Source organism: Balaenoptera acutorostrata, chromosome 2, assembly GCF_949987535.1.
Source record: "Balaenoptera acutorostrata chromosome 2, mBalAcu1.1, whole genome shotgun sequence".
Lineage (NCBI taxonomy): Eukaryota > Metazoa > Chordata > Mammalia > Artiodactyla > Balaenopteridae > Balaenoptera > Balaenoptera acutorostrata.
The window spans coordinates 75,620,468-75,692,556 of record NC_080065.1 but is presented as its reverse complement, the minus strand read 5'-3'; positions in this window follow the sequence as shown (position 1 = coordinate 75,692,556).

The window sequence follows — 72,089 nt, the reverse complement described above, 5'->3', positions numbered from 1 at the left end:
TCATTCAGAAAAATCTTAATATTGCCTAAATAGCATAATGAAATGATGGCTGACTCTCAACCTTAGAAGGCGAGAAGAACTTTTAAAAGTCAATGATAAGGGGTAAATTCTTTAATTCTAGCCACAATGAAGATTTTTGGTGGGATTTATATGTCTTAAAGTTTCCAAATCCTATTCTCTGTAAATTTATATTATTTGTAATTACTCCTGAATCACTTTCTGAAGACATAAATTTATTCCCATTGTTTTTGATGACAGACCAACTCTTACACCAGTAAGCTCAAAAATTCAGCCATACCACAAGTGTGGAATATGGCAGAGAGGAGGGGTGTGTCCATGTCAGCAAGCCATAACCCAGGGGAATCCCAATGCAGATTGATGGGGACCTTACTAGAATCAGTACATTTATTTCTTTTAAAAACTGGCAGTAGGTTTTGTGTTGAGGGTTCCCAAGACCACCCTAAGGCTTGGGGATTGAAGGACTCACAGGACTCAGAAAAGCTGTTATATTCACGGTTATAGTTTATTACAGTGAAAGGATACAGATTAAAATCAGCAAAATGTAAAATGCTTGGGGGGCAAAGTTGAGGGGAAACCCCTGGCAAGCTTCCAGGTGTTCCCTCTCAGTGGAGTTGCATGGGGAGGTGCTTAATTCTACTGAAATGATGTGTGAACTGTTGCCAACCAGGGAAGCTCATCCAAGCCTTGGTGACCAGTTTTTATTGGGGTATGTCATGTAGGTATCCCCATGACTGATCTCATCTACTCAGATCCCTACCCGCCCCCCATCCCTGGCCACAGGTCAGGCTGATATAGAGTGGCACAAGGCTTTAGGCATACAAAAACATTATCAGACAGATTCTTCCCAGGGCTCAGAGGCCATCTCCCAGGAGCCAAGTCAAAGGCCAGTCTTGAAGACAGGACTTTCTTTGGGATGTACAGAGTAGCCCAAGCAAGTTTATAGTTATAGAACGGTAGATGAATAGGTTATTTCACTACAATTTTATTCAAGTACATGTCTCCAAGTAATTAAGGAAGTTGTAGGGCTCATGTCGATGAGAGTTTCACCTGTGGGAGAAACTATTCTGAGTCTTTTATTAGGAATTTAGTAAATAATGTAGAATTCTAGAAGGAAACCCATGGAACTCAGTATCCTGTAATAAAGCAAAGAATACATTTTGCCTTAAATATCTGTATCTTTTCCCTTCATGGGAATTCATATTTCTTTGAAGGAGCCAGAAGAACAAGATATAGAACCACAATAATTTCAAATAGGAGTGTAATATTTTTACAGGCAGCACTGATTTATAAGTCCAACTCCCAGAGGTGCAGACAGGTTTATCATCCAGCTATAAATGTCTAAATGCATAATGGAATACAAAGTCTAATTTCTAAAATGTATTTGGGTGATGTATTACTCATTTATAAATGCAGCTGAAGTCAAAGAAAAGAGTTCACCTATTTTTTTTTAAGGTTGGTCATACAATGCATTATTAAAGTTTTTAGATAAAAGGGGAAAATATTATCTATTCTAGTATTATAGGGAAAGATGGAGGAACACTTGGCCATTTTTATTTGTGTGTTTGCTTTCTTGGTTTTTAAAACTCTAAAAATTCCTTTCAGTTTTGGAGCAAACACATTTCCAGAAGTGACAGAGGACCAGTGGTTAATATTAGAATCAGCTTATCATGAGAAATACATATTATAGTCAGGATACTATTACCTTTTGTTAATAGCTCATGCTGGCACTAATTAGCTCTAACATAAAACTAATAGAAGCCATACATTCCTCTTAATTTTATGCATACTTTTGAGGTCTGTTCTCCCATGAAAATGGTTTGTTCAGTTAAATCTCAATAATGATGGCCCTCATACCCTCCATTAAAAATTCAGAGAGGTATATATGCATATATTTTTTAAAAGAGCCGAAATTGCTTATGTTGTTTCAAAAAACAGTAGAACTTGAGTGGACACAAAAGGATATGACTGGTTTTAATTAAATCATAACTGGAAGATGAAATGTGATATGAATTTTTGGCAAAGAACAGAGCAGTTTCATGTAAGGATAGTACTAGATTCCACTTCATTATAAGCTATAATGATGGGTATGGGATTGCCACAATTGCCACATTTCTCCCAAAAGAACTTTCATAAGAAAAGACCAAGATTTGAGCCCAAGAAATCCTGAGCTCAGAACTTGAGATTCAAGAGAAAGATTTTTAAATTTTAGTTTCATGAAAGGAAATAAAGACAGACATCTTAAGAGCCCGATAGAGCATTTCTTAAGGACTCCATTTTCAAAAGGCCATTTTAGTAGTTGCCCCCATGGTTCTTACTAATTCTCCTTCTTTTAGCAATTGTTTTTCTTATCAAACTTGACAATGCTAGATAGATAAATGATAACTTGATTGGCAGCTTGACATCGCTAGATAAACTAATTCATTTTTGGAATGAATTCAATGTCCAGTGGCTCAGAGCGCTGCAGATTGAATCTATCAGAAATTTGTTCTTATTCTCAATAAATGCTTCTATTAGTTCCACTAACAATAATCTAGGGAGCTAGAATTGGTGAGAAGAGTTTTATGATAACTAATTGTAACTCTTTCTTAAATTTGGGTATTTAAAATATCCAGAGTCAGAGTAAGCTCTCTATTCTTAAGTAGTGCCTTCTGAAGTGATTTTTCCTGGAAGATATCCCAGTTTGCTTTTTAAGGAGTCCAGATTTTCAGAAGTATAAATGGACAATGATTTTCTTTTTGAAATTAAAATGTAACATATAAGTCAATTTACCTTCAGTTGAAGACTTGCCTTCCCATTGGAGAACATAGGTTGGTAAATAAAATGTAGCACTTTATTGTCAGCATTTCTCAGAATAAAGTATAACTCAAGTACATGACATAAGATTTTTCTAAAACAAAATGATCATAAAAGTTGCAACAGCTACCTTCTAGTACTCCCAAATGTAGAAGATTAGCAAAAGAACAACAACAATTCAGTTAAATTCAAAATAAATGTATTGAGGTCTTACTTAATGGAAAACACAGTATTGTATCCTTTGAAGGATATCAGAAAAACTGAAATGTTCTAATACAAAAGAGTTAATGATTTTGTCACAGCAAGTAATTTTAATAGCTATTTTTATAAGTAGAGGTGATAAGAGGCCCAAGAATTTCTTATGAAAAAGAGGAAACTAGTGTGAGGTCAAAGATTTTGAGACAATTCCATAAAGGAGGTGGTGAGAAAAACTGATCTTGAATGAGAGATACAGTTTGGACATATGAAGGAAGGAAAACAGGGAGGCTTTGGGGAAAACTATAAACAAAACAAGAGGGTTGGAATAAACAAGTCAGGACCATAGGATGTCTATAGTATCAGACATCAAAACTTTGCAGGCTTGGACTTGGCTGTATCGGATTAATGAAGAGTTCCATAAAGCACAGTGTTTTTGTACTTTCAATTTACAAAGAAAATCTGAGTATTATATTTACATTCCTCCTACATTTAGGCTCTCTTGTCTCTCCTTTTCAATACGCTTTCACCCTAAATATTTGAATGACCAATGATAACTCTTTTGGATTTAAGGGAGCCAAATCTTGAAGGACATTTGAAGAAATTTAAATATCTATCTTTGATGTTGACTTCCTAAGACTTCTTGAAATATTACAAACATGAGGAATATTGGAAGAAATGTACTAAGAGTGCTTATTGAAGGTCCTTTTCAGGTGACTTTCAGGTGATTCAGGCTTTCCCTCTGGATGCCCCAACACAGCTGTTGTCAGCATGTCTGCACTGATGTGTCTTCATGTGCATGTCATGTTTGTGATGGGGAACCATAAGGTATTGATTCATTCCCAAATTTTCACAAGTAAAATATATTGTATCCCTGCTGGTGAGTCATTTCCAGAGTAGTAGTAACTGGGGTTTGAGATAAGGGTCTGGAAGCACATGATAGCATAGAGGAGTGTGTTAGGTAAATGGCTGTTTCTTTTGCTGTTTCTTCAACTCTAAAGGCTCCAATAAGATGTGATGGATGGAAGTAGAAAAGTATATTGTTCTAGAATTCATTAAGCTGGGACAGATGGGGTTGAGAGAGGAGGAAAGAAGGAAATAAATCAAACTTTAGGTCTTATATGGTATATCAAACCATGTACAACACTGCCAAGTCTTTCCTGTGGTTGAAAACTTCCACTTCTTGGGTTTATCCTGTATGGGACCTTCTGTGCTTCCTGGGCTTGGGTGGCTATTTCCTTTCTCATGTTAGGGAAATTTTCAACTCTAATCTCTTCAAATATTTTTTCAGACCCTTTTTCTTTCCCTTCTTTTTCTGGGACCCCTATAATTCGAATGTTGCTGCCTTTAATGTTGTCCCAGAGGTCTCTGAGACTGTCCTCATTTCTTTTCATTCTTTTGTCTTTATTCTGCTCTGCAGCAGTTATTTCCACCATTCTGTCTTCCAGCTCACTTATCTGTTCTTCTGCCTCAGTTATTCTGCTATAGATTCCTTCTAGTGTATTTTTCATTTCAGTTACTGTGTTGTTCATCACTGTTTGTTCTTTACTTCTTCTAGGTCCTTGTTAAACATTTCTTGTATTTTCTTCATTCTATATCTGAGATTTTGGATCATCTTTACTATCATTACTCTGAATTCTTTTTCAGGTAGATTGCCTACTTCCTCTTCATTTATTTGGTCTTGTGGGTTTTTACCTTGCTCCTTCATCTGAAACATATTTCTCTGTCTTATCATTTTGTCTAACTTACTGTGTTTGAGGTGTCCTTTCCGCAGGCTGCAGGATCATAGTTCCTCTTGCTTCTGGTGTCTGCTCCCAGTGGACGAGGTTGGTCCAGTGGCTTGTGTAGGCTTCTTGGTGGGAGGGACTGGTGTCTGTGTTCTGGTGGTTGGAGCTGGATCTTGTCCTTCTAATGGGCAGGGCCGTGTCAGGTGGTGTGTTTTGGGGTATCTGTAAGCTTAGTATGACTTCAGGCAGCCTGTTTGCTGATGGATGGATTTGTGTTCCTGTCTTGCTTGTTGTTTGGTGTGAGGCGTCCAGCAGCAGAGCCTGCAGGCAGTTGGGTGGGGCTGGGTCTTGGAGTCGAGATGGAGACTTTCGGGAGAGTTCTTCCCAATTAATATTCCCTGGGACTGGGAATTCTCTGGAGGTCCAGCATCCTGGACTCGGTGCTCCCACCTCAGAGGCTCAGGCCTGACCCCCGGCTGGGGAACCAAGACCCCACAAGCTGCATGGTGTGGAAAAAAAAATAATAAGGGGTGGGGAAAGGAAACAAACAGACTAACAGAACCCAAGACAAAGAGCAAAGACAAAAACAACCAGTAACAAAACAGTTAAAAAAAAGCAAAAAGAAAACAAACAAACAAAACCCAAGATAAATGGTAAAAGGAAAAGCAAACAAACAAAAACTAACAAAAAAACACACACACATACAAAAACAAAGAAAACAAAAAACAAGAGAACAACCAGACAAATAAAAGAACTCAAAAACAAAATCAAACAATTAAAAACAAAACTAACAAAATCAAAAAACAAGAAACAAAGCAAAAGTGGAACGCAAACTAAAAAAAAGCAAAGAAAACATAAAACAAACACAAAAACAAAAAAAGACTAAAAACAAAACATAACAAAACAAGGAAAAAACACAAAACACTGAAAGAGTAAAGTAAAAATAGAAAAAAAAACATTAAAATTGAAAAAATAAAAAAAATAAAAAATAACAGAACAAAACATAAAAAAATAAGAGTAATACTATTTTTCTGGGGTCTCAGCTGTCAGTGTCCTTGCCCCCACTTTGAGTCACAGCCAAGCTCTGCCTCCCCAGGAGACCCTCCAGTAACTCTAGGCAGGTCTCTGGACCCACTGTGGGCACTGTGGGGGCACTCAGGCTCTGACCTGGCCTAACTCTCACGTGTACTTGTCCCTATAGACCAGTCTCAATTTTGGGAACACTCGTTGTCCATTCAGATATTCCATATACACAGGGTTTACCAAGCTGATTGCAGGGATTTAATCTGTGGCTTGTTCAGCTGCCCAGGAATATTTTCATTCCTCTTCCTTAGTCACCCCGCCCCTGTGGTTTTAGCCCCACCTCTGCGTCTGGGCCACCCACAGGGGTCTGCTCCCAAGGCTGCCCTGGAGCACTTGGGTCTGCCCCGGTGAGGACAGGGCATGGAGGTGGCATGGCTGCCGGGGTCGTGGGAGCCCCGGCGGCAACAGGTGCATGGAGCGGGAGGTTGGTGCCCACGAGAGATACGGTCCCACCAGTAAGTAGGTGTGCAGAGAAGCTGGCGGCCCTGGGTGTGAGAGATCAGGCTCTAGTGGGAGCCTTACCTAGCACATGGCAGCAGGCGTGCAAGGGCCAGCCCTGGCAGTGGCCTTACCTAGTGCCTGGTGTCAGGCAGGAGAAGGCCAGCCCCCGGTAGGGACTTTTCCTAGTGCCTGGCAGCAGGCATGTGTGTACCAGCCTTGGCGGGGCCCTTTCCTAGCTCCTGGGGGGCAGGTGCTGGTGCATGGGGCAAGAGAGGCTGCAATGGCGGCTCCACCCCCTGCACGTCACTCAACAGTGGCGCCTTGCTTCTATGGCAGTCCGGGTTTCCTCCATAAGCATTCCTGGTTGTGGATTACCTCCCTCCTGTCCCCTCAGGCTGTCTCTTCTCAGCCAACAGCAGTCTTTTCCCCAGGTTTGCTCTCCAATACCCATGTTCGAGCTGCTAGCCCTTGTGCACACCAGCAGACACATGTCCCGGTCTGAGGCACACAGGGCTGTGGCATGGACAGTCTGTGTAGGTCACACTCTGTCCTGTCTGCCACAGACCAACCGTTTCACTCTCCTCTGACAGCCTCAGATGCTCCCCTTCTGTCCCAACTGATTTCCCCATTGGTGAGCGGCCTTCCCCGGATGTGGGAACCTCTCCTCTTCCTCAGCTCCCCACCAGGGGCACAGGTACTATGCTGCTTCCTCTCCTCTTCTTTTCCCTTCTTCTTTCTTTCGTCCTACCTGGTTATGCAGGGATCTTTCCTGTCCTTTCTGGTGTCCAAGGTCTTCTGCTACTGTTCAGCCGGTGCTCTGTGAGAATTGTTCCATCTGTAGATGTATTCTTGAGGCATTTGTGAAGAGAGAGAAACTCCACATCCTCCTTCTCCTCCGCCATCTTGAAAAAGCCCAAACTTCCACTTTATCTAAACTGAATATAGGGTAGTAGGTAAGAGTCTCTGGAATAAAGTGTCTGGATTTGAACTCTTGGCTTAACCATTACCTAAAGGTAGTTTTAGGCCAAAAAACTGGAAAATCCTAGTACCTGTCTCAGAGTTGTGCAGATTAGTAACTCTGAGGTATATATTAGTAGGTACTTAGTAGGTATTTAGAGTAGTGCCTGGCTTATAAGTAGGTGCTTAGTAAATTTTAGTAATTTTTACTGAATGGAGACAAGTGATTTCTAATGCCATTCAGTGGACTTTGTAATTCTAAAATATTTTCAGAATTGGAATTATCACCTCTACTGATATTTTACAGAGTGCCATATTGGGAGCATTTGAACTATGCTTGCATAACTAAGTAGTTTGCAATTTACAACATAATATAGCAGCTGGTTCGTGGAATATCAATCATTAAAATGTATTGTAATACAGATTCTGCAGAAGGCAGAATGGATAAAGTTAAGCAGACAGGACCATGGAAAGCAAGTTGCAATTGCTTTTGACATAGGTCACATTTAGTAATCCGTGTGATATCTAAGATTAACAAATGAGACAAATATATTTAGTTGAAAATGTTAAAGGTTAATAAAAATTAATAGTCACAGATTAATATAAATTAAACTGAAAGGTTAGAATAAAAGATGTCAAAACCTCACCCATATTGCAATCAGCCACAGCAGTTTAGCATCCCACTAATCTCCATCAGCATACACTTTGGCAAATAGTGTGCTTGCTATGAAAATTCACCTTTAAGGTAAATGCCCTAGCTCCTTCCAAGAAATTGCTATTTTTAAAGTATTTTTATGCAGAAAGCCTAGAGCCATTAAAAATCACTAACATGTTTTGTGCTGATAGAAGACATCTAACAACCCTCTCACCATTTGCTTTTTTGGTATGCATAAAGGAGATGTCTACAGCACTCAGTGTAGGGAGGATGGATCTTAGAAAGATTCAGACCATTAGATTTTCCAGTGTGGGTATCTGAAAAAACATCCATGAACTTATTGTGTGTCCTTTTCTAGTTGGAATAGGAACTAAAATAAATTGTAATGGACATCACTATGATTTAACAATATCTTATTTTCCTTTTCCTCCTAAGGAAAGGCTATACTTCTCAGTTATCTTGCAGATTAAAAGGACTAGTTTCTAATTCTAAGTAATGCAATGTGAGCAAAAGTCATGTGTGATACTCCTAGTCTGAGGCAGTGAAAGATCCTACTGGATTCTCCAGACTTTCTTCTGCCTGAGGGATTGTGGAGGCAATCCCTGGGATCCTGAGGGACTTAAATGGTAAACCACAAAATTAAATCAGCCTATATTTCCAGGTTTCTGATTGGAGGAGAGCTTCATCAAGAGTCTCTTGGGTTTGTAGCTGGCTTAGCATGACAGAAAAATAAACTTCTGTTGTATTAAGCCACTGTGATTTTGAGATTGCTATCATAGCATAGTCTTTCATAGCCTAACTAATGCATGGGGTTCAATAGTACTTACTTTAGAAAAAATGACTTTTGCTTAAATATGTCTTTGTTTCTTTTGAAAATTAAATTACTCAAATTCAGAGAAAAAAATAACAAAAATCAAAAGCTTAGATTATAGCGTCACTTGTCTATCATCTGTCTTCACTCTCCCATTGCTTTTAAATTATCATTATGTATATGGGTGAAGCACATCTTCAGGGCAGGAGAATTTAGGCTGATAAGTAGAGATGAGTTTCTGTTTATTGATTCTATTCTTTTTTAGGGGAGAATGGGGAGTTCTAAGATTTCCCTCATGATCCATATTTTTTATATCCTTTCCACCTTGCCAAAGATTATTTCATATTTCCATAGTTTATAAAAGAAAACTGCTCAAAACCTAACACATTAAAACATAGTGACTTAAAGAGGCAAAATGGGGCTTCCCTGGTGGCGCAGTGGTTGAGAGTCTGCCTGCCAATGCAGGGGATGCGGGTTCGAGCCCTGGTCTGGGAGGATCCCACGTGCCGCAGAGCAGCTGGGCCCGTGAGCCACAATTGCTGAGCCTGCGCGTCTGGAGCCTGTGCTCCGCAACAGGAGAGGCCGCGACAGTGAGAGGCCTGCGCACCGCGATGAAGAGTGGACCCCGCTTGCCGCAACTGGAGAAAGCCCTCGCACGGAAATGAAGACCCAACACAGCCATAAGTAAAATAAATAAATAAATAAATAAATAAATAAAGAGGCAAAATGAAAATGAGCCCAGGGTTTACTACCTATGTGTTTCCTTGTCAAGGAATTTTTGATACTAAAAAAAGTGAGGGGTGTAGGGTGTAAGTGCAGGATGAAATGTTCAAAGAGGGAAGCAGGAAGTATTTTGCTGGCATCACCAAAACGTTGGTTCGAAGTAGCCAATATTTCATTTCATCTTTTCTGCTCAGTTGATGCCTTAGTTACTTCTCTATTGTCATATGCCCTCCCCAGAAGATGAACATGTATTAATACAGTAAATTTGGATTTCCTGTAATGACTAGTAAGTATAATGTGATAGATTTCATTTTCCAGAGATAGTTGCACGAGTGTATATCGCAGACCACATGCTTTTCTTATAACGTAACGTTGATGCTCTTCCACTGAGATGTGGGTTCTGTGTTCCCTCTCCCTGAACCTGGGCCAAACTGTTTAACAACTGCCTCTAGCGAGAGAATGTGGTGAAAGTAATGCAGTGTAACTTTGGAGGCTAAGTCATAAAAGGCCATATGACTTCTGTCTGTTTCTCTGTCTTGGGGTATATGACAAAGAAAGCCAGAGTTGCCATGCAGGAAGCATGGCTGCCTCGAAGCTCCCATAGAGACAGAGTCTCTCCAACTGTCCCAGCCCTAACTCTTCAGGTCTCAGCCTAGGCACCAGATAAATGAGTGAGTGAGCCTCCAAATAATTCCAAATCTCAGCCTTTGAGCAGCACTAGCCAACCTTGGTTTCACACAAAGTGCTGACAAGAATGCAGATTTATGAGGAAAGTAAATGTTATTGTAGTTTTAAGTCAAGTTTTTAAAATTAATTTTTATTGATATATTTTATTTGAGTATATTAATTATTATTTGAAATTAATTCACAGACCATAAATTTGCCATTTTAAAGTGTACCATTCAGCGGTTTTGAGTATATTCACAGGTTTGTGTAACCGTCACTGCTATCTAATTCCAGAACATTTTTGTCACCAGAGAAAGAAACCCTCTATCTGTTAGCTGTCACTCCCCATTCCCTCATCCTCCTATCCTCTAGCAACCACTAATCTAGTTTTTGTTTCTATGGATTTGCCTATTTTGGACATTTTATCTGGATGGAATCATACAATATGTAGCCTCTAGTGGATGACTTCTTTCACTTAACATAATGTTTTCAAGGTTTATCCCTGTTGTATCAGATATCAATATTTTTCACTCATTTTTATGGCTGAATAGTATTCCATGGTGTGGATATACCACTTTTTTTTTATAACAGAATTTTATTTATTTATTTATTTATTTATTATTTTTGGCTGTGTTGGGTCTTCGTTTCTGTGCGAGGGCTTTCTCCAGCTGCGGCAGGCGGGGGCCACTCCTCATCACGGTGCGCGGGCCTCTCACTATCGCGGCCTCTCCTGCTGCGGAGCACAGGCTCCAGACGCGCAGGCTCAGCAGTTGTGGCTCACGGGCCCAGTTGCTCCGTGGCATGTGGGATCCTCCCGGACCAGGGCCCGAACCCGTGTCCCCTGCATTGGCAGGCAGACTCCCAACCACTGCGCCACCAGGGAAGCCCCTGGATATACCACATTTTACTTATCCTTATATCAGTTGATAGACATTTGAGTTGTTTCCATTTTTAGCTCTTAGATGTCAAATTATTGGGTCATATGGGAACTGTAAGTTCAATGTTTTGACGTATTGCCAGACTATTTTCCAAAGTTACTGCACCATTTTACATTTTTATCAGTGATATATGAGGGTTCCAATTTTTCCACATCCTTGCCAACACTTGTTATTGTATGTCTTTTTGATTATAACCATCTTAGTAGGTGTGAAGTGAAGCCACTAAGATTTGGGGTCATTTATTACACACCATGCTAACTAGAACGTATGGTTTGATGGGAAAAAAACCTAACTAGAAATCAGAAGACATGAGTTCAAGTACCATCTTTATAACTTGTAATTTGACCTTTGGCAAGTCATTTGCCCTCTGGGCCTCAATTTAAAAATTTATATAATGAAGCTATTTCTTCCAGTTCTCACATTAAAATCAACCTATCTAAATATCCATCAAAATTTAGGTAAACTTTGCAATGGACATTTATCTATATCATCAAAGTGAACGTGGATTAATTTCATTTTTTAAACAATTAATAGATATTGGTCCAATAATCAAAGTCCAGTTACATGTGGTCCTGATTTTAGAAAAGACTGATGCAGTGATAAATCTGCCATATTTAAAACCAAGATGAATAAGAGTCTTTGTGTAGGGTCTTTGGACTTACTGGTTACCTGAATGACTTGAGCTGCATATGTTGACATACGATAAATTAATTTATCTATTATATGTTAAGTAAACTCAACTAGCTTATATTGTCCATTTGGATTCTGTCAACCTTTGAAAGAAATTCATGGAACCATTTTATGCTCTATTGCAAATACATTGCTAGGATTCCTTGGAGGAAGGTGGGTTTCCTTTGCATCTTTTAAATGATGTCAAGTGTTCGAGGGTTTATCACAGAAAATCATTTAGTGTTTTATTGACCATTTAAAACATAAGTGCATTAGAAAGAAATCCATTTTATTCACGCAAGTCAATTCACTTCAAGTCCTTAAACGTCATGGTACAGTATAACCTTCCTTTGATTTTTTTTTTTTTTTTTAATGATTTGCAACTTAAAATGGAAGGTGGATCCAGTAAATAACGCTTACTGGAATTTTGATCTTATTCAGTTAATCTGCTCTATATGCTTTGGCTTTGCCTACACAATCATTCAATTGGATTGAACACACTTAAAAAAAAGTCAGAAAGTATCTTTTGGCCTACATGATATGAAAATTTTACTTTTCCTAATTTTTTTTGGATGTGTAAAATGAGTATCATATCTGTAACTACTGATGAAAAAGAGGTAAAATTATACATGCTGTGTTCTTAAAGAATTTTGATGTGTTTATGGTTTGTGAACATGAGCTCCATGAAGATGACTTTGTTTTGTTATACTTCTCCATAGCACTTTGAACAGTACTCTACATAGAATAATTATAAATATTTGTTAAATGATAAACATTTAATACCAAAATACAAAAGATCTGCCTACAATGTCTAGATTGTGATGCAAAATATTTATTTTGTCTTAAGTCTAATTGTGCACTTGTCATTAATTGTTAATTGAAACACTATACGTATTGTTAGAATGGTTAAAAACGTTAAGGTGATCCTATAAATATGGCATGTTACAATGGAATAGCATCAGTATTAGAAGTTGCAGTCAGATGTCCAACTTTTGCTGAAAATGTCTTTCTAGCGGCAGGTCTCTTATCAGGTACCAATTCAGAGACCTGGGGTGAGTCAGTCTGAATGAAATCTTAAGTATAGGCTCATACTTAATTTATATGTATTTAAAATGAATAAGTAAACACAGCGAGAGAATACAAGAAGACACCAGGGCTATACCAATTAGAGCCCTGTAGCTCTTAGAATATGTGTGTCTCCATTCAATTCTGGATTAGTTGAGTTACCTGTAGCCGGGGTGGTGGCTTCTTTCTTTTTGTCCAGCGTTGCTCAGTTAACATGGTGCGTTATATTGGATTTCAGAGCATAAAAGAAGACTTAAAACTACCATTGACACTTTATCCTCTTTCAAATTTGGGGAGATCCAAAATAGAATACACCTGCAAGGGAATGTAACTGAATTCCATTAAGCAATCACCTGCCAATATTTGAACTTTGAGAGGATGGTATTAAATGTCTTGTTAAGTTAACTATGCTCATAATGCCAAGTTCTGAAGTTCTGCCAAAATAATTTTAAAATAAATATGAAATAACTCAAACTAGCATCAGAGACACATTGAAACATAAGTGAAAAACAGCACACGAATCTATGTAGCCTGTTTATATCGCCCCCAGAGATTTAGATAAAGTAAAACAAACATAACCTTTTCAGCTGTTTCTCACAAGGCAAAAAGAAAATGAAACATTTGATTATAATTGTTTTAATGAGCTGTGATTCAAAATGATGAAGTTGTAATGGTTTGGGTAAAAAATATTCTGTTAATGAGCTTTTGTTTCTATCAAAACCTACAAGATATAAAACTCTCCAAGGATAAAGTTTAGTGGCAAAGCAGTGTTTACTTTATGAAAATTAAAATTCCTAATATTTATCTGCTTTATTTCCAACAAACATACTAATTAATTATTAGTATTACCATAAAAAACAGATGTATTCAAAGAATACAAATGGTACAATAGACATAGAATGTTTATGTTACTAGTTTTCACACTGAACTATAAGGTAAACTATGAGGTAAACTTCTTCGCCTGTTTTTGGGGAGTCTTAGGTTTTTTTTATAATTTGTATCTCCTATTCTACTTATAGACACAAACAGGGTAGTCAAAAAAGTTGTTCCACATGAAACAGTAAAACTACCACAACCATTTAAAGTAGGACATTGTAAGCTGATACTTGTTTTGGATACCCACTATTACTTCTTCACTAATGCATGCTTCTAAAATGAACACTGTAAAGGAAAGTTAAATATATGGTAAACAGATGTCTACTATTGATGGCAACTTTTTAACATGATTTAAGGTAAAACAAAGCAATTTAGGGATTAACATTCAATCATATTATTACAAATTACAAACGATTAAATCTGGCCTATTTAATTTACCTGCATATAAGAATTATAAGTTGTTCTCAATGAGAAACAGAAAAGAAAGATAACTGTGAAGGGTTAATGAAAGAGATTCTCTTTCAGTGATCAGGAAGTTTGGTGAGGGTCATTGATTTGTTAAGGGGTCACTCTAACAGTCCAATCCCAAACTAAAGTTCATTCTCATCAGTAGAGAAAACAGCTTTTAATTTTGAACTTTTACACATAGCCAATTCATTTTAACCTCTAAATTTCAGCTGGCTAATGGCAATATTCTACTTGGTATCCCTCCCTCCCTCTCTCTCTCTCTCCCTCTCTCTCTCTCTCTCTCCCTCTCTCTCTCTCTCTCTCTCTCTCTCTCTCTCTCTCTCTCTCTCTCTCTCTCACACACACACACACACACACAATCATCTTTGTAACCCAGCTTTGTAGTGTGAAATAGAACAATTTGAGAAACTAAGGAGAAAAGGAAGCCGATGCCTCAAAACTTCTTTTCTTAACCGAATTTCTTTTCCCTTTGTATCTCAGTTTCTCAGGTTTAGGCATACTATCAGACTACTTGTTATTATCAATGTTTAGATATTAAAATGGTTTACTTACAAGCCTATTGTATTTTCAAGAGGCTGGCAAATATAAAAGGAAATTTTATTAATTCCTTTAGGTATGTACATCATGACTCATATGTGAAGAAATTAGAAAATAGACTTGTTTAATTCTTTAAAGACCAGTTAAGGAATAATGGCAGTAACAACAACAGCAGCTAGTAGTTTTGATCGCTTACTTTATGCTACACCCCATTCTGCGCACTTTATATGTATTATCTAATTTCATCATCACAAGAATATTATAAAGTACGTACTGTTTTAATCCTCATTATACTAGTGAGGAGATTGTGGCACCGAAGAATTATGTAGCTTGCCTAATGTCAACAGTACATGTCAAATTAAAATGTCCTAATAGTGGGAAGGATTAATTTGGGGGTTACAAGGCAATTAAGTTAATCTTATAGTTACTTTATTAAGCTGAAAATAAATTAACAAATGATGTTTTCAGTATATGTTTTTAACTGTGTACTACATGTGTGAATCTATAGACAATATGCAGTATGTAATATATTTCTAAACTTTCCAAAATAATAATCATTTACTCATTTAACAAATATTTATTGAGCCATTACTATCACCTACCAAGATATTCTGAATGCTGGGAATAAGATAGGTGCTGAATTTCCTGCCCTAATTGTGTTTATATTCTAGCATTATCATATCATACCGATCATTCAGCAACTTGTTTCTCTCATGTTTTTAGGATTAATCCATACACATATAAATTAAGTTCTTTTATGTTTTCAATTAGTATATCATTGTAGAAATATACCCAAACTGCTCAATCTCACTACTTGTAAATATTGAGATATTTATCAGTTTTGTACTATTGCAAAGGATTTATCTGAGAACATGACTCCTGTGTATATGTGTGAGAATTTTTGTCTGGTGTATATATTTATGTATTAGTTAGGGTAAGCTATTTGTGCTGCCATAAGAAGCTACCTCCAAATCTCAGTGGCTTAATACAAAAGAAGTTTGTTTCTTGCTCACATGAAATCTGTTAAGGATTCAGGTGATTATCTAGGGCAGCTCTCTTCCACGTGCTTGCCTCAGCATTCCCCAGGCTGCCTTGATCTTTTGTTCCTCACACATTAGTGTATGCTTCCAAGATCATTTTGGCAAGGCAAGTAGGAGCTGGAGGGGTTTACACTGGCAATTATATATCCAGCAATACATGACATCTGTCATTTCACTCTCTGAAGCATCGACCAGAACTAGTCTCACCCAAAGACAAGGGGACTGAGGAGTATCATCCTTCTATATGCCCAGAAGGAGAAAAGAATAGTTTATTTTCATAACCTAGCCATGGAATTGACCTGTCATGGGATAAACATATTCTACATTTATAAGATATTGGTAAATTCCTCCTCAAAGTGATAGCTTTGTTTACCTTTCCATCAGAGGTATAAGAGAATCCCTGTTTCTTCACAGACTCACCAAGGCTTGATATTGTGAGACTTTATAATTTCTTGCCAATTCGATGAATGTCAGTTGTTATTATTTAAATTTGCAGTTCCCTGGTTACTAGTGAGGTTGAGTATTTTACTAAAGTTTTTTTGAAGTAGAAAATCCATCTCTAGAGTTTGGTTTTAGGCAGGGAAGTAGTGAAATGGGAGTAAGGGTGGATATAGAGAACCTTATCTGCATTGCTTTATTTCTTAAAAGTATGACTTGAAAAAATACCCAAAAAGTGGGCAATTGTTAAATTCAAATAAAAATATGTTAACAGAGCTTTTTTTTTTGGTTCCACATTAAAGCAAGTTTAACATCTTGACGTACTATCTCTTACCTCCATGGATGGTGCTGTGTTTTACTGTAATCCTGGTGACAGGACATGCCCAGACGCCCAGTAAGTGCTCTGGAGACCTGCTACCTCTGTCCGGCTTCAATTTAACTAATAAGCCTCTTGGGATTTGGCCATCGGGAGAAAGAACATACTTGCTTTAATTCGAGTGAAATTGTACTTGAGAAACCATAAATGTGAGATTCTATGGGAAAGAGTATAGTGGCTCTTTCTAAAATCATGGCTAGGGAAGAAACCGTGACACAGAAAGCAGGTCACTGTATTTGCTGTCTGACAAAAATACATATAAAAGGATTTGGAATGTGGATAGTTTATGTAGGTAGTTATTTTTAATGTCCTTTTGATTTACGTGTGTGTTTTTTGAAGGAAAATGTAAGCATTTCAATTTCAACATTACAGGTTAATTCAGTTAATTGGGCTGCTTCCCAGGTAAATATATTCTTTAGTCTTAATCTCTTAATATATTCTTTAGTCTGAATTTGAAAACAAAATGTATATGCTTCTTATTTTCCCTGGAGAATTTTTGAGTAATAGATTTCTTGTGAAGCATGCAGTCATACTGGTTGATTTTGAGAGTTTTCTTCTTGTTTTTCAGTAAACGATGTACTCTGAATTCTGACTAGAAAAGTGTGTTTTTTGTTTCCCTCTGGCTTTTTCTTTCTAAGATTTCAATGTGTTGTCCACATCTGAGCTGAAGAACAAATTTGGCCTCACTTCTCAGAGTTTTAAATAGTTTAAGGCACTGTGTTTTGGAATTAAATTATTCTTTCTTTTTTTCTTATCTATGAACATTCCCAGAGTTTAATTCTTTGCCATTCCTCTCTCCTTCTTGTGTGTTTTCCCTGGATCAACTATGACTCATGGTTTTGACTTTCCCTTCCATGTTGATGGCCCTTCTCTTTACAGAACTTCTTCTATTTATAATGTGGTTAGGTTCCAAAAGGTTGGTTTAAGTCTGTTTGCAAAGTGACACTTAAAATGAGTAACTGCTAACACCCTGTCATGGTACTAGGCAGAGCTGATCATTTTTTTCCTCTCTTCTGGCTCATAGCTTTGTTTGAGTCCTAAGAGACACTTTTGCTTCATGTTCCCAGCTTCTGAGGTCTATATCCCAACTGCTTTTGGGACTTGTTCCCTTGGTGGACTGCCTCAAACTAAACATATTAAAATTTGAGATCATTTTCTTTCCAATAAGCTGTGCCTTTCTCCTTTAAAAAAAAAAAAAAAAAGGTGTACCATTGATGTCACTGGAACTCAGAGTCTCTGAAATATCTATACCTTCCCATTGATTGTACTCATACTTTCATTTTCATCAAATCCTGTTGATTCTTCCGCTAAACTTTTTTTGAGGTCTGTGCATTCCTTGCCATTATTACCACTATGAATGAACTACTTTCGTAGCTAATCATCACGTGCTTCATAGCAGAGTGCTCCCTGCATTCAGTCTTCCGGAGTTCCTGTCTCATCTACATATAGCCCATCCACTCATCTTCCTACAGGGCCATTTTACACACCAGTCCTTGGTTTGATAGCCTATATTGATCCAAAACTTATTACTAGGTAACTTTCACACTCCTCAAGATGGCACCAAATTGCATAATAATTTGGTTTCACACTAATAGTTAAAATGTATTTTTTATCTTTCTAAAGGGAATCCTGCATTCCGTCAAATTAAGACATTTCCAAATAGATGCAGCCTGCACATTCTCTACTCCAAGCTTTTGCTCCTTCTGGTACTGGCCCTGGATTGCCTTTTCCTCTTTCCTCATATAAATCTTGTTGATATTTCCAGATCCAAGTGAAGTTTCCCTCCCTCTTTAAATCCTCTTCAACATCTTCAGTTTTCAGTGATTTCCCCCATTAAAAAAAAATCCTTTTATTATAAACAGAAATCAAACTTAAAAGATTTCAAAGGTCCAGAAAAGCTTCAGAAAGTTTAATCTCATCTAATGCTGTCTGGTTTACTTTGACTTTCATTATTATTTTGATGATTCTTCTTTGGAGCTTCAGATATGTCTTATCACCCAGTTTCAGTCTCATACCTTCAATTGCATATAAAACCTTTCCACCTGGTGGACATAATCTCAAACAACTGTTACAGTTTGGCATATTTTCTTGCAGTCTTTTTTTTTAAATGCATTTTTATGTGTTTAATACTTTTATATCATAATGTTAGGTAAATTTTTAAACAAAACTTTTAATGGCTCTACATCATTCTAACATAAATTCCACTATAATTATATATCTTTAATTTTAAATATTTGTTATTTCTTATTATAAATGATACTGAAAACATTTTTAGATATAAATCTTTCCCTAATTTCAGATGATTTCTTTAGAAATGGAATTATTGGTTTAAAGGAATGAAAATTTTATAGTTAAAAAAATTCATATTGTCATATTGCTTTCAAAGGAGATCTTATTAATTTATAATTTCAAATCAAGATTCTGTAACAGTGCCGATATTTATTGTTATGAAATAGTGACTTAATAGTTTTTTTCTAATGCGATTTTAAGTGGTTACAAATGTTATAACTTTAGGAATGTTGTTATTCTCTCCAGTCCTCTGTAAAATGGAGGTAATAATAGTATCTACCTCCCAGGTTTATTATGAGGATTTGATGTCTTGTCAGATGGGGGGTCCTGCTGCTCACGGCTTACAAAATCAATACTCACAAATGCTAGAAAGGAAAGGTGCTTTTAATCAGAACGCTGGCAATCTGGGGAGATGGTGGACTCAGCATCCCCCAAAAACCACCTCCGAAGATTCTGCTCGGCCTTGAAACCTTTAAAGGGAAACAGAGAAGTCATCTCAGTTATTCACTGAGATAGGGGGTCAAAACTGTCATCCCCCACTGTGTGCAGGCTTGTGTGCAGGGTTGTCAACTCCTCGTGATCTTCCTCTGGAAGTTATCTTGTTCACACGGTTTGGTCACACAGTTTGTTCAGGAGATTACTGAAGGGGGCGCTATGGAAGAGATCTGGTCAGTTAATTACTTATTCTTCACGTCTATTTCTTTGATCAACGGAAAGAACAGACAAGTTAGGCAAAGTATTGTGTGATTAAAAGATTTGAAAAGTGTGCTTGGGCCAGAGATGAGTTGAGCGTGGGAGTGCCAGGTTTAAGGTTAAGACAAAAGGGTGCCTCCTGCAGAGAGCTCTTTCCTGCTAAAAGCTGCTTACAGATCCCCACGTGACAGAACATCATTCCATTTCTATGGGATTAGGGGCGAAGGTCCATCTTCTGTAACTTCTTCATGCTGACATAGGGTGCTGTATTCTCAGGGCAGAAGGTTTCAACATGGGTCTGTAGCATCTCTTTGCTGACAATTTTAGTTGTTCACTTACATATATGGGGAGAGCAAGCTACAGTTATTTTGATACTCAGGAAGATATAGATTATTATGAGCAGTAAATAGTGTTAATCTCATTCTCTTGAGACCAGTTCTTGGAATTGTGTGAGCCGTAGATTCAGTACTGCTCAAGTGGAGCAGCTTATGTCATGCCTATGGTCTGGTCATCATGCAGTTAGTTTCTTTTTCCTTTGGTGGCAGTTACAGTATCTGTACAGCAACTCAGGAATGTGCACCAGACACTGAGTCTGTGACTTTATTGTCCTAATCATTAACTGCTCAGTTTTTTACTTGGGGCGGGGGGGCCCTGCAGGGTTCTGCTAGATTTCAATGTACATAAATTTTTTTGCATACTGCTCAACACAAAATATGTAGTCAGTAAGTGGTAGTTATTAAGATTGTAATTGCCTGTGTATTACATAAATTATATATTATTCCTTTTACATTCTTTTACTTTAGACTTCATACATTTGCTAGCAAAAGAGAATTTCCCAAATGGTTTCTTTAACTTAATGCTAGGAACTTTTCACATATTAAAAACAATTTAAAATAAAGATGCCCCAAACAGTAAAACAGAGAACCCTTTAAATTATTATAGTTTTCATCATTGTATTGCCCAGGCCACATTTCTTCTTTCCCTTGAAAAATCTTCAGACCTCTAGCAGCACTGTCAGTCATTTCTCACAGCTCTTCTTGCAATAGATCCTCACAGAAAAACATCCGAGTCTTAAGATGCTTCCATTAAACTTCAGTGGAACGTGATAGAGAGGCATATCTAGGTTTTGTGGAACCTAAAGCTCATACAATTTTAGAAGAATTTTCAAAGGAAAATAATAAAAATTATAAATTAAAAAATTGCCAGCATCCCTGCCAGGTCCTTGCAAGAGGATGGGAGGAGCCCTAAAGTTACTTAGCTTCATAGAAAATCGACTACTGCTCCTTTGCATGCCCCACCGCATTTAGCAAAGTACCCTTCACACAATAGGTGCTCAGTACACATTTGTTGACCTGAACAGGAATTGAGATGAATAGGAACTGGAGAATTATCACAGATGGCTTCGATATTGTATATAGAAAAAAGTATTAGCTGCATTCACAGTGATCCCCATACACCAGTGAGGTAGAAATATAAATCTGCTGACGGCATATTCAATGTGAAGGACAAAATCCACCCTTGATTTTTCTTCGGATACCCATTATAGCCCCCTTGATGTAGAGACTGCAAAGAGAGTATACCCAGCTCTAACAAAACTTGCTTCATTCCTGCTAGCCTCACAATTTGAGATATTCACTCACCAGTTTCTCTTTTTATGTTCATACTCTCTAAAATTATTCTAGTGGAGTGAGAGTAGCATCGACATATATACACTACTGAATGTAAAATAGTTAGCTAGTGGGAAGCAGCAGCATAGCACAGGGAGATCAGCTCGGTGCTTTGCGATGACCTAGAGGGGTGGGATAGGGAAGATGGGAGGGAGGGGATATGGGGACATACGTATGCATATGGCTGATTCACTTTGGTGTACAACAGAAACTAACACAGTATTGTGAAGCAATTATACTCCAATAAAGATCTATTAAAAAAATTATTCTAGTGGAAATGCAGGCGTTGGCTGCCAGTTTCATTTATAGAATTGAAGCTGATCACAGATTTTAATCATGACTAACAGTACTTGAATGGTTAAGAAAAAAGGCTTGGTCTACTTAATATAAGGGATCACTTTTCAAGCTTCTTTTCCAGTTTGGGACAACTGCTGATTAAGAGTCTATGAGATTATTCCTGGCCAGGTTAAGCTCTCTCACTAGAAGTAAAAATACTGTTCCCATGTATTATAAAATCCAGATAGCTGAAGCCCTGTTTTAAGGTTTGATTGCCAAAGGACAACAACAACAAAAAAGGGAGATGAATAGTACTTACTGATACCTGCTAAATGTGACTATTGTAAAGATCAAACTCCTTTAAATTCTGGATGGTCTGTTTCTGCAGTCAGGCTGCTACTTTCTAACCATAAAGCTTCTTATTTTGGAAACTAAGGTTTCAGCAAGCTACCCTGCTACAGTCATTGTGCCTTTAATTATTGACCTTTCATAAAGTCCACTTCTTGTTTATTCCTTATGAGAAAGAACTTCACATTAGAGTATGTATCTGTATCTTTCACAGCTACTGAACCTCTCTTTCACCTGAACACTTTGTTGAGAACTATTTTGGATCCTGGCTTCATACTTCCTTTACAGTAAAGAACAAAATGTTCCTGGCATGATAATTCCACTTAGGAAGGGATAGATTCTCACATACTTAAATCCTGAAAGGTACAGGAGATGGTCTGCTCTAAATGACAGGTTGCCATAGTTACATTCTTCTGTGGCTCAGATGGGGATTGGGCCAATTATCAAGTTTTGTTTGGTTGATTTTAAGTAGTTTGTTACCTGGATACTCAACAAATAAGAAAACTGGAAAAAAAAAAAAAAGACTTGTTTTCTTCTTCCCTAGAAAGGAAACAGTCATCGTGGAAAAGAGAAAAACAACAAACCTCAAATTCCAAACAACACGGTAAATTATTTGGTTCAGATAAAGAGTTTCTAAACTGTTGACTTTATTTAGAGACTAGCACAAGGCCTGTGAACCGAGATAGCTTTCATGGTACAAATTGGATTTTTTGTTAACTCTGTTGATCCTATAATACCAGCTTTAAATAATTCTCCTCCTCCTTTCCAAATTTGTCTGGTGCTTTTCAAATTTGTATGTGTGTATTGTAGTAGTTACTCTTCTTGTCAGCTTTGCTGCTTGGCCTTCCCCCTCGCTCCCGTGGTGGAAGTGGGATTGTTAATTAATGATATTCCAGAGGCAATTTCTGGAGTGACTATTGGAAAACCCTTCTTAATTAACAAAATGATAAATGCCCCACTGCAGCAGTGCTGCAGCGAAGTTCATCTCTGTCATTCAAAAATCCATGATTCTAAAGCATCCTCCGACATTTTTGTGAGGATGTTGGGCACTTAAAGTCTAGATCTTTTATCAAAGCTTCCACAGTAAGCCAGAGAAGGAGAAATGAAGAGTGAAGAGGAGAAAGAAGAACTGGACAAAATTAAAATGCTATTCTGTCATTGTAATAGTTCATATGGGCACTGACAGGAGAGCATTTTAATTTTGTCAAGTGTGTCTGCTACTCATTTATTCCGTCTCCTGCTTGTTATCGAAATTTCAGATTAAATGTAAAGATATGAATGTATTGCCATAATAAATTTATAAGTGGATATTTAAAGAGCAAAGATTTGAATGACACAAATGAACCTCAGGATAGCAGTAAAGTGGATAGGATTTGCAGAAAGATGCCACAGAAGTCAGAAATGACTGCCGGAATCGCCCTAATTAAAAAAAAAAAAAAAGAAAAAAAAAAAAACTTGAGCTGTGTGAGCCGTCACAGAAGGTATCTAATATGAAATTAGCCTTACTTACATTATTTATACCACTTTAAAATAATCTAATAAAAGCTTTAGAAAATCTGATTAAACTGTATTATTCAAATATAAGGCAAATACTTAGACACTGGAAAACTAAGCTGTAAAATTTGGGGGCAGAAGGTAAGATTCCAGACAGAGTTAAACAGCATGTTATTTAAAAAATATGGATTTATTTGTAAGATATCTATAAAATACAATTCTTTTTTGAAATTATATTTTGTTAAGTGAATTATAATCCCAATGTAATAAACTCTAGAGATAACACTTTCTGAGGATGCCTTATTTTACTCCCCACAAGGGACTCAGTATTTGATTAGATTTCACAGCAAAACCACATAATCTGAGACACTCATGTGGCATTTGCATAACACTGGTATTCATGATCAGAGAGAAAGTGATGCAGGGAGGCACCCAGCTACTATTACATGATGTATGGTTAAAACCCAGAGTGCAGTGCTGGGAAGAAGCAATGGGGAGTTAAACTAAGGACACAGGGATAAATTATTGGCCAGGATCCTGAGCAGAACTGACTTTTGTAATGACACTCAAACAGCAGATAACCCCAAAGGCAATCTGAAAAAGAAGAATAAGGTGGTCATACTAGCAGATACGAAAGGAGATGAGTAAGATTTCTGAAATATCTGAACCACTTTCGAAAAGCATGTCCTTCGATTGTGACCACCACTTCTTTTTTCTTCTCATGCCTACTGCCTTCTGGCTAATATAAGGATTCACTTTTGCTTATCTGCTTTAACACAGAAGAACCCCAGTGAGGATAAAGTTATAAGGATTGTAAGAAAGAGGGAAAGAAAAATGCATACAAAAATAGCCATGGAAGTTTCAGAATAACAACATGAGAAGGACCATGTTTAGGCTGGTTTTCTGATTTTATCCAAATAAATATTCCTTTCAAAATAATATCTGACTTGAGCTTAAATGGAGAGGAAGAAGATGAAAAAGTTCCTCACTTAGCCTCTGATCCAGTAGTATTTTGTCTTCAGTTGAGTACAGATAGTAAACCTTAGGAGCAGTTCAGTTAAGACATTTAAAAATGTCTTACCGGGCTAATAAAGCTCATGCTTTTAGGGCCTATTCAGTAAGTCGGGGTGAGGGGAGAATGCTGGGCACTTTAGGAAATGACTAACAGCAACAGATATTGCCTAATAAGTAGATTTTCTGTGGTAGATGCTCCACCAAACTTTCAAACAATTAAATTAGATTTTATTATAAAGTCAAGCTAATATAAAACATTGTTACTTTTTAACCAGATGTTATTGGTTACCTAACTGCTCATACAGAGCGGGAAAATTCATTTTAATGTGTGGCACAGATCTTTGATAAACAATGTATGAAACTGGATTTCCAAAATGTGGGTATGAAGCAGGGTCACAATTTATAAATTGCAATTGAAGGGGCAGTCTATAAGTAACTAATCTTTCTCATGACCTCCTCCATTACTGAGTAGTGTGCAGGGAGGTGGGGTAGAAAGAAACCTTGATAATCAGTGGTCTCCTAGCCTCCTCCTATTGAAGTCAGCCTCTTTTATAAAAATGCTAGTCCTTTGGATTTCTTCTTCCATCCCCAGATAGCATCTGGGTAGATTGGTGGCAGTGAGGATAGTGTGACTAGTTCCATCTGGCCTCTGTGGTTGTCATGAAGGCAACAGCTGAAGTCCATGGTTCCAGATATTTGCATGCAGCATACTAACATCTCACTAAAATTTCTTGATCTTGGTCCCAGGCTTCTGTTATTTAACTAGTCCCCTCAGAACCTCCATAACCCCTTACTAAGGCATGCAGAAACTCCTAAGCCCCTACACACAGACCATGGGTAACTAGGAGCACTGTCTCACATTCACATCTCTAGCCACCTCCCTGTACCTCCCTCTTCTTCCCTTTTCCAAAACTATTCTTAGAATCTTGCAACTTCTCTCAGGCTTTGGAGAAAGAGGCCCCTTGCTATAATGTTCCCAAATTTCCTCATAGATATTTAGAGCTTCTATAGACTCCTTCTCAAGTTTGGCCCCTTTCTGCTCTACCTCTGGATCTCACCTTGATCCTTACTCCACTAGGGGCACCAGGGAAGGGCTTTCTACTTTCTCTTCATGTATGGGAGAAATTTACTGTAAGTCATTGAATTAGGGTTCTCCAGAGAAACAGAACCAATAGAATCTCTCCCTCTCTTGCTTTATCTCTATCTCCATCTCTATTTCTGCCTAGCTATCCATCCATCTTTCTATATCTAGAAAGAGATTTATTATAAGCAATTGACATGTATGAGTATGAAGCTAAGCAGTCCCATCATCTGCCATCCGCAAGGTAGAGACCCATGGAAGCTGATGATGTGGTGCCTGTCCTTGTCCAAAGGCCTGAGAACCAGGAGAACTGATGGTATAAGTTCTAGTTCAATTCCAAAGACTTGAGAGTTGGTGAGATGATAGTATAAGTCCCAGTCCAAGGGCAGGAGAAGACTGATGTCCCAACTAAGTAGGCAGGCTAAGAGAATAAATTCTCCCTTCCTCTACCTTTTTGTTCTATTCAGGCCCTGAATGGTTTGGATGATGCCCACCCACATTGGGGAGCACGATCTGTTCTACTAAGTCCAGCAGATTCAGATGTTAATCTCATCCAGAAATACCCTCACAGACACATCCAAAAATAATGTTTAACCAAATATCTGGGCTCCACGTGATCCAGTCAAGTTGACACATAAAATTAACAATCATAGTCATGTACTCCTTTTCAGTTTTAGTGCATTCTTCCTATTTTACCTAATTCAGAATACACCTCCCCAATCCTTACAGTCCCATCAAGCCTCATGTGAACTCATCCCTCAGTGTCTCTCTGACATCGTCTCCTACTAATTTTCCTCTTGCTCATTCTGCTCCAGGTACATGGACTTCCTCATTATTCCTTGAAAATGTGAAGGGACTCCAGCCTCAGGGCCTTTCACTTACTGTTCTCTGTGTCTGAAAATTCACATATACCAGGTATCAGCATTTCTTGCTTCCTCATTTTTATTTAGGTCTCTGCTCAAATACTATCATGTCATAGACTCTTTTCCTTTCACTTTAGGTAAAATGGGGACTCTTACCCCAATACATTCAACTCTTTGTTCCCTTTATTCTTCTTTATTTCTTCACAGTACCACCCATCTGAATATTATGTTTTACTTACATACATATTTCTATTTTCAGTCTCTCCCTACCAGCACGTAATCTCTATGAGAGTAGAGATTTTGTTTCATTGAATGCTGCAACCCCAGAGCGGTTATCTGGCATACAGTAAGAAATGATGAATACGTACACATACACACATATACACACACGCACATGAATTCAACATGAGTACATATATTTGTCAGATGTGTAGATGATAATGTTGTATGATATGCAGGAGGATAAACTGGTTTACTGAAAGGAAATATATATGGGGAGATATTTCCAAAATACCATTTCCAACACAGAGGTTACTTATATTTTAATATGCTGTTAGCATTTTGTTTTTTTGCATTCTGAAAATAATGATTTTAAAATTATTTGAGAATTTAGTTAATGTACCAATCAATGCAGTGGGAAAAATACCAGAAAAGTCCGTTGTTTTAGTTAACTAGGAACTCCTAGTTAGTTCATTTTTTTTTTTTTCTTTTCAATCAGTTATTTCAGGAAAAAAGTTCCAAAATAAAATGTATATGAAAACAACTAGGCCTGTTTCAGAAGTATTATATATTCTAAAAAATAGTTCAATTTAATTTACCCTAATTATTGAATAGAAATTATGTTTTAGGTAATGTCTTAGGCTCTGACAATATAAAATTAATAGTCCTGTATTCTATGAAGAATAATTTATAAAAATAGTGGTTTATTTTTATTGAGTTTTATATTTTATAAGACCCTTTTATGTAATTCCCCATTTGATTCTCACAGTTATTTCTGAAGTAGTTTGTTATCTCCCGCTTTTCAGAAGTTTTAGATGTTAAGAGACTTGCCCAAGGCTTCACAGCTAGTAAATAATGGAAACAGAACTTAAACTTAGATTTTTATATGTCAAAGTTAGGGTACTTGCCCTTCCTCCTTATGATTTATAATTTTAGGCAACTTCATGGTTTAAAATATGGTTTATATACATTATCTAATTGCATACTAAAAAAATCCCTGTGGACACATTTTGTAGACAGTGAAAGTGCGCTTTATAAAAATCCTTCTGATATAATCAAAGTTATATAACTCATTTGTGGTAGAATCAGCTTGAATTCACGATTTCTGAGTAGAAAATCAATACCTTCTACATTGTCCACTTGACCAAAAGGAAAGTTCAGAAGTATAGTTACTGTCAGATTAAAAAAAAAAAATCAAGAATAAATTAAAAAGAAAAAACATTGAATTTTAGAATAAAAATTGAGAAATTTACTTGATGAAAAAAACCCAAATAGTTAATTATTCAGTGAGAAATACAGCTACAGTTGGTAAACCTCCAAGTGTATATTGTTATACTATAGGCTTTTATTTATCTATTTACTATTGTTAATTTAGGATGTAAGACAGTTTATAGAATTACATCAACTAAACAAAATGGCAAGATATAAAACTAGGCATTAAAGAAGAAATAAATAAAGTGAGGACATAAAGCTACACCATAAATTATGTTTTAAAAAAAAAAAAAAAAGGAAAAAGACACCACACAGCATTACTTGCACTGGGTAGGCCACATTTCACTCTACCTCAAAAGGGAAGTGTGATCTGTTCCACAATTCACTTTATTCAAAATATAATGACAAACGAATGACTTAGAAGAAGCAAAAGTTTCCTTAAAATAAGATGAGAAATTTCTTCTGAGGTTGTTCATAAAATGGCATCATATAGTATCATGAACATTTTCAGCAGTGTTCTTAGAATTTTGTGAGGTTCTTTGCTCAGTGTCCCTCAATATAGGATGAATGCATTGCGCCAAAACACAATTCATGAAAGAAATTCACTGGCATTTATCAGGGTACTCTGTCTCCACCAAACACGAAAATCACGAAGGTGAAGAAAGAGATTTGTCAATACAAGAGTTCAAATGTTGAGTTAATTCATATGAGTCTGTTTCCTCCCTTCTGGGTTCTTCATCCTGGTATAGATTCTTATTTTTGTTGAGGAAATTGGATGGGATCATGTAATTTCTCCTAGGGGAATACTTTTCAAATATTTCTGCAGAAATACCTCCAGTGGTAGCTGTAGGTGATAGTGAGGAAGTTAGTGGTGAAAGGGTAGAATGGAAGAGAGAACTCTGTGAAGGTTAGAGAAAATAAAAAGCAACTCAAACTCTCGCTCATGAAAATCTGTATTTGTTGTTATTATAACTATGTCCATTTCCCCAGTCCTTGAACAAAATTGATGATCCTGGAAGATGTGGCTTATTTATGTGACTTTGACGAGTCCCTAGAACAGTGTTGTGTACTCCCAGGGTGAGGAGTACCTTGGTTTGAGAATCAATCCCTAGGGAAATTGTTTTAAGACAGAGGCAATTTATATCTCCTTGCTCTCTTTTGAAAAGTTATGACATACTGTAAACATAAAAAATTATAAAGATTAGTGCAGTGAATACCCATATACTTACTAGCCAAATTTTAAGCATGTTAGTATTTTGCTACTTCACCTTCAGAATTAAAAAAAAGTTAGAGATATAACTGATGGCTCCTTTGCAGTCCTTGCAAATGCTGTTGTTCCCTTCTCACTCCCGTCACCACTCTCTTGAAGTAGCTTGGAATCCTTCCTAAAAATGTTTACCCCCCCTTTTCCTTTTACTACTTATGTATGCATCTATGAAAAGAAAGAATATTGCTTGTGTGTTTAAATATTTTATAGATAGAGTCATGCAATATACATCATTCTGTAAATTCCTTACTTTAATTCAACATTATGTTTTCAAAATCAATCCATTTTAATACATGTAGATCTATTTTATTAACCTTAACCTTTTATAGTAACCCATTTAGAAATGTACCACCATTTATATATATCATTATCCTGCTGATGGATATTAACTTATTTTCAATTTTTCTCTATTACAAAAAAAATGCTGCAATGAACATCATTGTTTAAGTCTCCTTGTACATATATTTAGATTTCTTTCTAGTACATGTGTCTAGCAGTGAAATTATGGGACCTAATGTAATATATACTTAATGACTATTGCCAAATTGTTTTTCAAATTTACACTAGTACCTGAATTGTTTACTAGATCCTCTTTACCACATTCTGACCTATTCTTAGCATTTAATTTTTTTTGGTCAATATTTTATAGATAAAATGTTATGTTATTTTTAATTTGAGTTTCCCTGATTCAAGTGAAAGAGGTTGAGTATATGTTCATATATTTATTGGCCATTGGGCTTTCCTCATCTGGGAATGTTTATAATTTTTACCCATTTTTCTAGTTGGTAATTGCAGTTTTCTTATTTGTTATATTTTATATATTCTGGATACTTTTACTTTGTTTGTTGTATAGGATACAATTACCTTTTCCAAGCATGTGTGTTGAAATTAAATGAATGTGTATTTTAGCTAGGTTTATGGAATCTGTTGTCATAGCATAATTTGAAACTTTAGTATAATCAGTTTGCTTCCCCCCGCTTTTATGTTTGTTGTTTACGACATATTCTTCTTTAATAAGGCCATAAAATGTTCTCTAAAATTTTCCCCAGAAAGTTTTGAAGTTTTATCTTTTGTCTAAATAGTTTCTTAAGCTGTCTGGAATTGATTTTGTAAGTGGTATGTGGAGGAATCCAGTTTCCTCATTCTACTTGTTTTTCCTATCCATAGAGAAACAAGAAATTATTTTCCATATAATTAACAAAATGACTTAGCACTTTGTATTAAATAATCTGTTCTTTTCTCACCAAAGAGCAAATATTTAGCCGTATATAAAGTTGCCACTTCCATTATCCAGTAAAGCCCTCCTCCTCCTCCCGTTTCTTCTCTTTCTTCTTCATGATTGCCATAGTTATTTTAGTTTTTTAATATTAGATACAAATTTTAGAATCTATTTTGCAAGTTTCATAAATAGTCTTGTCTGGTTTGAGAATCATACTTACGCTTTTATTCTTTTCAGGTCTCCTGAGCAGATTTCATAAGATAGGAATTGTCTGTTTATTGAAGGCTTTTCAGTCATTGCTAGAATCATTTCTAAAATTGTCTCTAGCTCATATATTTTTTATAGGAACTGGTTTTGGATCAAAGATTTATGTTTTTGAATATTCTTAACCCCTTTAATTTTTCACTTATTCTTTTGTTTTTTAAATTTATTTATTTATTTATATATATATATTTTTGGCTGTTTTGGGTCTTTGTTTCTGTGCGAGGGATTTCTCTAGTTGCGGCAAGCAGGGGCCACTTCATCGCAGTGCGCGGGCCTCTCACTGTCGCAGCCTCTCTTGTTGCAGAGCACAGGCTCCAGACGCGCAGGCTCAGTAGTTGTGGCTCACGGGTGCAGTTGCTCCGCGGCATGTGGGATCTTCCCAGACCAGGGCTCGAACCCGTGTCCCCTGCATTGGCAGGCAGATTCTCAACCACTGCGCCACCAGGGAAGCCCTTTCACTTATTCTTTAGTCAATTTTGGTAATGTATATTTTTCTAGAAAAATAAATGTTTCTTTGACATTTTTTAAATGTTTATTTATAGCATTATGATTTTAAAACATCTCGAGTCTTTCAGTGATTATATTCATTTTTTCAAAACTTCTATTACTTTTAATTTGTTCTCTTTTTTTGTCTTTCTTGATCAGTCTTATAAGTGTTTCCCACTAGTTTTTCTAATGTACCAACTTTCATTGATAATTTCCATAATTTTTTCTCTTTGATTAGCTTTTAGTATCTTAATTATTTTTGTATATCTTTCTTTGATTTTTTTGCTGCTCCTTTGCTCGTTTTCTAAGTTCAATGCTAATTCTTTTGAATCATTTTTATTTTTTAACAAATCTATTTCATGTTATAAACTTACCTCTTAATTTTGCATTAGATGCGTTCCACAAGTTTTTTTAATGCAGTTCTTTCATTGGCATTCAATTAAAATATTTTATATTTTCCTCTTTTTCATCAAAGCATTATAATTTGCTCTTTATACTATGCTTTTTTAGAAATTTATTCTTTAACCTAAGCACCATTTAGAAATATTTCCAAACATATACTGTATTGTATTTTTATTATTCATTTCTTATTTAACTATGGTCAGATAACATGGTCTGTGTTGTCATAACTTTTTTTTATATTTGTTGAGATTTCTTTGTGTCCTAACGCTAGATCAATGTGTGTAAAAGTTTCTATCTGTGCCTAAAAAGAATGTATCTTTCATACTTTGGGGAATACAGTATTCTAAATTTATCTAATAAAGAGAGACATTTAAATGTGTTGTCCAAATTTTATGTATCTCTTTTATTTTTTTTTGTTGGTTTATTTTGTCAGTTTCAGAAAGCGAAATGCTAAAATATCTTACTTTGAGGTTTTGTCAGTATTTTTCTTGTAATTCTGTAAGGTTTTTCTTTTATCTATTTAAAGTTGTCTTTTTAGGTATGTAGAGTCAATTATAATATCCTATTGGTGGATTGTTTAAATATTATGTAGCTTCCCTTTTTATCTCCATTAATGCTATTTGCCCTTAATTTGATTTTGTCTTCTATTGATCTTGCTGCATCAGCTTTGTTTTGTTTAAAACTTACTATGAATTAACAGGGTACCTTCTGTCTGAGAAATAGGCACATTCTCACATTTATCTAGCCGCTGGCTGGGGTTGTAATCCAAACTAAGATACCATTCAGCTCCATGATATTACCAACTACAAGATTTCAAATATTTCCTCTTTCTCATGTCATGACCCCACTCTGGATTTGAATTGTGGATGGTCTCTTTCAGGGTCAAATTCTGCATTGGATTTGTTCCTAGGCTGGTCCTAGATTCTTCTTGTGGCTCACTGTGGAGGTTCCTGGATGGCTTGTAGTTGAGTCAGCTAGGGTGAGACAGAAGACTTTTCAATATCCTGTAACCAATATTCACTTTCTCTCATTTGGAGTAGATTCCTAGTAAACTGAAGCATAATGTGTAAGAGAACCTGCAGATTCGCAAATTGACCTATGTGAGGATTAGGGTGGAGCTTCCCTGAAGACTTTGGAAATGAGGAAAATGAGATTGTCCCGAGAAAGTTAAATTAAAATTTTCGCATAACTATGTCACAGCTGGGAAATGTTAAGTTGCCTCAAAGATACACTGTAGCAGACTCTATTCTGAATGAAGGTATTAAAGAAATAATTTGTCCAACAGCAAGGGGAGTAGTTGGCCATAAAGTCTAGAGAAAGGTATGTCACAGAAATAAACTTTGTGTGTGTCCTTGCACCTTTCCCAAGGGAGGGAGCCTTCCATAGCTAAAGGGCTTTTGAGCTGTGTGGTCCCATTTGCTAAATCATGATTTCTGAGGGAAAGACTACAGCAGGGTGTACCCAACAGCCTTCAAGTATTCCAAACCTAATAAAAAGATCGTCTTCAGTATCTACAGATGGAGACATAAGATTCTTTTATCCTGATGCCACTAAACATTGATTTAGCTAACTAAATTATCTTGTTCTAATTCCATGCTCATTGAGCAACTCTTTATTTTTATTTGGTAGGCCTGCTTTTAGGGAAAAAATCCTAAAACAGATGACAGGTCATCTGGACATGAGTATTCTGATTGCTGAAATAAATGTATTTCTCATTGTAAATTAGTGACTTAGTATTCTGATTATGAGTTTACTTCTCATGTGTCCTTTTTTTAAAAAGCAAGACTGCATATAGTTAAAAAAGGATGAGGCTTTTGATTTGGAACATTTAGAGTCTTTTCTTAAATGGTTGTATGGTTTTTCATATAATTTAGGTAGTTTTCTATGTTGCGCTATACAAACAATGCTATAAGCATACTTTGTGAACACATGCAATGGTGTCAGTAAGATAAGTTTAAGTATTTGCTTCCCATGTTTCTTTTTTTTTAATTGAAGTATAGTTGATTTACAATATTATATTGGTTTCAGGTGTACAACATAGTGATTCAATATTTTTATAGATTATACTCTATTTAAAGTTCTTATAAAATAATGGCAGTATTTCCCTGCACTATACAATATATCCTTGTTGCTTATTTATTTTTTACATAGTAGTTTATATCTCTTAATCTCATACCCCTATCTTGTCCCTCCCCCTTTCTCTCCCCACTGGTAACCAGTAGTTTGTTCTCTATATCTGTGAATCTGTTTCTGTTTTATTATATAAATGTGTTTTATTTTTTAGATTAAGTGATAACGTAGAGTGTTTATCTTTCTTTGTCTGACTTATTTCACTAAGCATAATACTCTCTAGGTCCATCCATGTTGTTGCAAATGGCAGAATTTTGTTGTTTTTATGGCTGAGTAATATTCCATTGTATGTAATATTCCACATATTTTTTATCCATTCATCTGTTGATGGTCACTTAGGTTGCTTCCATACCTTGGCTATTGTAAATAACGCTGCTATGAATATTGGGGTGCGTGTATCTTTTCGAATTAGTGCTGTCATTTTATTCAGCTGTATACCCAACAGTGGAATTTCTGGATGATATGGTAGTTCTAGTATTAGTTTTTTGAGGAACTTCCTTACTGTTTTCCACAGTGACTGCACCAATTTATGATATCATCTGCAGTGTACTAGGGTTCCCTTTTCTCTACATCCTTGTCAACATTTGTTATTTGTAGGCTTTTTAATGATAGCCATTTTGACAGGTGTTAGGTGATATCGCATTCTGGTTTTGATTTGCATTTCTCTGTGATGTTGAACATTTTTTCATGTGCCTCTTTGCCACCATGTTTCTTAATTTCGAGGAAGAATGCTCCTATCATGTTCACATGAGTACTCTGGCACATGTGAAGGTGTATTGTGTTGGGGTTTATATCACACTGTATATCTATATCTATAACTATGCGTGTGTGTGTGTGTGTGTGTGTGTGTGTGTGTGTGTGATGTATATTGGAGCTTGTATAACAGTCTCATGACTGATTCAGTAGGGGAGCTGACATGAATCTGCCTTGGAGAGATGGATTTGCTTTCAGGCCCAAAAAAACTAAGTATTTGAGCCTGCAAGTCTAAGAAACAGGGCCTTGATTAAGGAAAATTCTCAAAGACAATGTATGTAACTCTGAGGCTTTCTGTGAGAACTTTCTCAGGTGACATTCTGACATCATTATAGACTTAAAATGTATACTAGCCCTTCAATTATATATTCAAGCAGCTGATAGAAAAATTTGTAAAACTGCTTAATCCTCCCCACTGTAGTTTATCTACCAGTACTCTGATGCAACACAGCTTCCTGTCTTGCTATTTAGTCCAGAGCTTGAGAATTGGTCATGTAACACCCTCATCACTTATTGTGATTGCTTCCTGGCTCTATTTCTCACTCACATAGTCTTTGAAATCTGCCTGGTACACAAGGACTGTGGTTGAATTTACTGCCTGCCACTTTTCTGAAGACTACTATTCCCCTTAAATTCACCCAGTAACAGCAGAGGCAACCATTTTCATATAATGTGCTTCTATTCACCTTGCCACAGTTGATCAGTCCAAAGTTATACATTTTACCCAAGGTAGGCAGTAGGAGTGTTTGAACTTACACCTAACACACCGTAGCTTTACTCTGATTGATCTTTTATAAAATGAAAAACGTATACAAACTTTTTTTTATTTCACATGACTTGGGGAGCAGAGAGAGTTGGTATATACTGAGTTCTTGACAAGAATAAACACATGGGTAAAGAGAGATGTAGGTAATGAGAGATTAGGAGAGAAATCTTCCCAAATTATATATGACCCTTTAGTCCTTTCAGCATATTTATTCCTGTAGCTCAGCTGTATCCCTGTTCTTGAGTTCCTTTACCCTTATACTAAATTTTGCTTTTTTTTTCATGAAGCTAGCTTAAAAGGTTTTCTGTTAGGACTATATGAGAAATCCCATGCTCCATTCTATCCTCTTCCTATAAGTTTGTCTTGAATTCAAAGCTATTACCCTGAGTTAAAATTTTCTTCCAACCTACAACCAAAGAATCAAATTGAAGGTGGTTCGTCAAATGTGAAATTCCTTGTGCTGTTTGTGAAGTTATTTATTTCGTAAAATGAAAGCTTGATCACTTTCACTGAAAATTAATTTCTATGTAAAATATTTCAATGTGTTTTATACTCATGAATTTTATAAAGTAAAAACTACACAATTGTTAAGTAACATTTCATATTTATCAATTTCTATAATACGTATGCACATTTACACACATACACCTGCATGTACACGTATACATATTTCCTTCTCCTAGGTGAGACTTTCAACCAATTTTGTGTGAATTTTAATGCTCATGGCAAAAACTGAATCTTTTTTCCACTTAAGAAGTTACACTCTTAGCTTTTAGATTTTCCCAATAGAGTTTCACAGAATAAAAATGATTCTTTTATAGAATAAAAAAGTCTCTTCTCCTTTCATTTTTATCTGTACTATAAAAGTCTATTTAGTTCCCATGGAAATGCAAACTCAAGTTTAAAATATCTGTGTGCATGTGTTTGTATATGTGTATGAGGAAAAGCATGCTATGAGTAAAACCCCCAGTTGTGCATGCTAAGTAGTCTGTTTCTGATAATGAGATCAAATGAGTTTGGCAAGAAGACCCTTTTGTCCTCTCTGGAGCTTTAGGGACTAGGGATGTTGGAGATGAAACAGAATAAGGGAAGGTTCTGCAGAAAGCATGTGGTTTATTTGAATTATTTTAATGCCTTTTCTGAACTTTTCATTCTGGGAAAAATTATATATGATTTTCTTTACTAGAAACTTCAAAAATAAAAACATAAGGTAGAACACAGGCAGAGCCAAGCTGATGCCTGGACAGACTCAAGCCAAGCTATTGACACTACTGTGATACCAGACTTCTCACATGAAGATGGTGTCCCAGCCCTAAGAGACTCGCTGTGATGCTTTACAATCTTTAAAAGCCCCAGGGATTCCATGGCCATAGAGTCCTATTCTGAGTCACTACCAAAACTCTAACAGCTAAAGAGTTTTCCCAGGTAAAGCTCCATCTATTATTTCTTTGATTTCTTTCAGGGATGGGTAGCACAGGCAAATTCATACAGTAAGCTCCAGCCAGGTTCAAAGAGCAATTCATGTCATCACATAAAAGCACTGCATGTGTGTTTACAGGAGAGTCATCAATACAGATGAGGATGCCACTTACTATCTTGTTTTTGGCCCTATGTTACTTACATTCTTTATAATTCATAGGCATTAAGTTAGTAAAAAGTTACAAGCAAGAAAACATGCCAAGACTAATGTACTTGTTCTTGTACCTTCATTTTTTATATGGGAGAACAAACAGATATTGCTGCTGCCTTGAGACTTTTAAAGACCAAACAGATGATTGCTATAGGAATTGTTTTTGTTTAAAACCATATAGAATCATAAAAATCTTTGAGATGGCAGGTCATGTAATCCAAATAACCTTTCTAAAATAGAGATATTTATCGACTTCCCTACTAATTAATGTCAGTGTACTTTGGCTTTCCTACTTCCAATATCAGGGAATTTAGCAAGTTAGTAAACAATCTATTCCATGGATGGCTAACTTTAACAGAGTTTCCTCCTGAAGTGAACTATTCTTGTTTTCTGAATAATCAGGTATGTGTTACTTTTACTTGACTATTATCACAAATGGTTACAACACCATTGATAAACCTAATCTTCCCAGGTGCTTAAAATCATGTAGGCACTGTATTTTCAAGCAGAGAAATGAAGAAGAATCAGCTTCTTGCTTTTGGTTAAGATTCTTGTAAGTTTGTACTTTGAGCACCAGTTCAACCTAACAGAGAGCAATGATAGGTGTAAATTGATTAGATAAAGTTCAGAAGACTTTGCCTTTCTCAAAGGTAAGCATCCCAAGGAGCAGTGTGGCAAATGGTGCTGAAACCTTGAGCTTTTTGGTTCCAGTATCTCTTTAGACAGATGGAAACAAACAAGCAAGCAAAATAAGATTAACTGTGCTCCTGTGCACGGGAGTAACAGCAATCAATCTCACTGGATAAAATTTGAGACTACTACAGACTCTCCCTTCACCTGTTCTGCCCTAACGTATGAAAGACAACTAAGAAAACTGACAAAAACTTTTTATTTTTAAAGATCTGTCAAAATATAAATCTTCCATGCCTCTTCATACGCTTTTACTGACTCTTTGGAACTTCTCACTCCCTTTTCCTGTCCTACTGCATCCTACCCAAATGTCAAGCACAGCATCTACAACAGGATTGCATTTCCTGGCCAGAAGTTTAGCAGCCTTGACAAGGTTGCAAGAGCTCCTCAGTGGCAGCCACAATGTCTTACTCAACTTTAGATAGTTGGTAGCCTAGTTCCTGACACGGAGGAGGTGCTCAATTTATATTTATTAGATGAAGGAAAGAAAGAAGAGAGAACATGCTCTTATTGCAAGACACTTACTCCTTTCTGAGCAGCAACTTTCTACCAGGTAGTAATTTACCTTTGTTGTCTTGAACTCTGCAATTCTTCCTGCTCCTCTGTTGTTGAAGTCTTGCTTCTCAGAACCTAAAACATATAGAGTGTGAAATGTGAATCAAATTCAGTAAGTAAATCAATCCTAGAAGCAAGGAGATAGGCTTCATTACAGCTTGTTTTGTGACTCTGCTTTATTGTTCACTGGGACGAAAAAGTCAAAGAATGATCCAACACGTGGTAGGTAACCATTACAACTGAAGCAATTTGAATTGCTTTCTGTGAGTACACTGTCACTGATCTAATTTTTAGTAAATGTTAAGCAGGTTTCTGTGCTAAAAATATATTGAGCTGAAACAGTGGATTAAGAAAGATGTTGTTCTAAATCCCATCTTGTAATTTTCATTTAATGGGTCTAAATTCCTTGAAGTCTCAGACTTTAAAATTGACTTGCAAAGATCTTAAATTATGGCTCTGAATCCCTTTGGAGGAGGTGCTGATGAATATTAACTGTACCTTAGGATGCTCTGTGTTGGTACAGGACTCATTTGAGCACAGAATTAGTGAGAGGTGAATGATGAATAATGGGCTCAGTGTGTGGAGTTGAAATATTCGAAAGAACAGAATCTGCATGGTATTGTAAAATGTCTTGTAGCTTCATTTCTGATTTTGAAATGTTACAGTGCTTGCTTATTGTCACAGTAAGATCTTCAGCACAGTTGGGTAGTGCTTTTTTAAAGTAATGCAAATGCGTGAATCTCAGAAATACCTTCAAATATTGGGGACTGCATCTTTAAGGAGTGCATTTGGCATTAAACAGCCTTTTCCAGCTAATGAATTTCTCAAGTTACAAGAATAATGGCCTTTTTAATCTTAGCAAGAGTAATTAAACAGACATTTGTTATTAATGATGTTGTTAATGGCAGAAGATATTGAATTCTCACTTTAGATATTATACTGCTTGAGAGTGATTATTTTGAATACCAGACATAGGAGTGTATGATGGTTTTGAAAGTACAACATCTCTTTAAGAGCATTGTAAAGTACTAGTTATTTAAGATAGAAAAAAAACCCTGCCTTAACTTTTGTTAATACCAAGAAAACGAAATATTTCCAAACTGAGGCAGAACTAACTCTTAGGGACAAAGAACATTTGTTTGATTAGTTCTACTTATCTGTTGAAATGGTGTTTTTCTTCTGTTGAGATAGATACGTGGCAGCCCACAGCTTGAGAAAGAATTACTTACTCAAAGTCTGCTTCAGAATAGAAAGGCAGATGATATTGGTTGGCTACTCTATGTCCACTTCCCTTTCCTAGCAATTCCTCAGTTTTGTTCAGAAATCTACCCTATCTCCAGCTTCAGAAGGGCATCCTAATTAATCATTTCATTCAGTCATTCAACAAATATTTACTGAGTGCCAATTATGGCCAGGCACTGTTTTATGCACTGAAAATATATCTATAAAAATAGAATAGTCAACACAAACAAACAAAAAATCACACATAAACAAAAGCAGTATTAAAAAAAAAAAAAGACAAAAATCCCTACCTGCTATGATTGGGGTTAATGAATTAATCAAGATAGAGCCAGTCAGGCTACAACATGCCCTGCAGATTCTCATGGTCCAGTCCCCCCCAGTGGTGGGCATGTGGGACAAATGGCCCCAATCACACCAGAGAGCAGGGATTTTATCTCTTCTTGAGGGACAGAAACTTTTTTTTCTCTCTCCTACAAGACATAAACAAAGCAGCAGCCAGGCCCAGTTGCCACTGGCAGCCATTTTGTGACTGTGAGGGAATCCAGGCTTAGGATGAATCAAAACCTAAGGAAAACCATGGGGGTTTCCACTGCCTGCTCTAAAAGTATCTGAACAGACATAAACTTTTAAATTAAAATTAAATACTTTTGTGGCATAAACAAATTGCTGTTTTCTTTATTATAAGCATAATGGCTTGATCTTAATGCCATTGAAGACAAATAAAAGAGGCTTTGGGAATTTGAGAATCAGGGTAAAGGGCATAGTTACGGTAGTCATATTGAGGGAGCTGCAAGGTTGACATAGCATGGACTGATAGGAGCCATGGGATTGGATTCTGAGGGTGCTTGATCAAGGGGGCCAGGACATAAGACTAAATAAACAAGAGTTCATTAACGTCAGGGCATTGTATCTTCCCATGTTGTTTAATTTTCTGTCAGGGACCCCAGGGGAAGAGGAAAACCCATTGCCAGGGTGGTTCTTTGAAGCCTGGATATAGTGATGGCTCACACTGGGTAAAATAAAATGGCTACATTGCTGTGGCTGGTGGTGGAGGAAGGGATTAAAAGGCTTGGGGAAGTGGGCATGTTGGAATGTGTAAATTATGTGAGGTCAAAAGACCCACTAGAGGATTATGTTGCAGGGAGGGCCTGGGGAACACCCCATTCACCAAGGCCATCAGCAACCCACTGGCGAGAGGAGTATCAGCATCTCCGAGAGGTTTAGTGGTGGTTCTTCTCTGTAGGCCAGGGTTGATGGCAGGAGTGGGAGTCATTGAGCTGGGATCTTCATGAGCTTATGAGGATGATGGGTCTCTGAAGCAATGAAGCTGAGTTGTCAGTGCTTAACCACTAAAAGCTGGTGAGTGGGGGGAGGGAGGGGACATAGTTATTTTAAGAATTGGCAAGGTCAGAAGGACAGCTAAGGAGACTATCCACAGGGAAGTGTGGTGGTTAATAGAACATGGCTTTCCTAGGTCAAAATAGATATCATATAAGCTACTTAATATATACAGTAAAAAGAAAAATAAATGAGAAGTTATCTGAAGGTCATTGCTCCAAAAGGAAGCTACATTCTGTTACCCAATTTTGGGACCTGAGTCAGTTTTCAGACACAGAATCCAGTGACTGATGAGGTGGTTGGATCCTTCAGAGAACCCTCGGCAATATAATGTCAGGTGTATACTGTAACGATTCCCCCGAGCTTTCCCCAAGAGGATCTGTGAATATTTACTTGGGTGCCCATACACTGTGGGATGGGCACAGACATTTCCAGGGCTGTTTGACACAGGGCCTGAATTGACATTGTTACCTAGAGACCTGAAGTATTATCACGTCCCTGTTAGAGGGGGGAGAACACAAGGCCAGATGCTCAGTAGAGTCCCGGCTGAAGTCCAGCTTAGAGCAGGTCCACGAGGTTTTTGGCCCCACACAGTTGTCATTTACCCAATTCCCAAATGTCAAATGTAGAATCAAGATACTCAGCTGTTGGAATAACACCAATTGAATCCTTGGACTGTGAAGTAAAAGCTATTAGAATGAAAGGTACCAAGTAGAGCCTTTGGAATTGCCTCCTCTGCCCATCAAGATAGTGAATTAAAAACAGTATCGACCTCTGGAAGTGACGGCAGACATAGAATCACCCTTAAGGATCTTAAGGATGCAAGGGTAGTGGTGTCTGTCATACCTCTATTTAATTCATAAGTCTGCTCCCTTCAGAAGCCAAAGAGAGCTTTGAGAACCACTGTAGACTGTTACAGGCTCAACCAGGTAATAGTCCTGATTGCAGCTGCTGTGCTGGATGTGGTATCTTTGCTTGAGTAGATTAATTAATTCTCATGTATATGGCATGAGGCTTGAAGTAGCAAATTCATTCTTTTCTACTATAATCAGAAAAGAAGGGACACAGAGAGAGGACAATAATACACATTTAAAGTTTTGTTCCAGGTATATGTTAACTCTCCCACTCTCTGTCATCAGTCAGAAGATATCTGGATTATGTAGACATCCCACAGAGCATCACATTAATGATATCATGCTGATGAGGAAGAATGAGAGAGGGATGATTAGCATGCTGGAGGTTTTGGTAAGACATATGTGCCCCAGAGGGTGAGAGATAAGCCCACTGAAAATTGAGAGACCTGATACTTCTGTAGTTTTTAGGGATACAGTGGTCCAGGGCATGCTGGGATATTTTCTCTAAAATTAAAGAAAAACTGCTACTTGTATCCTCTATCACAAAGAAGGCATAACATTTGGTAAGCCTATTTGTGTTCTGAAGGTAATACTTTCCATACTTGGAAATATTGTTCTAGCTGATATGCTAAATGATACAAAAGACTGTTGTCTTTGTATGGGGTCTAGAGCAATAAAGGGCTTTGCAGCAGATTCAGGCTATAACATATGCAAAAGTCCAGTTAGGGTATGCTGTCTGGCAGACCACATGATGCTGGAGGTGTCAGTGGTGGGAAAAGATGCAGTATGCAGCTTAAGGCAAGGAGAGAATCATATCAAAGACCCTACAGTTCCAGAGTAGGGCCATGGCATCTGCAGTGGGGAAACAGCTCTTAACATGTTACTGGGTCCTGGTAGAGACCCATATGAACTGGGTTCTGTTTAATGCCCCAAGGCATTAAGTTGGGTAGAACCAGCAGCTTTCCATCATAACAAATGACAGACTTGCATTGAGCCTGGGCAGACCAGAAAGCACAAGAAAACTGCATGAATAGGTAGCTTAGGCCTCTCTCCCTTCTATGTCAACCACTATGGTTGCACCAGCACCCTTCTTCAGCGTCCATCTATGGCCATATGGGGATGTCCCTTATGACTGCTGAAGGAGGAGAAGAAAGCTCAACTTTGGTTTATGGATGGGCCAAATAATCAGTGGCGTTCTTGCCAAATAATCAAATACATTGGTTCTCTATGTGGGTCAAACCAAAAATGGATGTGGTTGTATCACAAGCTATAGTCAGGCAGTGCTGAGAGACAACTTTTCCATTGTCACAGTTTCTAGTTGTGTACCTGGTTACCTACTTTCTGGAAGAAGTGCCCTGAGGTGAGAATATATACAGAGTCATGAGTAATTGAAGTGGCTGGATAACTTCTCAGGGGCCCGGAAGTTTAGAGATAGGAATGCCTGAGGTAGCAGTTGTGGATGGACACAACAAAGGAATAGACACAAAGTGTGAAGGTGTTTGTATGGTTTGTGAAGACCCACCAGAAGGCATCACTGTTGAAGAATCATGGAACTATAAACTAGGCTCAAATGACTCAGTTGGTAGACATTAGTTTGCCTTTGTCATCAGCCACCCCAGAACTGGTGTAATGGGCTCATGACTTGAGAGGACCCATCAGCAGAGATGAAGGCTTCACATGCATCCAACAGAGTGACTTTCACTTTCCAAGGCTAATCTAGCTGTTACCAAAGCTGAATCTCTGATGTGTCTATTCCATGAAGAGACCAACCAACCAACCACTGGTAGCAGGTTGACTACATTGAGTCTCTTCTGTTCTGGAAGCCCTAGTGGTTTGTTCTCACAGAAATAGATGACAGTTCTGAATATGAGTTCACCTTTATTGCCCTCCAAGTCACCCCCACCCAGAGACTGTCAGGGTGCCTTATCCACAGGCATGGAATCCTGTAGTGTATAGCATCCCACCAGTGAACCCACTTGACAGTTAACGAGGTACAGGAGCAAGAAGACCATGACCGTGGATTCTGTTGGTTGCATCAAATACCACAACATCCAGAAGCTACCAGGTGGATATAGTGTAAGAATGGCTTGGTGAATGCAGAGGTGAATCACCTGCTCAGAGGCAATACTCTGGAAGAATGTGGTGCCGTGTACCAGGTGGATCAGACCTTCTATATGGCATTGTATTTGATAGAGAAATTCATGCCTCTGCAACTTTGGTCTGTATCAAGGTTAGGAAGCAAGAATGGTACTACCATCATTAACGATGATCTACTGCGGGACTTTGTTCTTCCTGTCCTTACAACTCTGGGCTCTCTAAGGTAGAGATCCTGGTCCCTAATTAGAACACACTCTTCCCAGGGACACACTCAAGCATGGAAAGAGAAAAGCCACTCGTATTCCCATTTTTCTGTGTGATTAGACATAATAACCACAAACTGCCTGGCCAATCATTCAGTCTTAGCAGAAGCCATACCTTCTCTGTGACATCTCAGAAGTCTCTTCCATGAGTTAATTTTCTGCATTAGAAATAAAAGGGCCAGTGTTAGCTGTAAGGAATAATGGGGCATGATATTGATTTCTTCTGATCTTCTTTCTGTGCTTCATGTCATATCCCTGGATTGTCTGTGTGGACCCAGAGAGGTACAAGTCAGGAAGCTATGGATCCACTGGTCATACTTGTGTGTAGAAGTGGCACAATTCCTTGAGCAGAAGGCTTGTGACCTACATTTTTACAGCTGAAACAACAGTGCTGGACACATAGAAGTTACCAAGCACATGCCAAGCACTACCTTACTAAACTATGTAATGTAGTGTTGTCAAGAAGCAGTTGTCTTCAGTATTTTAATAAATAACTCTGAGCTGTTGTTTAGTCATTCTTATTAGAAATATGAATTAGATATTGGAGTGATGTGATGTTCTCAATGAAATTTCTTTCAAACCAGAGATTCAATGGGAAATTATTTTTCAGTGGAAAGGAAGCACTTTAGTCAAGCTTGGGGGCAGTTCCCATAGTGTCATGTGATAGTGTGTGCTTCCTTTGGCTTTTAAATCTTTATATCTCCTGAGGGGGAAAAATGAGCAAGCTTTAAAAAATCCACCAAGCTCTAGAGAATAGAGTTTACAGAGAGCTGAATTATGTGCCTCTTTGAATCCATGAATTCAAGCTCTCCTGCCTCTGTGCTTCCAGCTGACACCTTCCAAGAAGCACTGGTCTGCATTTTATTTTCTCATCAGGAAACTCAGCCATCTTAGTTTCAGGGTCATTTGAATCACATGGTTAACCTGATTCTTTTTTTCATTTTCCGAAATATCACAAATAGGGCTTTTTTTTTTTTTTAAGAAGGGAAAAAAAATCTGGCTTCAGTTGTTAATTTCCTCTGTTCTGTCAAGATTAGGCTAGTAGTTCTGAGTAATTCTGGCTCATTTTCTCTAGGGACTAAGCCTGAAATAATCCAGTGTTTATTTTTATACAAATTCTCACAGTACTACAACATTTCAGTGACTTCCTGGGATGTTTCTAGTTTTTCACAGGCCAAGAGGCCATTCTCAGAGGTAGCTCCTTCATGTAAACCTAAAAATGGCACTTTCCCACATTATAGTTTATCAGGAAGTTTAAAGTTCAATAGTCCTCCTCTCTTTTCTTTCTCATCACAGAGAAAGGAAAAAATAAGGGGCAGTTCCAGCATTTTAGCTCATTCCAGCACGGTCATTCCATTTCAGTATTTTGGAACCTGGGAAAGAGGCAGGGAGATTGTAGTATATCTTGGCTGAGAGATGGCTGGACTGGGAAACAGGATTCTCTGTCATTCCCTGTGTCACTCTCTGTGTGACCCTGACCTCTTCCCAGCATTCCTGACCCCACCTCTAACTTGGGGAAAATGATGCTTGTCATGTAACTCACAGCATTCTCCCAAACTCATGAGATACTCTGCTGAAAAAAATGGGAATCTTGTTTGGAAGGCCAACCCTATATTCTGTACACATGTGTCTTAATCTGCCCTCCTTATTTACCCTCTGCTGTACTTTCTCCAGGACCCTTGCTTTCAGCCCAGGGGGTGGACTTGCTATCTTTTATACATAACATGCAATTCTCTACCTCTACACCTTTCCTCAATGTGCTGCTCCTCCTTCTCTGCCTATTTAAACTCAATCCAAATCCAGTTCTTAAACTCAGCCTCACTCTTTTCCTTCCTCTCAAATCCTGTGACTCTTCTCACTTGATATTTCATTTGCATACAAATTTCCTGCTACTGTATTTGTAAAATGCATTGTAAAAATCTTTTTTGCATCCTTTATCTCTTCTAATACAGGGTGAGTGCTGGAAGCCCTCAAATAATCTGACCAAACAATCTTTATGTCACCTCCTTAGCCTTTCATGTTGGGTTTTAATGACATCATGACCCTCTGTGGACACATACACATTGTTGAAGTTGCACACCAAAATGTGATTATGATATGTGCATTCAGGCATACAAAGTGGATAGTAGAAAAATCTGTTTGAAGTATTTAGCCTAGAGTGTTAAATTCAATCCTAGAAGGCAAAAATCATTCAGCTGTGTCAAGTTCAGAGCTATATTTAAGTTTATTGTTTCATAACAAGTCTGGTCTATTTCAGTGTATTGTTCTCTGTACAAGGTCTCCCTGTAACCATGCATTATAATAGACTGTTGCCAGCCTTCTCAAAGTTTGAGGTGGATTCTTGATTACCTGCTTCCTGCCCTAGGGATTCTTGCTGTTAGGATTGTCATTAAACAAAGCAGCCTCCCCGGCATTGTATTCTGAGAAACAATTTGCACCTTTGTAAACTGATTAGCGGAATGAGTTTGTTTTGATAATTGATCCTTGACTTGCATTTTAAAGGACAACAGAATTTTAGAGGACTTCTATATTTGTTACAAATGCTTTTTCCGGAATATAAAAAGTAATTTAGAAACTTCAGTTAAAAAAGGAACATCAAGAAACAAATTGACCAGAGACCATTATTTGAATTCTTATGGATGTGAATTAATGAGATGACCAGCCCAGCTTCAGACTTTATCTTCTTAAAGTCATCCCCCTACCCCCAGCCCAAAGTGAGTGATGGAGTCTTTTTTTAAATTGAAATATAGTTGATTTACAATATTATATTAGTTTCAGGTGTACAGCATAGTGATTCAATATTTTTGTAGATTATACTCCATTTAAAGTTACTGCAAAATAATGGCTATATTTCTCTGTGCTGTGCAATATATCCTTGTTGCTTATCTATTTTATACATAGTAGTTTGTATCTCTTAATCCCATACCCCTATTTTGCCTCTCCTCTCTTTCTTCTCCTCACTGTATCTACTAGTTTGTTTTCAATATCTGTGAGTCTGTTTTGTTATACACATTCATTTGTTTTATTTTTTAGATTCCACATATGTGATAACATAAAGTATTTATCTTTCTATGTCTAACTTATTTCACTAAGCATAATACTCTCTAGGTCCATTCCTGTTGTTGCAAATGGCAGAATTTCATTCTTTTTAGTGGCTGAGTAATATTCCATTGTATATATATCCCATTTTCTTAATCCAGTCATCTGTTGATGGGACGTTTGGCATAGAGGCAGTGGCCCATATGCAGTACAACCCATAGTGCAAATTTTATAGTCTGAATTATTATTATCTTTGTGAACTACTCTGTCTAAAAATCAACGTTGGGATCTTTGTTGATTAACTGGGTTTTAAAAAGTGCTTCATATTGGCAACTGTTCTTCATTTCATGCTCCAAGTAAATAACCTGTCAGTCATTCAGGCTTTGGCAAATAGGAGGGAAAGTTTCTCTAATAAATCTATTGTAATCGTGGGGTAATTTAAGAGCCATTCTTTTGTTTTCTGGTGTTTAATTACATTTTGTTTGTTAGGTTTTCCTATTTTTTTTGTTGTTGTTTGTTTTTAATAGCTAAGGGGAAATTCATACAAATATCAACAGAATCAAAGAGTTCCAAATAAAAAAGGAAGTTGAAAGTAGAAGGAAGGATTAGGGATAGTAATTGACACACTTAGCCTAGGTAGAAAATTTGGGTGACTGATCATTTTGGTGGTCTAATGAAATCTAGTGTGTATTTGTTATTGGTAAAGACTAGTAAAAAATATATATTGGTACAGTACATTTTGAAAATGGGAGGGAGATTTTTAAAGCCATTGAGAGTTAACAATGTGACACTAGACCTTATATTAAAAAAGACTACTCTTTCCACTCTAAAGTGACTCTAGGATTGGGATCCTATTCAACAAACAGTTGGGGGGAAATGTGACTAAACATAGTTGTCAGCAGACTTAAAATGACAAAAACATTGTCCCACACAAAAAATTTATTTTCAGTATTTCTTGAGGTAACAAAAAGAGGAAAAAAGTAGATTTTCATTCTGTAGAATGATTCTGACATCTTGAACTCATACAATTCCCCTAGGAAATGGCCAGAGATGGATATTGATAGAAACAAATTCCCATTTAAACTCTTTATAAGCATTTTTCTTGTTATTCAGGTAGTAGCCCTTTAGGCATTGCTGGAGAAAACAGAGTGAAACAGTATAAGTTCTTAACTGGTTAATGAAAAGTTGAGATAAACAAAAGAGTTGCTTAAATATAGATTTTTCTCCTCACATAATTTGTCTCATTAAAATGCTTTTAATATTCTGTATTCTGATTTTCCTTGAAGGAAATATTGTTCTACAAAATTTCAATGAGACATGCTAAAAATAATGTCTGTGACAGAAATGTTAATTTCCTATCTAAATAATTAAATTTAAAACTATCGCATCTTATATTTCAAAAAAGATCATTAGATCTTCCCTTAAGGGAAAACTGAGACCCAGAGAGCATAAAAAACTTGCGCAAAGCCACAGAGCTAACAATCAATAGTCAGGGTTGGGTTAAACCCAAGTTACTTATCTCTACCCTAGTTCTCTTTCCATTGTGTTAAGCCATCACTGCTTATTTGAAAGGCTGCCTTCTTTCATTCCATTGCAAGAGAGAAGTCTTGTTGAAGTCCGCATCTAGGACACACAGCAGAGTGACTTAGTAGAATGTTGGCTGCTATGTAGGAGTCCAGTAGGCTAGATTTAGGTTGTGGGACATTCTGATTTTTATTTTGTAGATTTTTATTCTACATAGGCTACAATATTGTGTATGGGCTGGAAAAATACATGATTATAATTTTGTTGTTGTTGTTCTAGGGAATCCCAAAAGATGCCTGGCCTTATTTCAAATTATGAAATAAATACATTTCCTTTAGAATCTTCAGTTTTTCCTCTTAGTGTCATTCCTTTCACCATCTCCATAGTGTCTTTCATCTGAGATCTTCTACCCTATTATTTCTATCTGATCATGTCATTTCAAACCTGGATAATATTATTTAAAACTTACTATGAATTTGGATGAATATGCTGCCTCTCCTTCGAGTATTTGTATTTTGACATTTTCATCGTAGAATGAAAGGTCACATCTCCAATTATAAAAATAAATTCAGGAACTAATCATTAGGTTAAAAAAAGTTTTATTTATGGGTAGAAATTCTGTTCCCTTGAAATCATGCAACCTGTGTAGATGTCTATTCTATTTTCTCCTTAGCTTAACACTTATTTTTTTTGGCATTTGCTTCACAGAACAATAACCATTGGCCCTCTACATTGTATCAGAATTTGTAAAAAGAGTCAGTGTAATTTTGTATTAGATTCAGTTAAATTCATGAACATTTATTAATCTACTCTGTATAGGCACTGTGCTAAGTACTATGAGGAAGAGAAAGATGAGTTAGGACGTTGGACTATCCTGAAACATCTGAAATACAGTATATTCTTGGGTACAATGTGACTTAAGTACCACATTTTCTAATTTTCTATCTTTATAACTCAAAACATGGCTTCTAGTTCCTTCTCTACCAATTCCTTGAAGCCGTTACCAACTGATCCAAGTTTGTATTCTATTTGAAACCCATTTGTTATCTCTACAGCATAGTGCCATGGTTCTCAAATGTTTTGGACTCAGGAGACTTTTATAGTCTTAAAAGTTTTTGAGGATGAAAAAGACCTTTTGTTTTTGTGAATAATATGTATCAGTATATACCACATTAGACAGTAATGCTGAGAAAGTTTCAAACTATTTATTAATTCATTTAAAAATAACATTAAAGTAGCATAACATTTTTACGAAAAAATACCTACCTTTCCCAACACATATTTAATGAGAAGAATTAGCATTATTTTACATATTTGTAAATATCTTTAACGTCTGGTTTGATAGAAAACATACCTGCTTCTGCATTTAATCTGTTGTTATATGTTATTTGGTTAAATAATATCAAGAAAACCTAGTCTCATAAACATATAGTTAAAAGGGGGGATATTTTGAATATTCTTCTTTGATATTGCACCAAAACTCAACAAGTAGTAATGATTTCTTAAAGGTTATTTGAAATGTAGAATATGAAACCATACCAAGAACTATTCATACTTGTTACATTAAATTCCATTTGCCTATCTTATATTTTAAATTTATCTTTTACCCATGCATGGTTTTGTAACACTATTATTGCTGATTTGGAAAATACTGGTTTACTAAGCTATGCATATCTGCAAAGGTTGACACACCTTATTATACAGTATCAATAAAGCACATTCATTACTGTCACCAGCAATTTATCAGAAAAGTCATTACGTCTTGGAAAGCTGTCATGATAACAGATGCAAATTTTCCAAAATTCTAAGTTCTGCTTGAAAGCTTAAATTTTACCTTTTGCAAAAAATACTCTCCAGGTAATTTTCCCTAAGGTGACTAAGTCATTTTTTGTCATCTTCAAGACAATGTCTGTAAAATAAGCAAATCTAAATAATCAAAGTTCATTCTTTCAAGTAAAAATTGTTCTGTGAAGGAAGTGGCTAGTTCACTGGAAACTTAAACAATCATAAGTGCTTTTCCTGGAGACGACCACTATCCTGCAATATGCAGAGGGCTTTAGGTGTGCTTCCCATTTTGTCCCACAGAATATTAAAAAGATGAGTACTCAAGACTTGAAATTTAATTAAGCTGGCTTTTTATTCTTATTTATCTTTCATAGGGATTGTGGCAGTGACAAATACGACTCAGTGCCAAGTAGCTCAGTGCCACTGCTTTGATTCACTCAAAGGTGCCAGCAGTTTTACCTACCATTTCTTTTGCACCATTAGTGAAAACATCAATAGAATTAAACAAACAAACACAACCAAAAAACAAAACCCCCAAAAACCTTAAGGTTATTAGAAAACTAGTTTCAAGCTTGTGCACCCTGCAAGGGAATTGGGGATCCCTTGAGCTCCATGGACCATACCTTGGCAACTGTTGCTAAAGTAGACAGAACATTTTATTACTATACGGTCTAACTTGATATTTCTTAGCTGTTGTGATTATGAAAAAAAAGTTTGCTTTTCTGGGCCTCAGTTATTTACAAAATGAAGGGAAGTGGAAATCTTTATTTCTTGAACTCTCTTTTTTTTTCTTATTTTCTTTTGTTTGCATCTATATTGCTACCAGCTGACAGGGCGGAACAACTCTAAGTCCTGAAAATATTCATTTGCCCACTGATCAAGCTGCAATCTTTGCCGAGTAAGGAACTAAAGATGTTAAACTTAAGTGTTTTCTTAAGGGTGTGCTATGTGGGGATGAGAACGTCATTTCTTTACGATTTTTCTTTTTAAATTTGAAATAATTCTCAAACTTTTTACTTCTCTGTGGTTATAATTCTTATACTTAAAAATTTTTATATGATTTTAATTTTTGTACAAGAATTCCAAGCCTTCTAACAATAATTATAGTAACCAGTTACTGAGTGAATGTTAGGCACTGTGCTAGCCACTTTATTGTCATTATTTTATTTAACATTCTGAAGAAATCAATAAAATACTCAGTTTCTCCCTGATACTAAAGGATGTGAATTACTAATAATGTGAAGAAATATGAATTTTTTTTGAGACTGTAAAATACAAACCCTTGCCGTGTACAGTTTTGACTTGCAATAGGTGATATCATGTGACAAAACTATTTTTCCTATATTTTGTGACCTGAATACTTAGCAATTTTTGTGATACATATACAGATGTCTCTCTATATATTTATATAACACGTACTAACACATAAATGTGCTTTATCTAAGCAAGATATCAAGATTTTTGCAGGTTAAGCAGTAGCAAGCAGGTAGTTCAGGTACACAGAAGTCAAGAGATCATTCATGAAAGGATCATTATGAGCAAATTTGAAAGTAATTTAAAAAACAGAAGTGTGCTTCACTTCCAGTGTTTGCAGTTGTGTTTATTGTAGGGCATGACCTTTTTCTTAGTCCCTAAGGAAACTGACATCTGTATTTGATTTAATGAACTTCTGTTTGTTCAAAATCCAGGCAAAGAAAAAGACCTAGTGCATCTATGAGCATAGCCAGCTTCTCAGCTTAGGTCCCCAGAACTCAAAGCAGGCACTCTGGGAAAGAACTCACAAGTTTCTACATGCTTTGACTGACTGAGCTTGTTCCTCTTTGAAAGTTTGTTCCTATTAGAATCTACTTTTATCTTTAAATTGATGAAAAATAAGTGTTTTGTTACATTTTATTATTTTTTAAAGCAAAGATCAGCATCAGATCAGAATTTAAAGCATGATCTTGCATTAAATTATGTCATTCAAACCTAAGTCTTACTCCCTTGCTTTTTGGCCTGAATTCTGAATAAAGATCTAGAAAGAATATAGCTACAGTTGTGTGTCAAGGAATCAAATAAGATGTGATTAGATCAAAAACCATCTCGTGCAGATACCTGCTATTAAGTTTTACTCCTCTACATATAAGGGATAGCTAATGCACTGTTCAAAAGCTCTTTAGTTGGAACGTTTGAAAAGCTAGTTTCATGCTGATGCTAAACTTTAATAACTAAGGCTTCTTTCCATGTTTTTAAAAAGCCTGACAATAATGGCTCAGTAATTACTGAACTAATGTTATCAATTCCAACAGATATCACATTTATTAAACAGAAAATGCTATGTTGCTGTTCATGAGTTAGAAATGTGTGTAATTGAAATATGAAAATGAAGTCTGTTGGAGTATGTGATTCATCATGAATTCTGCAAGCCCTACACTAACTCTCCTTTTCCTAATTAAACTGTCAAATTGAAATCTTATAATTGATGCAACCACATGCCTTACACTGGGTTTTCCACCCGTGTATAAAGCTCAATTCAGCAGAAACTTTGCAAGAGCCTTCTTTAGGAAGAATGCAGTTCTTTGCTCTTCTGACCTCTTGAGCAGAAATCCTGCCACCGTCCCCCATCACAGAATATTGTGTGGCCCGAGATTTCTGTTCTCTGCATGATTAGGAGCAGAGTGGGCTAACACATATGCCAGGGGAGCTGGTAATCCTTGTTTTGAGTTTTTTCTGGAGAGGCAGTAGAGATGAAGTTGAGAGCTGCAATGAGGTCTTCTGTATTCCTTTTGCCATTGTATATTTCTACACTATGACTAGGCTTTGTATGTTGTTGTTGTTGCTAAAATTTAAAGACTGAGGTGGATTTTTTCCTGAATAGAGATTCGAGGACATAAATTTTCACCTCTGTTTTGTAACACTGGATGGCACAGAGTGATTGACAGGAATTTGTTTTATACTCAGGGTAAAAACTGTACACATGTAACACGCACTCTGGCCAGAGTAGATATACTTGAATTCTGCTTTGGCAAGGAGGTATCTTACTTGAAGAGAGCTGATTTCTGCATAACTTTGTTCAATCGCTTGGTGGTAAAAAAATTTAATCTCTTGTGTTAACTGTTATCCATTGGTAGTTACTGCCTGGGCTGTTATCTTAAGAATTGAGTATTTATTTATCTCTGGCTCAGCTGGGCAAAATAGGGCTGGGATCAATTATTACGTCTTTTTGGTAAGGCAGTGGATAGGGGCAGCAAAGTGACTCTTAATATCATCTCTGGGTTTGTCAGGTCCTTCCTTATAGATATCTTTGTCAAATGCCTTTTCATCATCTGTGATATCTCCAGTCTCGGGTTTTTATGAGATTCAATTTCTGGTCAAACTTGAGCGTGTTTTAAGTTTTTCTAAGACACAAGTTCTTTGCTTAGTTTCTGAACTTAATAATCACAGACTTTTAAAAATTTATTTTATTGAAGTATAGTTGATTTACACTGTTGTGTTAATTTCTGCTGTATAGCAAAGTGATTCAGTTATATATATGTGTGTGTGTGTATATATATATACACACACACATTCTTTTTCATATTCTTTTCTATTATGGTTTATCACAGGATATTGAATATAGTTCCCTGTGCTATACAGTAGGACCTTGTTCTTTATCCATTCTATACATAATAGTTTACATCTGCTAACCCCAAACTCCCAATCCATCCCTCCCTCATCCCACCTCCCCCTTGGCAACCACAAGTCTGTTCTCTGTGTCTGAATAATCACAGACTTCTGATCATCGGGACTATTCTTTTTCTCAGTTTCAACAAAGCATTATTTTACTCAGTGGTCTCATCTTCTACATAGATGCATTATTCTCGGGTTCAGTTGGCCCCATAAACCTAACTTCATTTAAAAAATACAGTCGGCCCTCCGTATCCACAGGTTTTGCCTTAACATATTCAACCAACTTCAAATTGAAAATATTCTGGAAAAAAATTCCAGAAAATTCCAAAAAGCAAAATTGAATCTGCTGGGAACAGGCAACTATTTACGTAGCATTTACATTGTATTAGGTACTATAAGTAATCTAGAGGTGATATAAAGTATATGGGAGGATGTGCATAGGTTTATGCAAATACTATGCCATTTTATATGAGACGTTAGCATCCCTGGATTTTGGTATCTATGGGAGTCCTGGAACCAATTCCTTGTGGACACTGAAGAGTAACTGTATATAGTTCTCAATTTGGTCAATTAATATGCACAGTGATACTTATTTCACCTATCTAAGTATAGATAGCTAGTATGCCACTTGTTGGTATATACTAGTCAGGCAGGCAGGCAGGGTGGGGCAGTTTCTGGTGAGTCACAAACCATCTACATTAATGATAGTAGTTCAGCTCAGCTTCTCTGTATATCAACGACCATGTAAGTGTCTAGAACTCTGAACTGTGCTAGTTGAGTGAGAGTGATTAGGAGGGAGCCAGTGAAAAGAGACTTTCTCTTTTTATTCTATACAAATTTTAAATCATTGCATGCTCCTTTTGTAATTTTTCTACAGTGAATGTTGTAAACATTATACCATTACATTTATAAACTTTTGTAACCTGCATGCCAGCTAGGACACTCTACTCTTTATGATCTAGATGAGATATTCTTTAATGCCTGTTAATCTGGCCTATAGTAAGAACATGTGCCTCCAAGATTTTCAAGAATTACTGGTAGGCTTATGTTTTCATGACTCTGGCTTCCTTGCTTCCTTTGATTTTTCCTCATTTCTCTATGTCTTTTAGCTGTTTTCCTCATTTCTCTATATTTTTTAGCTGTTTCTTTATCTCTGCTCTGGCTCCAACCCAAGCATGCAACTCAGACCCTTTCCTTAATTTGTACGCACACACAGAGAGACACACACACACGTTTGTGTGTAGAGCAGATGTTTCTGAAAGTTAGAGATGATGGAGTATTTGACACTATAGCAGCTCAAGCAATTTAAGATGGTATTATTTAGTAAAGTTCCTAGGAGACCCTTGGCCATTTCACCATGTTGCTCTGCCCTTCTATTTTTTCTCTCCCAAGAGCAAAAATTTTACTCTCAGGAGAAAAAAAAATCCTCTGATTTTATGATACAGAAAAATTTCATTTTCTCCAGCTCTTTCTCTGAAACTGAGAATTTGAGTTTTTCTTTGGATATGAAGAGATACAGTAATGCACTTTGCTGCTCAGGCCTCTGCTGAACAATGGGTTTAATATCCTGGGGCTCATCCTTTCTTTTCCTCTCACAGTGTAGAGATTATACTTACCTAGAACTGGGCTTCAGTTTGGGGTTTTATATTTGTATTTATTAATGTGCATACATATATGTGTAAAACAGATACAAAGACATTTAGGTCTGGCTTTTTGTGAATATGTGGGGGTGTATTTTCTTTAGGCATTCCCATGTCAATTAACATGTAGCTTCACTACTAGCAACGATGCTGTACGCATATCTTTATTAACTGTTAGGTTTTCTTGGGGATAGATGTCTGTAAATGCAATTAAATTTTTGATAGATAATACTATTCTGATATTTGAAACAGATGTTTCAAGTTATAATCTAGTAATCCAGTGTATGAACATCTCCGTTTCACCATAGCATTTCCAACCCTCAATATTTTCAAATTAAAACAATTTTTGTTGATCCATGGAAGGAGAAATGGTGTCTTGTTATTATTGTTTAATTTGCACTTACTCATGTACTATTGATGGTGAACATTTTTTTCATTCATGTATTAGCTATTTGTATTACTTCTTGGATTGCCTATTCATATCCTTTGCTCATTTTTCTATAGATCCTTTCTATTTTTCTTACTGTTTTGTGGGAGCTTAGTTATGTACTAAGAGTGTCAGCTGATACCAGTTATTTTTATATTGTTTAAAGTGTACTTCGCGTCTCAGAAATTTTAGGTCATATTTTATTTTTTAATCTATCACTAATTTTCTTGGAGCTTTCACATGTGACTTTGAAAGCCCTTTTCCATTTTCACTACTTTATTCTAATTATTTTATCGATTGGTTTCATACATGTGGATCTTTATCAAATTTACGATTGTGAATGGTGAGAGGTAGGAAATTAATTAAAAAAATTTTTGCGATATAAATGGTCAATTACCTGAATACCATTTATTAAAAACCTGAACATTTAAAGCTGATCTAAAATTCTACTCCTTCCATAGACTGAATAACCATATTTACCAGAATTAATTTCTGTATTTTTTTTAACATCTTTATTGGAGTATAATTGTTTTACAGTGGTGTGTTAGTTTCTGCTTTATAACAAAGTGAATCAGGTATACATATACATATATCCCCATATCTCCTCCCTCTTGCATTTCCCTCCCACCTTCCCTATCCCACCCCTCCAGGTGGTCACAAAGCACCGAGCTGATCTCCCTATGCTATGTGGCTGCTTCCCACTAGCTATTTCACATTTGGTAGTATATATATGTCCATGCCACTCTCTCACTTCGTCCCAGCTTACCCTTCCCCCTCCCCGTGTCCTCAAGTCCATTCTCCACGTCTGCATCTTTATTCCTGTCCTGCCTCTAGGTTCTTCAGAACCATTTTCTTTTTTTAAAGATTCCATATATATGCGTTAGCATATGGTATTTGTTTTTCTCTTTCTGACTTACTTCACTCTGTATGACAGACTCTAGGTCCACCCACCTCACTGCAAGTAACTCAATTTTGTTACTTTTTATGGCTGAGTAATATTCCATTGTATATATGTGCCACATCTTCTTTATCCATTCATCTGTCAATGGACACTTAGGTTGCTTCCATGTCTTGCCTACTGTAAATAGAGCTGCAATAAACATTGTGGTACATGACTCTTTTTGAATTATGGTTTTCTCAGGGTATATGCCCAGTAGTGGGATTGCTGGGTTGTATGGTAGTTCTATTTTTAGTTTTTTAAGGAACCCACATACTGTTCTCCATAGTGGCTGTATCGACTTACATTCCCACCAACAGTGCAAGAGGGTTCCCTTTTCTCCACACCATCTCCAGCATTTATTGTTTGTAAATGTTTTGACGATGGCCATTCTGACCGGTGTGAGGTGATACCTCACTGTAGTTTAGATTGGCATTTATCTAATGATTATTGATGTTGAGCATCCTTGCATGTGTTTCTTGGCAATCTGTATATCTTCTTTGGAGAAATGTCTATTTAGGTCTTCTGCCCATTTTTGGATTGGGTTGTTTGTTTTTTTAATACTGAGCTGCATGAGCTGCTTGTAAATTTTGGAGATTAATCCTTTGTCAGTTGCTTCATTTGCAAATATTTTCTCCCATTCTGAGGGTTGTCTTTTCATCTTGTTTATGGTTTCCTTTGCTGTGCAGAAGCTTTTAAGTTTCATTAGGTCCCGTTTGTGTATTTTTGTTGTTATTTCCATTTCTCTAGGAGGTGGGTCAAAAAGGATCTTGCAGTGATTTATGTCATAGAGTGTTCGGCCTGTGTTTTCCTCTAAGAGTTTGATAGTGTCTGGCCTTACATTTAGGTCTTTAACCCATTTTGAGTTTATTTTTGTGTATGGTGTTAGGGAGTGTTCTAATTTCATTTCTTTTACATGTAGCTGTTCAGTTTTCACAGCACCACTTATTGAAGAGGTTGTCTTTTCTCCACTGTATGTTCTTGTGTCCTTTATCAAAAATAAGGTGACCATATGTGCATGGGTTTATCTCTGGGCTTTCTATCCTGTTCCATTGATCTATATTTCTGTTTTTGTGCCAGTACCATACTGTCTTGATTTCTGTAGCTTTGTAGTAGAGTCTGAAGTCCAGGAGCCTGATTCTTCCAGCTCCGTTTTTCTTTCTCAAGATTGCTTTGGCTATTCTGGGTCTTTTGTGTTTCCATACAGGTTGTGAAATTTTTTGTTCTCATTCTGTGAAAACTGCCATTGGTAATTTGATAGGGATTGCATTGAATCTATAGGTTACTTTGGGTAGTATAGTCATTTTCACAATATTGATTCTTCCAATCCAAGAACATGGTATATCTCTCCATCTGTTTGTATCATCTTTAATTTCTTTCATCAGTGTCTTATAGTTTTCTGCATACAGGTCTTTTGTCTCCTTAGGTAGGTTTATTCCTAGGTATTTTATTCTTTTTGTTGCAGTGGTAAATGAGAGTGTTTCCTTAATTTCTCTTTCAGATTTTTCATCATTAGTGTATAGGAATGCAAGAGATTTCTGTGCATTAATTTTGTATCCTGCTACTTTACCAAATTCATTGATTAGCTCTAGTAGTTTTCTGGTAGCACCTTTAGGATTTTCTATGTATAGTATCATGTCATCTGCAAACAGTGACAGCTTTACTTCTTTTCCGATTTGGATTCCTTTTTTTTCTTTTTCTTCTCTGATTGCTGTGGCTAAAACTTCCAAAACTATGTTGAATAATAGTGGTGAGAGTGGACAACCTTGTCTTGTTCCTGATCTTAAAGAAAATGGTTTCAGTTTTTCACTATTGAGAATGATGTTGGCTGTGGGTTTGTCATATATGGCCTTTATTATGTTGAGGTACATTCCCTCTATGCCTCCTTTCGGAGGGTTTTATCATAAATGGGTGTTGAATTTTGTCGAAAGCTTTCTCTGCATCTGTTGAGATGATCATATGGTTTTTCTCCTTCAGTTTGTTAATATGGTGTATCACATTGATTGATTTGTGTATATTGAAGAATCCTTGCTTCCTGGGATAAACCCTACTTGATCATGGTGTATGATCCTTTTAATGTGCTGTTGGATTCTGTTTGCTAGTATTTTGTTGAGGATGTTTGCATCTATGTTCATCAGTGATATTGGCCTGTAGTTTTCTTTGTGGTATCTTTGTCTGGTTTTGGTATCAGGGTGATGGTGGCCTTGTAGAATGAGTTTGGGAATGTTCCTCCCTCTGCTATATTTGGAAGAGTTTGAGAAGGATAGGTGTTAGCTGTTCTCTAAATGTTTGATAGAATTCACCTGTGAAGCCATCTGGTCCTGTGCTTTTGTTCGTTGGAAGATTTTTAATCACAGTGCTTGTGGTTTTTAATTTCAGTGCTTGTGATTGGTCTGTTTATATTTTCTATTTCTTCCTGGTTCAGTCTCTGAAGGTTGTGCTTTTCTAAGAATTTGTCCATTGTTTCCAGATTGCCCATTTTATTGTCATATAGTTGCTCATAGTAATCTCTTGCGGTCCTTTGTATTTCTGCAGTGTCAGTTGTTACTTCTCCTTTTTCATTTCTAATTCTATTGATTTAAATTCTCCCTTTTTTTCTTGATGAGTCTGCTTAATGGTTTATCAATTTTGTTTATCTTCTCAAACAACCAGCTTTTACTTTTACTGATCTTTGCTATTGTTTCCTTCATTTCTTTTTCATTTATTTTTGAGCTGATCTTTATGATTTCTTTCCTTCTGCTAACTTTGGGAGTTTTTTGTTCTTCTTTCTCCAGTTGCTTTAGGTGTAAGGTGAGGTTGTTTATTTGAGATGTTTCTTGTTTCGTAGGGTAGGATTGTATTGCTATAAACTTCCCTCTTAGGACTGCTTTTGCTGCATCCCGTAGGTGTTGGGTTGTTGTGTTTTCATTGTCATTTGTTTCTAGGTATTTTTTGATTTCCTCTTTGATTTCTTCAGTGATCTCGGTTATTTAGTAGTGTACTGTTTCGCCTCCATGTGTTTGTATTTTTTACAGATTTTTTCCTGTAATTGATACCTAGTCTCATAGCATTGTGGTTGGAAAATATACTTGATTTGATTTCAATTTTCTTAAATTTACCAAGGCTTGATTTGTGACCCAAGATATGAGCTACCCTGGAGAATATTCCATGAGCAGTTGAGAAGGAAGTGTATTCTGTTGTTTGGATGGAATGTCCTGTAAATATCACTTAAGTTCATCTATTTAATGTGTTATTTAAAGTTTGTATTTCCTTATTTATTTTCATTTTGGATGATCTGTCCATTGGTGAAAGTGGGGTGTTAAAGTCCCCTACTATGACTGTGTTACTGTCAATTTCCCCTTTTATGGCTGTTAACATTTGCCTTACATACTGAGGTGCTCCTATGTTGGGTGCATAAATATTTACAATTGTTATATCTTCTTCTTGGATTGATCCCTTGATCATCATGTAGTGTCCTTCTTTGTCTCTTGTAATATTCTTTATTTTAAAGTCATGTTGTCCGATATGAGAATTGCTCCTCCAGCTTTCTTTTGATTTCCATTTGCATGGAATAACTTTTTCCATCCCCTCACTTTCAGTCTGTATGTGTCCCTAGGTCTGAAGTGGGTCTCTTGTAGACAGCATATGTATGGGTCTTGTTTTTATATCCATTCAGCCAGTCTATGTCTTTGGTTGGAGCATTTAGTCCATTTACATTTAAGGTAGTTATCAGCATATATGTTCCTATTACCATTTTCTTAATTGTTTTGGGTTTGTTATCGTAGGTCCTTTTCTTTTCTTGTGTTTCTTGCTTAGGGATGTTCTTTTAGCATTTGCTGTAAGGCTGGTTTGGTGGGGCTGAATTCTCTTAGCTTTTGCTTGTCTGTAAAGCTTTTGATTTCTGTGTTGAATCAGAATGAGATCCTTGCTGGTTAGAGTAATCTTGGTTGTAGGCTTTTCCCTTTCATCACTTTAAATATGTCCTGCTACTCCCTTGTGGCTTGCAGTTTCTGCTGAAAGATCAGCTGTTAACCTTACAGGGGTTCCCTTGTATGTTGTTTGTTGTTTTTCCCTTCCTGCTTTTAATGTTTTTTCTTGGTATTTAATTTTTGATAGTTTGATTAATATGTGTCTTCACATGTTTCTCCTTGGATTTATCCTGTATGGGACTCTCTCTGCTTCCTGGACTTGATTGACTATTTCCTTTCCCATATTAGGGAAGTTTTCAACTATAATCTCTTCAAATATTTTCTCAGTCCCTTTCTTTTTCTCTTCTTCTTCTGGGACCCCTATAATTCGAATGTTGGTGTGTTTATGTTGTCCCAGAGGTCTCTGAGACTGTCCTCAGTTCTTTTCATTCTTTTTTCTTTATTCTGCTCTATGGTAGTTATTTCCACTATTTTATCTTCCAGGTCACTTATCCGTTCTTCTGCCTCAGTTATTCTGCTATTAATCCCTTCTAGAGAATTTTTAATTTCATTTATTGTGTTGTTCATCATTGTTTGTTTGCCCTTTAGTTCTTCTCGGTCCTTGTTAAACGTTTCTTGTATTTTCTCTTTTCTATTTCCAAGATTTGGGATCATCTTTACTATCATTACTCTGAATTCGTTTTTCTGGTCGACTGCCTATTTCCTCTTCATTTGTTTGGTCTGGTGGGTTTTTGCCTTGCTCCTTCATCTGCTGTGTGTTTCTCTGTCTTCTCATTTTGCTTAACTTACTGTGTTTGGGGTCTCCTTTTCACAGGCTGCAGGTTCGTAGTTCCTGCTGCTTTTGGTATCTGCCCCCAGTGGCTAAGGTTGGTTCAGTGGGTTGTGTAGGCTTCCTGGTGGAGGGGACTGGTGCCTGCGTTCTGGTGGATGAGGCTGAATTTTGTCTTTCTGGTGGGCAGGATCGTGTCTGTTGGCGTGTTTTGAGGTGTCTGTGACCTTATTATGATTTTCGGCGGCCTCTCTGCTAATGGGTGGTTGTGTTCCTGTCTTGCTAGTTGTTTGCCATGGGGTGTCCAGCACTGTAGCTAGCTGGTCATTGAGTGGAGCTGGGTCTTAGTGTTGCGATAGAGATCTCTGGGAGAGCTTTCACCGTTTGATATTATGTGGAGCTGGGAGGTCTCTCGTGGACCAGTGTCCTGAACTCGGCTCTCCTGTCTTAGAGTCACAGGCCTGACACCTGGCTGGAGCACCAAGACCCGGTCAGCCACATGGCTCAGAGAAAAAGGGAGAAAAGAAAGAAAGACTAAAATAAAATAAAGTAAAATAAAGTTATTAAAATAAAAATTTTAAAAAATTATTAAAAATAAATTTTAAGTAATAAAAAAGAAAGAAAAGAGCAACCACACCAAAAAACAAATCCACCAATGATAACAAGCGCTAGAAACTATACTAAAAAAAACCCCCAAAACCCCAAAAAAAAACCCAGACAAGGAGAACTCTAGGACAGATGGTAAAAGCAAAACTATACAGACAAAATCACAGAAAGAAGCATACACATACACACTCACAAATAGAGAAAAAGGAAAAAAAATATATATCTATATATATATAAAAAGAGGAAGAGAGCAACCAAATCAATAAAGAAATCTACCAATGATAATAAACTCTGAATACTAAACTAAGATAAACATAAAACCAGAAACAAAATAGATGCAGAAAGGAAACCCCAAGTCTACAGTTGCTCCCAAAGTCCACTGCCTCAATTTTGGGATGATTCGTTGTCTATTCAGGTATTCCACAAATGCAGGGTACATCAAGTTGATTGTGGAGATTTAATCCTCTGCTTCTGAGGCTGCTGGGAGAGATTTCCCTTTCTCTTCTTTGTTCGCACAGCTCCCGGGCTTCAGCTTTGGATTTGGCCCTGCCTCTGCATGTAGGTCACCTGAGGGCGTCTATTCCCACTCAGACAGGACGGGGTTAAAGGAGCAGCTGATTTGGGGGCTCTGGCTCACTCCGGCCGGTGGGAGGGAGGGGTATGGAGTGCGGAGCGAGCCTGCAGCGGCAGGGGCCAGTGTGACATTGCATCAGCCTGAGGTGCGCCGTATGTTCTCCTGGGGAATTTGTCCCTGGATCACGGGATCCTGGCAGTGGTGGGCTTCACAGGCTCCCGGGAAGGGGAGGTGTGGATAGTGACCTGTGCTTGCTCACAGGCTTCTTGGTGGCTGCAGCAGCAGCCTTAGCGTCTCATGCCCATCTCTGGTGTCCGTGGCTTATGCCCGTCTCTGGAGCTCGTTTAGGCGGTGCTCTGAGTCCCCTCTCCTCGTGTACCCCGAAACAATGGTCTCTTGCCTCTTAGGCAGGTCCAGACTTTTTCTTGGACTCCCTCCCGGCTAGCTGTGGTGCAGTAGCCCCCTTTAGGCTGTGTTCTTGCAGCCAACCCCAGTCCTCTCCCTGGGATCTGACCTTCGAAGCCCGGGCCTCAGCTCCCAGCCCCCACCTGCCCCGGTGGGTGAGCAGACAGACCTCTCGGGCTGTTGAGTGCTGGTTGGTACCGATCCTCTGCACGAATCGCTCCACTTTCTCCTCTGCGCCCCTATTGCTGTGTTCTCCTCTGTGTCTCTGAAGCTTCCCCCCCACCCCCCACCTCGCCCCCTCCCCTCCTGTCCCCGCCAGTGAAGGGGCTTCCTAGTGTGTGGAAACTTTTCCTCCTTCACAGCTCCCTCCCTGAAGTGCAGGTCGTGTCTCTATTCTTTTGTCTCTGTTTTTTCCATTTTTCTTTTGTCCTACCCAGGTACGTGGGGAGTTTCTTGCCTTTTGGGAGGTCTGAGGTCTTCTGCCAGCGTTCAGTAGGTGTTCTGTAGGAGTTGTTCCACATATAGATGTATTTCTGATGTATTTGTGGGGAGGTAGGTGATCTCCATGTCTTACTCCTCTGCCATCTTGGAGGTCTTCCAATTTCTGTATTCTGTTGTATAGCTTTTATTTGATATTCTGCATGGCTGGTGCCTCTCATTATATTTCATTTTCAATTAATTTCTGGCTGTTTTCCAAATCACTAACAAGTATTCAGTGATTTTCTTCCTGAGCACCTTGGTTGTCTTCTTCTGCCCATTCTCTGCCACACAGGTGTTGCTCAGGTGCTGGCTTTGTCTATAAATACTAAATGTTGCATTTCTTCCCAAATTCCATGAAGAGATGAAAATAAGAGATTTCTAGGATTTTAAACTCATAATAAATCTTTCTCTTTACTTCTGAGCAAGTGCCAAATTCCTAGGCATACATTTTGATTAAAACAATTTGAAGCAAACATTAATCTTGTTGGAAAGCAGGAGGAGTTCACACTCTTCATGAAAGGACATTATGGTACCCTGCTTTTCCCTTTCTTTCAGTTTTCTCATAAGGAGAGTAATGCATATGATTTTTAGAAAGCACATATATGCAAAAATTAATATACAAACCCATCATGTAGTGATAACTGTTATTAACTTTTTGATGCGTGGCTTTCTCTTTTTCATTCGTGCTTATACACATCTTAATATTATTTTGCAAAAATGAGCCCATTATGTGCATATTGTTAACTTACTGCTTATTCACTTAATATATTGTGAGCACTTTTTAAAATGAAATTAACAATTATTTTCAGACATTGTACTAATGCCCTTGTATTGATGTTCCATGATTGGTTTAACCAGTCCACTGCGTGAGGATTTGTAGGTTTTTTTCATTTATTTTTAATACTATAAAAAAAATACGGCAATGAACAACTTTTTAACTAAACTTTGTGTGCATTTATGAGTATGTCCTTTGCGAGTTCATTAGCAGAATTATTAGAGCAAACATTATGTACATTTAAAAAAATTGTTATATCCTGCCATACTACCCTCAAGAAACACCAACTAAGGTGACGTTTATGTCTCTACACAGAATAACATGTCCTTTATTCCCTGTGTATGCATGGGGATATACTTCATTTGACTGTAATCCCAATGGGGCATCTCAGAGAGAGCACAATGTGGGGATACTGAAAACAGAGCTGGAGACTGTGGGCATTTCTCCTCTTCACACTCTTGGAATTGTTTTGTGTCTCAGCATGGTAGTCTCTCCAATTTTTAAATGAATTGACTTAAAAATACTTGCTGGCTTATGGCCAGTTTTGGATAATGTTAGATGGGAAGGGATTCTCAAAGAAGAGATTTGGGGAGGAAAAAAGGAATAACTGTTTCTCATGGGACTCAGGAAGTTACTAATGCTCTCTGATAAATGAAAATGTATAATGAATTACTGTCTGTTTCTAGCCTATTCCAACTTACTCTTGCAGAATGGTTCAGAAACTTAGCCAATGTAGTCAGAGAAGGTGGGTTCTAGACTTGGTTCTGCCCCTTACTATCTGTATCAACTTGAACAAATGAGTTTCACCTTTCTGAGTCTTGGTTTCCTAAACTACCTGTCAGATTTAAGTGAGGTAATTCATGTAAGCCCTTCGGAAAGTGCTTGGCAAATAATAAATTTTCAGGGCTTCCCTGGTGGCACAGTGGTTGAGAATCTGCCTGTCAATGCAGGGGACACGGGTTCGAGCCGTGGTCTGGGAGGATCCCACATGCCGCGGAGCAACTAGGCCCGTGAGCCACAATTGCTGAGCCTGCGCGTCTGGAGCCTGTGCTCCGCAACAAGAGAGGCCGCGATAGTGAGAGGCCCGTGCACCGCGATGAAGAATGGCCCCCACTTGCCGCAACTAGAGAACGCCCTCACACAGAAACGAAGACCCAACGCAACCATAAATAAATAAATAAATAAATAAATAAACCCAAAAGTTAAAAAAATAAAAAGAATAAATTTTCAATAACTGTAAATTAATATTATTATTAGCTAACGATGGAGTAGAAAAACAGTTTTTCTGAAATCATAGGTAAGAGTAGTATCTCTCATACCATTGGTAGTGTTAGGTCTGACTGGACATTTATCTCCTCCTGTTCTTCCTCTGGGATCTGCTGAGTAAACCAAGTAAGAGGAGCAGAAGGAGAAGGAGACGTCAGCTAGGACAGAATTATTATGCACTCAGTTTCTCTTTGGAAGGTAAGCTGCTTATTTGGACAGACAGGTAGAGAATATTAGCTGCATGCAAAGGGCTAGAAAAGAGTGGAGCATATATTTATATGTTTGTGTTAGTTTGAACTGTTTTACATAAGCATATATTATTTTGTGTTAACCTTATATTGCTCAACGTGTTCCTTAGCCAAATGAGGCCGTCTGGGATTTCCAACTATGTCCACTTCTCATATGAATTAATGTCCATGTAATCAAAGTAGAAGTTCCCAACTCTCTCCTGTTAGAGTTCTGGCCCCTATATTTCAAATCACTTTAGTACTCCATTCTCTTGTTGCCAAGAGGGTCTTAGGTTCATTCTGATTATCTCCAGCTTTAATTTAAATCTGTTTTCGTCTTTTCCTTCATAGACAGATAAAACCTTGACATTTTCATGATAAAAAAATGTCGTCATATATGTGAAGACGATAATTAACTAATTTCTTGGGTTTCTATTTGGCAGACTAAAAACCTCCATCCCTTTAAACCTTTCCTTTCAGTTCATTTGTGAAAGAATTGGCTTAAAGTGCTTTCAGACTTTGTATCTTGAACTTTTGCCTCTTGAACTTTGCATTTCTGTCGAAAAGGGTATGATTTTCTTTTTCTCTATCACAATATGATTTAATTATTAAAAAGTAGTGAAATAAGTAAATAATAATGCAGTGATTACAGACAGCAGCATAAACTCAAGGATGTCTCTTTAACATCAATAACTGTTTGTTCATTTACACATGTTAACTGTGATATAAGTAGTCCCTACCCTCATGAAATTTACATTTGGGGGAGGGCATAAAGAGAAATTAGTAAGATAAATAATATGACTTCAGACAGTGATAAGTGACCTAAAAAAAAAATAAAGCAGGGCTTCCCTGGTGGCGCAGTGGTTGAGAATCTGCCTGCCAATGCAGGGGACACGGGTTCGAGCCCTGGTCTGGGAGGATCCCACGTGCCGCGGAGCAACTAGGCCCGTGAGCCACAATTGCTGAGCCTGCGCGTCTGGAGCCTGTGCTCCGCAACAAGAGAGGCCGCGATGGTGAGAGGCCCGCGCACCGCGATGAAGAGTGGCCCCCGCTTGCCGCAACTAGAGAAAGCCCTCGCACAGAAACGAAGACCCAACATAGCAATCAATCAATCAATCTTTAAAAAAAAAAAAAAAAAAAAAAAAAAAAAAAAAATAAAGCAAAGTATGGTGACTGAAATTAGAGGAAGAAAGGTCTGGGGCTATTTTAGAAAGGGTGGTCAGGTAAGAAATGACATTTTATAGGGAGCAAAATGCTCTTAAGGAGCTGGCCATACAGAGATCTGGAGAAGAGCCCTTCAGGCAGAAGAAGTAAAGTGGTGCTGAGATGTGGAAGACCTTGAGGACGAGGGAAATAGTGGTGCTAGCTGAGTTCAGAGAGGTGCCTGGGGCGAGGACAGAAGGCATCTGGAAGGTGATAATACAGAGTTTGGATTTTACTCTAAGTATGATCAGAAGCCACTGGATACATAAGAGTGGGCAGAGTTGTGATGCAATGTTTTGCTAAATCCCTGTGGTGTGTGTGGAAATGGACTATTAGAGGAAAGAGCAGAGATAGGGAAACCTGTTGCCAACATAGTTCCTCTCATGCTCCATGAACATCTTTTCAATCCAGTATGTATTTTTTTCCTCCACTGCCAAATTTAAAGAGTTCAAAAGAGGACACCTTTGGAATGCTGTGCTGTTGCAGGTGTTGAAGAAAAGTGATATAAATGTGTCAATGTAGAGCATTCTCATTGGTCAAGTATAAGATTCAGTGCAAGATCCAGGAAAGCTTAGCCTCAGGGTTAAGCTTCAAAGTAGTCAAAGAACTCAGTTACTTTTTCAGAGCCATAATTTCATTTATCTTGTGCCCAAAGAAAGTTAAAAACTATAGTGGGTATAGAGATCGAAAGAAAATAATTGGAAGATGTGGTCCAACCTCTTGATGAATGAAGAAGACACATGCAAAATAAGTACATGTGTTGATGATGTAATTTGCAAATTATCGAAGTATGATTGGTTTGAGTATGATACTTTTGTCCTTTGCAGTATCAAAACCTAACCCTTAAATTTAGATATCTTCTTACATAGAGGCAATGATTCTTGGGCCTATACCCAGATCAATTATTCTTTTATCATTTTCATTTTCTGCTTTCCACTTTGAAAAAACACAAAGCAACGGTTTACATGGTTTTTGTTGTTATAATTATCAATATTTTAAGAACGTTGGACTCCAAAATTTTCATCACAAATATAATGCTAACTATTTTATATACATTAAAGTGAAATTAACTACCCCTGTGTAGCCTAGAAATCTAACCCCCACATGTGATATTCTTCCCCTGTGGTAAGACACATTCTGAGCTCAAACACTGATTTACAAATACGCTTTTGGACATTAAGCTATTTGTAAAGCTGGAGACTGCATTGTGTGAACTGCATAGAGGAAACATGAGGAGAGCAAGAGAGTGAAAACATATTTTGACCACTGAGAGAGAGGCTTGCTGGAGGCAGCATTACTCAGTTTCAAGATTTTTAAATCCCCCTTGGTTTCTTCGCTAAATGATCGTCTCGTTAGCATATATCCAGCAACCTGCCTCAGAATTTTCCAATGATGATTTATTAACTTGTTGTGTCTTAAGAAAAGGAAGCCCATATTTTCCTCAGTTCTAGCCATCGGTGGAAGTGATTTCACCATCCTTGGTGATGAAAGCATCTTCTTCCTCAGCATTATAGTGCCCAGATTCCACAAAGCCTCCCTGGACAGAGGGGCATTGTTGCTGAGTAGCCCCTACTGCACATAGTACTACAGTTATACTGGTTTAAATGGCAGTGTAATCACATAATAAGTTTGCTTGGCTGAGGCGGAAAATGCAACTTAAGAGATAACTGTGATTTCCCGAAGGGCTAACAAAGCAGAGGAAGCATTTGAATGGTGGAAGCAGAGATGAAGAGTGTTTTATTCCACAAACCCTGGGATAGTTATAACTCGCCAATAAATAAGAGCATTTTGATTTATACTCTTCATCAAGATGCTGCTACCTGTTGTTTTTTTTTTAAATTATTTTATATTGGAGCATAGTTAATTAACAATGTTGTGTTAGTTGCAGGTGTACAGCAAAGTGATTCAGTTATACATATACATGTATCTATTCTTTTTCAAATTCTTTTTCCATTTAGGTTATTACAGAATATTGGCTGCTACCCATTTTGAGGTTTGATTTAGGTTATTTTCTCATTTGTCGGTAAATGATAATTAACAATCTTCTTATTCCTGTAGCTTTGAAAAATAAACATCACACTTGCAGGCCTCACATTGTTTTCTCCTTTATACAGCAATCAAAATGCAGACACACATTGAATAATTTTTATAAAATAATGTTAGTTACTCCCCAAAGACACCAACTATAGTTATGTACCCTATGAGGTTATTATTTCAGAAGCCAGTGGTGCATATACACTTTGTCTCTTACCCCTGTAGAGTGGGCAATAAGCAGTGTGCTTCATGCACAGAAGTCTTCAGTGCTAATTGCTGACACCAAAAAATTGAGGGATACAGTATGCCATTAAGTAGATACCAAATATTTATTCAGTATGTACTTTGTCTATATAGATGATAATTCCACAAAGAATTGTCAGGAATAATATTGTAGAGTAGGAGTCTTCTTATTTTCATGGATGGGTTGCCAGATCCAGAGCTATGGTGAGAAAGCTCTGGAAAAATCCAGAGATAAGATTTTTTTTACCTTTGATTTCTGGCAGTAGTTAACCATGGGGAAATGTTTTCAATGTATGTGGTCTTACCACTCTATTATCTTTTTCTTGGCCTAGGAGAAATGCAGATCTTATTTCTTTAATATTAACTACATTAATTCCAATTATCATTATCTGAAATCAATGTCTTTTGCTTAAATGAAAATCTACTGTTTCATGAAAAAATGTTGCTGCATTAGAAATTATACTAACTTTAAGTATGATCCTATAGAAACATGAAAAAATCAGCTTGCTATGGCAGGTTTTTTTGACAGATATATTTTGATGAATCTTGTCCAAATATCTGTTCTATTAGGAAGAAAGATTCTATGGAAAAGGGTTGATACTTTCTCTTCAAAAGTTTTTCCATGCTAATGAAAGAACTTTTACTTTCTTTGAAAACCCAGACTTTTACCCAATTAGCAGTTTCAGAATTCATCTTTGTTTTTCATTTTCTGTAAGTCAAAACACCATACGAGGTGTGCTTTTGCAGAAAAGAAAATGAAAGGAAGGAAACAAAAAGACAATAATTTCCTCCTTCAGCACATTCTCTTTTTACTTAAACATTTGTGGAAGTGAGAATGTGTCTGTGCTTGGAGCATCAAGCTTCAGTCATAATGGCTTCATGCTCTAAGAACCTGCTCCAAAACCTGCTCTCTGTGTAGCAGCTCAGATGGAAAGACCAAAAATGCGTAACTCTGCTGGCTCAGCTGCAGGACAACAGTGCTCAACCACCCCATACTGCAGAAGATTTCAAACTGAGTCATAACGCCAACCTCAAGGATCACCAGGGTTCCAAAGATCAATTACTGTAATTCCATGCTAGAATTAAATCATTTTGGATGTCACAAAATGTCTCCTCCCTCTCTCTCTGCCTCTTTCCCTCCCTCCTTATTTTTCTCTTTTATACACGTACACACACACACACACACACACACACACACATTTTCCACCTTTCTTATGAAGCATTATCCTCTGGAAAGAGAGTAGGGAGTTGTTCAAGGTATACTTTTCACATTCTATGAACAGCAACTCTGACTTATATTAAATGATACTCAGAAGTAATCGTAGTCTGATAATACCCCACTCAATTCTGAGAATTTGCAAAGCCTTGTTATCCTGAAACATGAAATATATTGACTGTACTGTCTTTTCCCCTTCTTGTCTGCATTTTTTTTTCATTTTACATTTAATTAGCATATTTGTTTGAGGAAAAGAGTGAAGAGAACAAGTACAAAGCTCAATATAAGTCCAGGTATGGTTGATTGTTGGTTATTTTATAAATGTAAGATGGAGGGGTTTAAAATTAATGTCTAGCATAATTGTTTGGAGACACCAGATTTCAAAACTGAGTGTTGACTGTAAATATTACTATTTCAAAGGAAGTCCCTGAAGAAGAAGTTTATCTTTTAAATCTGATGTTGATATGTCTCACCCTAGCTAGTTATCCTGGATGCCATCTCCAGAATTACCTTCCACATAAACACTGAAGAGTGTCCTCTGGATGCTTAAGATTTCTGATTGATTTGTCCTCTGCTCAAATCTCCCATGTCCCATACCTCGCTATACTGATTCTTTAATCCACAGGTCAGGCCTAAATAAGTGATGAACATGGCTCTGGCTATGTGATTATAAAGAAATTTCCATCAGCCAGAGTTCTCTTTCCCTGACACATAGGAGGCAGACTTTTTTCCCCTGTAAATATATTTGCCCCTCTAACTTAGGGAATTTCATGTAGGAGAGGCTTGTTGCTGTTACATCAGGTCCTTGCAGGGTGATTTTGGCTAAATTAAGACTGACTCCTCAGGTATCAGTATGATGACAGCCTGAAGATCTACATGAGTTCAGCCCTGACTAAACCCCATGCGTGTTCAATGGTCCTCATAAGCATAACATGTCCAAAAGAGAACTCCTGATTCCCCACTCCCACATTTCAGTTGAAGAATTTTCTTCTTTCTTTCCCATGTCAGGAAATAGCACCACTGTTTGTCATCTTTGGTTCTTGCCTTTTTCTCAATGCTCATACATGATATACTGGCAGGTCCTTTTGATTCTGTCTACAAAGGATATTTAAATATGACTACTTCTCTTCATTTCTATTACCACCACCCTGGTCCAAGCCTCTGTCATCTCTCTCCAGGACCAGAAGAAGCTTTGTAACAAGTATCCCTGTTATTTTTCTTACAGTTCTCTTACTTAAATTTCTTCAAAGACAAGTCAGAGTGTTTCCCATCCAATGAGCTCCCATTATTTCTAAGGTAAAACTAGCTCCTCCCCACGGCCTTGCAAGTCCTGCATCACCTCTCTCTCTTTCCTATCTTTCCTGTTCAGGTTCCTCTAACACACTGAGGTCTTTATGATGTTTGACAACAATCCCTTTTCTTGCCCAAATGTTCTGTGCTCTTCATGTGGCTGGCTCCTTCTCTCATCGTTTGTGATTCACTTTAAATGCCTCTCAGAGATTGTTTCATGCCCACCTGTCTAAAGCCCCATCCAAAGGGCTCCACCCGAACTTCCTCTCCCAATGTCAGCCTCTATCACTTCATTTCACTGTTTTCTTTCCTCTTTAATCCTTATACAATCTCTTGTTAAATATAAGTTAGTGTCTACCTCCCCAAATACTGTAAGCTTCATGATAACAAGGACTTTGCCTTTTCACTACTGAATATCCATTGCCATGAACAGTGCCTGGCACAAAGCAGATACTCAGTATTTGTTGAATTAATGCTTCTATAATGAGTAAATTTTCATATT